Source organism: Balaenoptera musculus, chromosome 12, assembly GCF_009873245.2.
Source record: "Balaenoptera musculus isolate JJ_BM4_2016_0621 chromosome 12, mBalMus1.pri.v3, whole genome shotgun sequence".
Classification (NCBI taxonomy): Eukaryota; Metazoa; Chordata; class Mammalia; order Artiodactyla; family Balaenopteridae; genus Balaenoptera; species Balaenoptera musculus.
The window spans coordinates 77,301,152-77,373,240 of NC_045796.1; the positions used below are offsets into that span (position 1 = coordinate 77,301,152).

The window sequence follows — 72,089 nt, forward strand, 5'->3', positions numbered from 1 at the left end:
GGGCGCGGATATTTGGGTGGCCAAAGGAGGGCACTGTGGCTGAGAAGCCAGCGTATTAGTTTTCTTTCTTTTTTAAAAAAAAAATTTATTTATTTACTTATGGCTGTGTTGGGTCTTCGTTTCTGTGCGAGGGCTTTCTCTAGTTGTGGCAAGTGGGGGCCACTCTTCATCGGGGTGCGCGGGCCTCTCACTATCGCGGCCTCTCTTGTTGTGGAGCACAGGCTCCAGACGCGCAGGCTCAGTAGTTGTGGCTCACGGGCCCAGTTGCTCCAGGGCATGTGGGATCTTCCCAGACCAGGGCTCGAACCCACGTCCCCTGCATTGGCAGGCGGATTCTCAACCACTGCACCACCAGGGAAGCCCTAGTTTTCTTTTTTTATTAATTTTTATTGGAATATAGTTTCTTTACAATATTGTGTTAGTTTCTGCTGTACAGCAAAGCGAATCAGTTACATGTATACATATATCTACTCTTTTTTAGATTTCCTTCCCATTTGGGTCACCACGGATCATTAAGTTGAGTTCCCTGTGTTATACAGTAGTTTTTCATTATTTATCTATTTTATACATAGTAGTGTATATATGTCAATCCCAATCTACCAATTCGTCCCACCCTGCCCCCCTCTCCCCCTTCTGCCCTTGGTAACTATACATTTGTTTTCTACATCTGTGACTCAATTTCTGGTTTGCAAATAAGTTCATCTGTACCATTTTTCTAGATTCCACGTATAAGCAATATTATATGATATTTTTCTCTTTCTGACTTACTTCACTCTGTATGACAATCTCTAGGTCCATCGGCATCCCTGCAAATGGCACTATTTCGTTCCTTTTTATGGCTGCTGTAACAAATTACCATAAAGTTAGTGGCTTAAGACAACAGGAAATTATGATCTTATATTTCTACAGGTCAGAAGTTGAACATGTCTCGCTACTGGGTTAAGGTGTTCCCTTCTGGAGGCTCTGGGGGAGAATCTGTTCCCTTGCCTTTTCCAGTTTCTAGAAGCCAACTGCATTCCTTGGCTCATGGTCCCCTTCTTCTTCAAAGCCAGAAGTGGTGGGTTGAGTCTTTTTTCATATGCAATCTCTCTGACCTGCATTCTGACCACAGCCAGGAAAAGTCCTCTGCTTTTAAGAGTCAATGTGATTAGATTGGGCCCACTTGGATAATCCAGGGGAATCTCCCCAACTCAAGGTTCTTACTGCAAAGTCTTTTTTCCATGAAAAATAACATATGCACAGGAATACTCTGAGAATTAGGATGTGGATATGTCTGGGGGACAATTATTCTGCCTGCCATAGGCATATCCCTCAATATCTGCTTTCCACTTCTTCAGAAGTGGGACCTCCATGTTATTTACTGAAAGCAGGGAACATCACTGCCCAGAAGGAAGACCACGCTGCCCAGTTTCCTCTGATATATTTGATGTGACTGAATCTACCATGGGATGGAAGTGGAAGTGGTATATGCTGCTTCCTGAAGTTGCCTTAAAGAAGGAGGGCATGTCTTTCCCTTTCTCTTTTTCCTTCCTGCTGGCCAAAATGCACACATGAGGAGTGAAGCTGGATCAGGCATCTTGGAACGTGACAGAGAAGCTGCATAATGAGGATGAGAGAGTCATGGGGTAGGAGACTGGGTCCCCATGGGTCATGAGCTACCATATCAACCCTGTGTTATTAATGCAAGGGGGAAATTAACTTCTATCTTCTTAGCTTCTGTTATCAGGGGGTTTGGGTGCTGGGTCAAACCTGCTCCTATCAAATAAACAGGGTGCAAAGACATTGCCAATCCAAAGTATAGAAAACAAGATAAATGGATAGGAAATGAGAAGAAGGGACTTGAAATTTCTCCAGGTTTTGGCCAGCTAAAGAAGGAGAAGTCATGAGTATGACAAAAACAAAACAAAACAAAACCTCAAGAAAAAAGCATAACTAAAGGAACACAACAGAAGTATAGGGTTCAAATGCAGCTACACTGTGGGAGCCTCTGACCAGTGTCTTTCTCTGCAAACTCTGAAAGAGTTAAATTTTAGCTTTAAAAGTTAAAACCTTACCAGTTTTCACTGGGGGATAAAAGGACCCCCAAATCTCAATGGTTTAAAACAACAAAGGCTTATTTCTCACTCACTGTACGTGTTCAGTGCGGGACAGCAGGGATCACCACTCATTTTAATAATTCAGGGACTCAGGCTGAGAAAGACTCATCTTAACATGTGCCTCTTTGCTTGTGGCAGCAGGAAAAAGGGACTATGGTGAACCGTATACTGGCTCTTAAAAACGGTGCTCAGCAAAGCAGCACTATTCACAGTAGCCAGGAGGTGGAAGCAACCTGAATGTCCATGGATGGATGAATGAATAAACAAAATGCAGGATACTCAGATGGTGGAATACTATTCAGCCTTTTAAAGGAAGGCCATCCTATCACATGCTACAACATGGATGAACCTTGAGGACATCATGCTAAGTAAAAGAGGCAGTCGCAAAAGACAGATACTGTAGGATTGATTCCACTTACGTGAGTTAGCTAGAGAGGTCAAATTTATAGAGACAGAAAGTAGAATGGTGGTGGCCAGGGGCTGGGGGGGGAGGGGAGGATGAAGAGTTGCTGCTTAATGTGTAGAGTTTCAGTTCTGCAAGATGAAAAAGTTCTGGAGACCTGTTTCACAGACACATTCATATGAATATGCTTAACGCTACAGAATTCATTGTACACTGAAAAATGGCTACAATGGGGCTTCCCTGGTGGCACAGTGGTTGAGAATCTGCCTGCCAGTGCAGGGGACACGGGTTCGAGCCCTGGTCTGGGAGGATCCCACATGCCGCGGAGCAACTGGGCCCGTGAGCCACAACTACTGAGCCTGCACGTCTGGAGCCTGTGCTCCACAACAAGAGAGGCCGCGATAGTGAGAGGCCCGCGCACCGCGATGAAGAGTGGCCCCCGCTTGCCGCAAGTAGAGAAAGCCCTCGCACAGAAACGAAGACCCAACACAGCCAAAAATAAATAAATAAATTTAAAACAAAAATGGCTGCAATGGTAAATTGTATGCTATGTGGGTTTTACCACAATTAAAACAATGGTGCTTAGGAAAGATAAATGTCACTTCTGTTCACATTTAATTAGCAAAGTAAGTTACAGTAGCTCAGCCTGACTTTAAAAGTGTGGGGAGGGGAGGTATAATCCTTGCACGGGCCCATTAGCAGTAAAGCAAATCTATTTGGTGAACAGTATTAAGTATTATCACAATCTCTTCCCCCTGGCCATGAAATATTTCTTTCACCCTCCTTCCTGCATATAACATGCATTCATTCATTCCCTTTCCAGGAAAGACAACTCAGAAGTCCCAGCGATGGCATCAAGCTCAAAGCCCAGGATCCCTGGGGGCTGCACAGTAGTCTTTATATCAGAAGGGAACGTGCAAGCGGCCTCTCCCACAGGTCCAAGTGCACCTCCTCTTGATCCACAGACCCACCCCTCCTCCAACACACACACACACACGCACACACACTCTCCAGTGCTGGAGCAGCATCAGGATAACTTAAATAAGTGCTCACATTAAAAATAAGAAGAATGGGAAACACAAGGCAGTCACTGGCCTATTACAATTCTGATATTAGTCTAGGCTGAAGGTTTAGGCCCCCCAACCCGAAGGGTGAGGAATTTTCCCTGAAGAGGCTCCATCTGGGTTTCCTAGGAGGGGGGTCTCCATGGGCCTTGGATTTTCCCTTTGGGAGACTCCTCCTTTTCCGTTATTATCCTTCTTGGCCTTGCCTGAAGTAGGCACTGAAAAATACAGAGTCAGCCCACCGTATCTGTGGGTTCCACATCTGTGGATATGGAGAGCCATAGGTACACCACACCATTTAATACAAGGGACTTGAGCATCCGTGGCGTTCGATATCTGTGGAGGTCCTGGAACCAATCACCCAGTGGATACCCAGGAAAGACCTTACCTGCCTTAGAGGTTGAGCCACCTTCTCAGCTTACTTCTTGCTCATCTCTGATAGGGAATCCAAGGGTCATTTTAAGTCTCAAATAGCCACGATCACATTTAATCCAAGTTGGTGCCTCTTTTAACAGTCAAACAGTTTTTTAAACTTAAACTTGTTTGACTTCTTACCTACACCCATGTTTCCTTTCTAGACACATTTCTCTGCCATATTTCTCTGCTCTCTTGCCCCAGTGCCTGTCTCTCTCCCTCTTTCCCTGCCTCCCTCCCTAATTGTAGGTTCCTTGAGCCTAGCAGTGAGAGCAACATCTCTTGCCCTGAACGGTGTTTAAGTCATTTTGAGCCATTTGGTCCAACTGAAGGGAATTTCAGGCCACCACACCCTAATCCGTGTTCAGTGATCTGATCCTCACTGCAAAGCTGGGTTTTAATAGGCTTCGTTGCTCGAAGTATCGATTTTATTTCTTTTTATTTTTTATTTTTAAAATTTTTGGCTGCATTGGGTCTTCGTTGCTGCACACAGTCTTTCTCTAGTTGCGGCAGGCAGGGGCTACTCTTCATTGCGGAGCACAGGATCTAGGCACGCGGGCTTCAGTAGTTGTGACACGAGGGCTCAGTAGTTGTGGCTCGCAGGCTCTAGAGCTGCCAGGCTCAGTAGTTGTGGCGCATGTGCTTAGCCACTCCACGGCATGTGGGATCTTCCTGGACCAGGGCTCAAACCCATGTCCCCTGCATTGGCAGGCGTATTCTTAACCACTGCGCCACCAGGGAAGTCCCCAAAGTATCAGTTTTATCTTTTATTGTTTGGGTTGAGAAGCAGTTGCCTTTCCAACCTTGTAAGTTCCTGAATTTGTAAACTCTCTCATCTCCTTTTACTCATCCTTACCAACTGACCAATCTTCTCCCAACATACCTCTTTCTTATAATATCTTGCCAAATAGCAACCAATAGCAACCAAGTAAACAGTAATAATAATAATTTGTTTTCAATCTCTTCCCTAAAGTTAGGTGTGCCTCTTACCTTCCAGCTTACTGTCGGCAACACTTTCAAATGTTTCCCCACTAGAAAACATGGATTTCCAGTCCTCCCATCTTCAGGAATAGTTTCCTTGACTCTCTCTGACCAGCTGTTAAGCCAGTGCCACATATTTTGGGGTTTATTTTATTATTAAAGCAGCGGCTCACGCTTAGGGTCCAAGTTCTGTGTCATTTCAGGATAAGATAGATAATCCTGTGGTGACAAAATTTCCCCCAAATATCAACAGCTTTAATAAGAGGTTTCTCTTCTCTTGTACCCCGTGTCCATTGGAAGGGTCTTCAGATGACTTTGTTCACAGTGGTCACTCAGGGAGGGAGGGACACACATGGCCAGTCTCTGTCTCAATATCTGCTGCCATAAGCAGAGCTCCAGGGGGAAGAGAGGGCACCTCTTAGAGCTGGAAATATTTGGTAAGAAGCAAAAATAGAAGCTCTATAGCTCTGAGTTCAAATGCAAAGAACAGAACCCACTGTATCTAATTTAAGGAGGAAGAGAGAGATTCAAAGATTCAATGGCTCATGGATAGTTGGGAGGACTAAAGAAATAGACTGTAGGTTGAACTTCCAGAAAACTCTCCCAAAGTCTCACTCCAGAACCGGGTCATCAAAGGAGCTGTGCTTCTCCTGCAATCAGGAATCCACTAGCTTTAGGACCCCTGGAGAATGAAAACTCTCTCTCAGTCAGGAAGCCATCATTGCCACCAGTTCCAGACCCGGCTACACCTGCCACAGTCTATGTCCACAGGACAGATGCAAGGAAGCCTGCCCCTCCAAACCCACAAAGCTGGTGCCTGGCATCTCTGCTGATATGGTCACAGGAAAACAAAAAGCAGCAGACATGACAGACAGAGCTAAGTGTGGCCTTCTCCTAGTCTCCACTTTCTAAATCTCTTGCTAGTGCATCTGATTGGCCAAATCCAAATCCCACCCGGAACCCAGGCTGCAGTGGGCTCTCGGTATGGTTTTTAGACTCTAGCATCTACAGTCTAGGGGAGGCACACCACAGCAAAGACGAAGTTGAGCAAGAAGGCAACACATCCATCCCTTAACACACGGCAGCAAGCCACAGTGTAGGGTGGCACATGCTACACCAACCATAAAACTTGCTTATAATTTTTACCCCTGCCTACTTTAAAGTTATGTTAAGAGGTTTACACTAAACATCCAAAAGCAGGCCCTTAGGGATTCAGGAAAAGTTAAATTTTTTCTGTGCTCTCCTTTACAATCCATGGGGGAAGATATATACTTTCATCAAACAAAATATGTGAAGGACTGTGCTTCAGGCTTTTGTGCATTCCCATAGTTTATTGTCTCCAGTTCTCACACCAATTCTTTCAGGTCGTGTATCAGTGAGGGGCTGTATTCAGTTGCATGTCACAGACACCCAGCTCCAGTGGCTTGAACAAGCAAGGTGCTTATTTTCCATAGGTAATAAGCAGTCTGCAAGGGAGCGATCCAGGGCCAGTACAGGGACCCGGATGCCTGGCTTTCTGCTCTTCTGTCCTAAACTTGTGGCCTTCATCCTCACAGACATAAGATAGCTGTCTTACTTCCAGACATTACCAGCAACTTCCAGAATGGGAAGGGGAGGAACCAAGGCAGAAGACAGCTGCGGGGCTGGGTCCGCCCTGTTATAGGTGATGTTTACACTACAACCTCATGACTCCCTCACACATCTCGTTTCCAAAACAGTGTCACGAGGCTACCTCTCTCTCTGCCAGGGAACTGGAGGATGAAAGGTTCTGTTTTGTTTTGGCCAGAGCTATTACCAAAAACAGAATTCTGTTAATAAGGAAGAAAATCAGAGTGACTATCAGGCAGGTAACTAGCAGCGTCTGCCTCCGATAAACATTATTCTCTTCATTGTACAACAAGGAAACCAGGGTTCAAAGAGGCTGAGTCATGTGATCATAGCTTGGGATTTGAATTCAGGCCTTATGATTGCAAAATCAGGGCTTTTTGATAAGAATTTATTTATTGGGGGGAGGAATCTTTTATGGAAGCATAGTTGATTTACAATGTTGTGTTAGTTTCAAGTGTACAGCAAAGTGATTCAGTTATTATGTACACACACTTTTTTCAGGTTCTTTTCCATTATAGGTTATTACAAGATATTGAGTATAGTTCCCTGTGCTATACAGCAGGTCCTTGTTGGTTTTCTATTTTATATATAATAGTGTGTATCTGTTAATACCAAACTCCTGACTTATCTCTCCCCTCCCCCATCTCCCCTTTGGTAACCATAAGTTTGTTTTCTGTGTCTGTGAAAGAATTTATTTTTAAAATAGTTAAAACAACAAAAAATTTTGACCTCTAAAGAGGTAAATTGAATTATTCAGAGAACAAACAAACAAAAAGAAATCATATGCTAAAGATTCTGGACAGCAGAAGTGGGAGTAGGAATTAGAAGGGGGGAAAGGAGGAGATTTTCTGTGGGAACAGCACAACCTCATGCTTAAACAATGACAACAAAAACCCTCCATGCTTAAAAGCAGCCTTAAAGATTATGGAACATTTTCAGGCTAGTTTCCTGCTGCTGGGTAAAAATTCATCGCCTTGTGGTTAGAATTCATTCTGACCTGGCAAAGTCATTTTATTGCTTCTATTAACTCTTACCTAGCGCTTCAGAATTAAAGCAGCTCTTAACCAAACTAACCTGAAAATCATCTCCAATTGCTATATGGTGTTTTCCAGAATGATTCATGTGATTCTCATTTCCCTAAACCTGGCTATTTTTGCTGTTGTTGTTTGGTGTTTTTTGCTATCATTGAGAAAAGGAAATGGTTTGATCTGCCCTGAAAGGTAGGTCCCCTGTGAATAGCGACAGGGATGGGGCTATTGGATATTTCCTACCAGCTCCCAGGGATTCTGAGATTTGAAGGAAATGCAGAAGACATCAGAAATGGGTGCCAAGATCCCAGCTGAGAGGGGAAGGGTGGGCCTGCTTGAGAGTGCTTCGCCCTGGCCGTAGTGTGCAAGAACGTACAACCCCCAACCGGTCTTGGGCACCTGACAGCCTGTGGCTTTTCCCTTAAGGGGATGGGATGTGTCCTTACTTTGCTGTGTCCTTACCTTGAACCTTGGGGATTCCCCTCCCTTAACTTTCACCACCTTGAACCTGGTTGGCTCTTGGCGTCAGACATGCGGACAATCCGGCCAAAAAGGATGGCCAAACAAATGTAGCGCAATCCCTGGTTCTAGCTACTGAGCATGGCTAATTCCTGCCCAAATAGTCATTTGGGAACTACAAAGAGCAAATTAATTACACTCCTGTGAGTTTAAGCAGCAGCAACAAGAAGAAGGAGAGGTAAATAACACAGAGATTGGATCTGAAAAGGACCAGGGGTGGGAAAACTGTGTAAAACACACTTGGGGTAAAGAATCTGCACACAGATTAAATGTGATTGAAGGCTGGGAAAAACAAAAAGGAGGTTCCTGTTGGAAGATCACAGAATGCCCTGGCCCTCCTTGCTAATGCAGTTACAAGGTGTGCTTGTCCAATCATTGAAATAATAGAGCCTTCAAAGGATGTGGCTTGTGGGGTTTTGCTCAGCTTGGGTTCCCTTTGAGGATGGGGGGGCCAGGGAATTTAATCTTGCCAGGGGCTGAGGAGCTGCCTCGCGCTACCTGGGAAGCTGGGAGGAGGTGATTTTCTAAGGACCTCGGGGTGGGATGTTTTTAATCTTGCAAATAGAGAAGAAGGTGGGTAGTGCCTGGCAAAACTGGAATTGGGGAAGGATGGAGCCCAAGCAAATTCTAGTATAAAAATCACATGAGAAGCTTGTTTGAAACGCAGAGTCCCAAGGCCAGCCATAAAAGATTCTGATTCAGTAAGCTGGGGTTAGGGTCTGGGAATCACAGGCAGTGTCTATGATTTGGGACCAGTGGCTCTCTGTCCCAGTTACTTTGCAAAAACTAAATGTGGTCTCTTCAAAAGTTAGCACTCAATCCAATTAGAGACTTGACTGATAAAAATACAAAAAACAAATAGACTATTCTTTTGCCACCTGTCGTTCATTCGCCTTTGGAGTTCTTTGGCCTATTCACTGAAGAATAGTAACTTACCCAGGAATTACAGAACTATCAGAAGCAACAAAATATGATTTTAGTATTGATTTCTCCACAACTGCCATTACTTAGAGCAAAAGCCTGCCTGTGCCTGCCTGAAAGAGGGCAGGAGGGACAGATCAAGAAGGAGGTGATCCCTTCCTTTCAAGATTTCCTTTCGAGATCTGAAGACTAAACACCTTTCTTCCAGAGGAAGAAAGTGCTGGGACCCCCAGAGATCCACAAGATTCATTAGGGCTGTGCAGTAGCTTTAAGGTTTTTTCACCAAGACCCATCCTAAAAATACATTTCAAGACACAACCTACAACACACACACACATTCCACATACATGTACCTATGTGTGGTATGTGTTTATGTGGAAACGTACGGAAAATGGAAATGCTTTATAAAACACGACTTACCTTTACCGTGTGAAATGCACTCTGATATTTTCTATGCTCTGCCCTTTTTTCTTTTCCCTTCTCCCTTCCCCATCTTCCTTAATGATAGTCATGGTACCATAAAATGGTTTCATCTTGCTGTTTGAAAAGTGCTGGGGTCAGGGTAAGATTCCAACTGTTCTGAGTAGGAAAGAAGGGGAGAGGAGTTGGAGTTGGAAAAGAGGTTTGTTTACTCATTTTTTCCTTCTTCCTTCCTCAGGAAGTAACTCTCTTCATTTATCCATTGTCTAAATTGGCTAAGACAGCATCCATATCCTGCAGAGAAGACTTTACAGTCTTAGAGGTTGATACGTCAAAACAAGAGAAACGCTCCTCGGAATTTACTAATAAACAAAGAAGTCTTTTCTTCTTACCAGGCTGGCCTCCTCACTGTCTTGCACGGGGCATGCTCGTTTCTGCTCGGCTGTCTTGACCTCCTAACCTGGAATTCCAGCTGCCCACAAAATCATTCTCCTCACTTGCACCTCTCACCCCCAGGGCTGCCAGTGGAGGTCTGGGCTCATCTTCCCAGACCTTGAAAGCTACTGAAGGCACAGGTGAACCCTCCCTCCCCTAGCATCCTGCTCAAGCAGGTACAATCCACTTCAAAGTCAAAAGAACCAGTGCTGTTATTTATTTTACAACTAAAGCCATTATTTTCATCACTTGTAAATGAACTCTGGGACCTAAATGACACAAGGTCCTCACCATCAACCTTCTTCACCCACCTAGCGAGGTTCATTTTCATTGCTGTCATTTAATTATGTGCAGTAAAAACAGCCACAGTTTTGTCTGCTGTTGTTGGTTGAGTGGTTAGCCTTGAAAAATATCAGCTAAACAAGCCAACTTCATGAGTTACTTTTCATCACAGCGGGGAAAAAAAATCACCCCAGTCCCACCTTCGTTGTGACACCTGTTCATATCCATAAAGAAAAACAACAATTCAACCCAGATTTCAAGTGCTACCCAGCATCCTTCCCACACATACCTTATTTATAAAACGTCTTCGTTGGTTTAAAAAAAAAAAACAAGCACTTTTGCAAATTAACTCTCTTCCAAAACAACTTCATTATAAATTAATTATCATGGTAAAATTATAAACCTCGGAGTTTCTATCCAGTTCTAAAGCAAAGAACTGGTTTTATCCCAGCTCTTTTGAGTGTATTGTGATCCACTGAATATCTGAAAACAAGAAGTCTATCAAAGATAGTTGGGATCATGTCAAAAGTATACAGGCACTAATTTGAAAAGGGTCTCTCATAATTGGGGCAATCAGAGTATCAAAAAAAAAGTAATAATGGCAATAGATTGAAGCATGCCAAATATATAAAAATCCGTGAGTTCCTAAAGATATTACAAAAAAGAAGGTCATTGACCACTTCCGGAGTTTTCTAGGATACTAACTCATTACTCTGAAAATTAATAAAGAAAAATGTCAAGCATTAAAATTAATTACTTGATAATGTTATTTAATACATATTTGTAGCCTCTTCGTGACCAAAGTGGATTTGGCCATATTTGTAGCATAAGGTTTCATCAGTGTTTTCCTATAATGTGAACTTTTGCCTTCTAATATGATTATAAAACTAACTATGCCTAATTTTGCTTTTTTAAAAAAATGATTTCAAAAAAAAAATGATTTCATATGAGTGGAATTATTCAGTGTGGTCTTTTGTATTTGCCTTCTTTCACATAGCATTTTGTTTCTGACATTCATCCATTCAGGAATATTTTATTCCTCTTTATTAAGCTGAGTAGTATTCTACTGTATGTAGTTACCATAATTTGCTTAACCATTCACTAGTGCTTTTTCTGTATCTATTGAACTGATGGGTTTTTTTTCCCTTTATTCCAGCAATACGGTGATTTACATTGACTGATTTTCAGATGTTAAACCAATTTTGCATTCCCAGGATAAACTTAACTCTTAAATGTTGTTGGATTTGATTTACTAAAAAGAACTTTTTTTATTGAGGTATACCTGATGTACAATATTATATAGATTCCAGGTATACAACATAGAGGTGATTCACAGTTTTTAAAAGTTATATTTCATTTATAGTTACTTGATTTACTAAAATTTTGTTCAAGATTTTTGTGTCTATGTTTATGAAGGATATTGGTCTGTAGCTCTCTTTACTTCTGTGGTTTTTCACTGGTTTTGGTATCAGGGTAAGCATGATTTCATAAATTCAGAAGTGTCTGCAATGCCTGTTAAATGCCTTGCAGAACTTTGAGAAACATTAAATTATGCATATTTAAATTGTCATTTAAATATGTTTCAAAAATAAAATAATCTGTTCTGACCTTCTTCAGTCTTTTCTAATTTCCATAACAAATATGGAAGGTGAACTCTGTTCACCTTCAAGCCTGGTTTGAAGGTGGCTGAATTAGTGAGTGATTTGTAATCAGATTTCAGGAAACTATTCCTAAGCAATTTTAGGGATTATTGTCACTAGAAACCTAGAAGGGGAAACCGAGACCCTTAAAGGTTGCCAGACTCTTCCAGATCAGAGTACCTTCCCACTTTCACAGCGCTCCATCACACAGCATTCATTACAAGCTTTTACAGGAAACTATATAAAGTGCCTGCTGTGTATACATTTACCTTATAAAATTAATGTGTCCGTCCTTACTCTTTTTCTTCCTTATGAAGGCCTACTCTTCCTACTGACACAATCCAAAAAGGGAGCGGCAAAACAATGAAACTACAGGATCCTGTGGCTTGGAGGTTACTAGTTGAACTGGGCATGCTCAGTCGCCAGGCAGAATTTTTTTTTTTTTTTTTTTTTTCGGTGAAGTGGAAACTACAACAGAGCGTACCGTGCGCACGGAGGTGGGCGTGCCCTCGTGGAATTTAGAACGTTGCCGCAGCCAATGGGGCCTCGCGGCCGGCTGCCGGGGCTCCTCATTGGAGGAGCGGGGAGGCAAGCGAGTAGAGGGCCCCTGGAGGGAGCCGCGGAGGTTCAGGTCCCGGAGGCCGGGCTACGCCGAGCCCTGCGCGTGAACAGCTGCGGCGGGGGCAGCCTCCAGCGGCGGTGCCAGCATCCGGTGGCGGTGCCAGCAGTTCCAGCCCGTTGCTTTACTTTTTAGCTGCACCAACGTAGTCATTATGCCGAAGAGAAAGGTAAGTCTTACCAAAAAACATTTCAAAGGCCTTCAAATTGTGCTAACAGCAAATCTTGTCATTGCAATGGATGGCGTGCAGTGCACTCGGTAGTAACTCGGGGGTTGCGAATCTCTTTGCTTCTTCAGTGCTTGTTTTCAGTTGCCTGTTGCAGACATTGCGCCCTCCCTCTGTCCCCATCGATCTCTGAATGTTACTTTCTTTCCGGCGACCCGGCTTCCCTTCTTTTTGAACTCATTCTAGCCGGTATGGTTTCCACCTCGAACAAGAAGCAAAAGCGCTTTTCACCCCCGCTTCCAGGAGGGGAGTTTGCTCTTTACAAACTGCCAGGTTGCGGTTAGTGTGGAGGAAAAGCAGCGCGGGGTGGGGAACAAGTCCACGCGTAGGGAGATGGAAAATGAATCCAATAAGTCGGGCAGATGTCGGGGTTATTCCCATGTGGGCCGTGCCCACGCCGGTGCGCCGCGATGGCTCTGAGGCTACAGGAGAGGGAAAGCCATGTTTAAAATAGCGCTCACTCCCCTGCTCGCCTGCGCTGCAGACCCGTATGTACCAACTCCAGTGTCAGGCAGGGCTGGGGACGGCGCAGGCGGGGCCGGGGTGGCTGGACTTGCCCGCAGTTGGCGGCGGCAGCTGCGGAGTTGGCCACACGCAGGACGGGACGCCGCCGGGGGCGCGCGCACCGTGGCTGCAAAGGGCAGGAGCCACCGGGTCCGATGCGGGGACCCAAACTCACACTCGGTCCCGGAGGGCGGGGTCCGCGTGCTCCCGCGCCCCTGGGTGCGTAAGGGGCACTGGGGTCACTCCTGGCGGACTATTATGTCCCCTTCCGCACAGGCCCCGGACACCAAGTAACTCGCATGGGGACGCACGTTTCCCTCGGAGTCCGGCTGCGACTTGTCGTTGTCCCAGGGAGGAAGGGAAGGCTTTCCACCCAGCCCGAGGCAAAACCGCTGTGTAGCGGCTGTTTCTAAGAAAATGCCTTGCCCTCGTGTTTCCAACGATGTTAACCAGTGAGGGTATTAAATTTGAAGCAAAAGGGCAAATAATATTCTGCTTTATCGGTTAAAGATGGTGGAATGATTTGTGTGTGTGTAAATGACTGAATTATTTTAAAATATTGAAGCTTTAAAAATACAGAAGCTTTTGCCTTTTTATCTGTCTTTACTAAGAATTTGGTGGAAACTTGTCTCCTCCATTCTTAAAAAAACATTATAATTAAAAGTTTCAAAAAAATCTTAGAGTTTATTGTGCGCATACTGTGTGCCTCATAGTGTGGGCAGAGTTCGATTTAACATCTCGTTTAATCCTCTCATTTAACCTTGACAGGGGTATTCCATGGAACTGGGGCTTAGAGACAGGAATTACCCAAGGGTCTCACCAACCAATAGCTAGTACCAGAGATTTAATTAGATGCTGCAGGTGTAGAGGCTTTATTTTCAGACAGTATTTACTCATTCTCTTCATTTAGTGGTGGGTGGATCAAGAGGAGTTTGAAATGCAAAGAGACTCCCTGCCTAAGAAGATGGATGGCATATTGAGTACTAATACTTTAGGTTCATTATTTAAACTTAATTTTTATGAAAGTATTCTTTTTCCATTACTAGAACGAGGCTATTAGAATGATGCCACAATTTTCAGCATTTTATCTTTGGTTTAATGACGAAGCTGGGAATTCTAGTAGAGTCACCAAGAAATGGGTTGCAGAGTGAATTGATACCATCTCCTTTCTTGGGAATTATTCACAAATTTAGACAAATAGTAGGTTAGAGGTGCACAAATTCTTTATTATAATGGACCCTGATGTGCCGGAATCCTTGTTGTCCAAGGGTCAGAGTTGGTGAAACCATTACTCTTACTTTTCCTCATTGCCCACCTCTCTTAAGGAAATAGAAGGGAAGAAAAGAAGAGCAGTAGGGGAACTGGCTTTTAATTATTGTTTTATTTCCCTAGAAGGCAGGGAAGAAGCTAGCCAGGCGTCCTGGGACTAGGGGCAGACCTGTGTGCAGGCACCTGTGTGTCATCCTAGGGACATCAGAGTGTTTTCAGAGGTGGGAAAGCTCTCCTTGAGTAATAGAAATGCTCTCCATTTATACCCATGGCCAAAGGACCTGGGCTGGTACCTGGACAGGAGCAGCCGCAAATTAAACATGGCTTCCACGGCCAACCCATCTACAAGGCAAACCTTGGAGCCGCCTCACGGAACCCTGGAGTTCACGGGAACTTACATAGGAACCAATAGTCTTTAGGTAAAGGCTGCCTAGATACAAAGAAGAGAACTGGAGACAATCTGTGCGTTGCTCTGCAGGATCTGTGAAGCCGGGGTATCATGTACATACTACTCCACGATGTTTTTCTTGGCTGAAGCACTGCCTGTTCTACATTATAAGTTTCGAAAGTGTCCCCACCGTACTTTTTTTCTTTTTTTAACCGTCTTGGCCCCTTTTTTTCCACTTTTCCCAGAAATCAAGAAATGTTATTTAATGAGCACTGTTGAGGCTGCAGAGTAAGAAACGGCACTAATAAAGTCAGTAGAAACATCTGGAATCCTAGCACTGCTTGCGTGCCATAGGGATATAAAGTTTGCCCTCATGGAGCTTCTGTTTAATTCAATGAGGTGATAAGGGTAGTGGCCACAAAACAATTGAATAATATTAAGCCTGTATATATGTCCCAGAATACATAGTATAGATTCTAAAAGCTGTAGGATAGGTAAGGAAAGAAGGTTGAACTGGGGCCAGTCTTGAAAATGTGTGTTGGGGGGTGCGGTTTCAAATATACAAATAGAAAAGCAGGCATTTTCTGTTTTCAGGCATTTGGATGCCTCTTCTGATTGTATCTCAACATGACCAGGCCTCAGGTATATACTGTACCTCGAAGGCCACAGTATCCACATTAATATAAAACATTCTTATGCCATTTCTTTTCTTTAAATATTTTATTTTATTATTGGTTTTTTTTCGTTTTAATTTTTTATACAATTTTTAAAGGTTACTTTCCATTTACAGTTATTACAAAAAAAATTGGCTATATTCTCCGTGTTGTACAATACATCCTTGAGTCTGTCTTACCTTTGTGAATTTTATCTATATCTTCGTGTGTGATAGTCATAACTACACGAAACCAAATGGTTTTTATAACTGCAGTAGTATTTTTTTGAAGCAGTATAGCACTCAGTAGTGACGAGTTCTTCAGTTAGCGTTCCACATCTTCCCAAGTTGGTGAGATTTAAATAAATTTGAGTTTCCTCTATTCATTACCTAATGGGTGGTGGGTCACCACCCACTAATTCCTGGACTCAGGTGGTGGTGGGACAGTGAATGACTGAGTTCTGGACTGTTCTGGTCAGACATCCACGAATGCCTACAGTGATCACACTGTTATGTGATGACCTGATGGTCTACAAAGAGACCTCAGCCAGCAAGTCCTAGAGCCATGGTTCTGGTGTGAGTAGCAAACACATTTTCACATCCTTCTTTTTATTTTTCCAGTTCTTCATCACTGGAACTATTGGAAATGTCTAGTGTATCACATCAGAAATTTTCTCTAATGAGGCAGTTTTCCAGGAATTTGGGATGTAAACACTAGTCTCTCTTTACACTTAAAATAAAGGTTTAAGGAAGAAAAGTCTGTCTGCCTCTAGCTTTGAGATTTGAAATTATGTTTTATCTCTTTTCATAGAGTGGAAAGGCCCAGTAGGTCTGGACTTGGCACGTGGGATGCTTAACTAACAATACTCAAGGTTTCTGATAAATCTTTCAAAGGAATATAACACCAGAGACAGACTCTGTAAATGAAAATAGAGATAAATTTGACTACATAAAAATGAATATGTCAGTATGGCAAAGAATAAAAAACCCTGTTAACAAAATTTTAAAACTAATGAACAACTGGGAAAAAAATGTTTGTACCACGTATCACTGAAAAAAGTGTGCTATTTTAAAAAGATAAAGAGGCTCACATGTCCTTATGGAAAAGATGTATATGCTTATAAGAAAATAACAGACTCAATAGATGAAAATGTTTAGTTTTACTAAAAATCAAAGAAATGTATATTATTAAGAATAATGAGATGTGAGTTTTTAAAACGAGTCTGGTTTAAAGAAAAGCTTGAAAGTGTTACTGTCCAGTGCTTAGTGACACTGACACTTCAGCAACTCTCAAGCAATGTGGGTGGGGGTATAATTTCGTTTAAAAAAAGAAATAAAAAAGTTTTATTGAGGTATGATGTACTTACCATAAAATCCATTCATCTATTCAAAGTATACAAATCAATGATTTTTAACAAATTTACAGAGTTGTGTAACATTACTATAATCCAGTTTTAAACCACTTCTGTCACTCCAGAAAGGTCTCTCCCATTGTTTACAGACAGTCCCTACCCCACCCCAGTCTTAGACAACCACTAACCTACTATCTCTATAGATTTGCTTTTTCTGGAAATTTTATATAAAAGGAATCACACAGTATGTAGTCTGTTACGTCTGGTTTCTTTCACTCAGCATAGTGTTTTTGAGGTCCACCCATGGGGTAGCATGTATCCGTACCTCATTCCTTTTTAGTGCCCAATAATAGTCCACTGTGTGGATATTCGACTTTTTGTTTATCCTTTCACAAGTTGGTGGACATTTGGATTGTTTCAATTTGGGGTTATAATAAATAATGCTGTTGTGAATATTTGTATGTAAGTCTTTGCACGGACATATTTTCATTTCTCTTGGGAAGTTTCCTAAGGGTGGAACTGGTGGGTGGTATGAAAGTCTGTCTTTAAGAAACTTCCAAACTGTTTTCCAAAGTAGTTGTATCATCAGTGAATGAGGGTTCCAGTTTTTCCACATCTGTGCTCATAGCTGGTATTGCCAGGGTTTTTTGCTTATAGCCTTCTAATTAGTCTAATTTACATTTCCGTAATAAGTAATGATGATGAGCATCTTTTCATGTGTTTACTAGCATAATGGATATCCTAGGTGAAACGTCTATTCAAATATTTTGCCCATTTTGAAATTGGATTGTTCATCTTATTATTGAGTTGTAAGTGTTCTTTATATATTCTGGATGCAAGTCCTTTATCAGATATATGATTTATAGATCTTTTCCTTCAGTCTGTGGCTTTTAAAGAAATTTTGTCTTGATGTCTTTCAAAGAACAGAAGCTTTTTAATTTTGATGGAATCCATTTAGTGTCCTGTCTAATACATCTTTGCCTAATCTAAGGCCACAGATATTTACTTCTAAAAGTTTTATAATTTTAGCTCTTATATTTAGGTTTATGATCCATTTTGAATTAAATTTGTGTATAGTATGAGATAAGGGTTTCAATTCTTTTGTGTGTGCGTGCGTGCGCGTGCGCAATGTGGATACCTACCTGTGTCAGCACCAACTGTTAAAAAGACCATCTATTTTCCACTGAATTGCCTAGGCACCTTCGTTGAAAATCAATTCATCATAATGTAAAGGTTCGATTTCTATCCTCTGAGTTGTGTTGCATTATCTATAGGCTTGTCCATATGTCAACACCACATTATCTTGATTACTGTGGTTTTATAGTAGGATTTGGTACTGGTAATGTCAGTTCCTCACTTTGTTCTTCCTTTTCAAAATTGTTTTGGCTATTAACATCCTTTGCACTTCCATATAAATTTTCAAATCAACTTGTAAATTTCTACAACATGCCTGCCATGATTTTGATAGGGATCGAATTGAGTCTGTAAGTTAGTTTGGAGAGAACTGCCTTCTTAGCCATATTGAGTTACCCAGTCTGAATATGAAAGGGCCTGATACGTAGTATGCCATCCATAAATACTTGCTGAATTTAATTGCGCCAATGTTGATATGAGACCTGTATTTGAGTAAAGCCTCCAGAATGCCAGGGTTATACATTTTATTCATTCCTTCACTCACTTCATGTTAAATAAACATTTATCAAGCATCACCTTTATGCAAAGTACTATCACCTTGGGAAAGTAAGTGAATTATTGTTTTTTCCAACCCTTTTTGAAGTGAATGAGTAAAGGCCCTTATTTTTAAGGATCTTTCAGTCTGACAGGGTAGGTAATATACATATGTCAGTATTCATAATTCTGGGCAAGAAGTGATAATGAGCCACAAGAAAAACTATGCGCTCTGAGCATTCAAAAGTTTGGTCAGACTCTGTGTCCAAAGAAAACACACTGGCAGAAAGTTGTTTGGTTAGAAGGGTTGGGGATTATAGCTTCTTTTTTTTAAATCACAAGAGGATCAGTGCTAGTTTGTTCATAAAGGTGATCTCTGAAGTCTTGCTTTCTTTGAAGTAGAAGGAAGTTAAATTCAAGGCCGGTTACAACATTTGGGGTTAGATTGTGTACGGTAGCTACCCTCACTCATTAGTAAAGATTCAGTGATTTCTTGGCCCCTATGCTTTTCTGTAACCACCCTCTTGTGTTTAAAAGGTGGTTGTCTGGGACCATGTTTCTAAGTTGACACATGTTATTTGATTGATTACCTAATTTTGAATTAACTTTGTAATCCTTCTAATTCCACTTGACCATGAAGTCTTTGGTGGCTCTGGTCTTTTTTTAATCCCCCTACAGCTCCTAGCACAGGTACCGTAACTGTTTGCTGAACGAGTGCGTGAATGAATTGTTTTCAAGGGAAGAAGGTAGTAACTTTAATTATTTCATATCCTTGTTGGGGAGATAGTCCAATATAGCCTGGCTTTACTGTTTACTAGCTGTGTAATTTAGGGCAGGTTACTTAACTCCTCCCTAAGCTTCTGAGTTCCTAATTCTCTGAGACTCGGTTTCCTTATCTGCAAAACTGGGCTAAAAATATGTTCTACCTCGTTGGGTCGTTGGAGGCATTAAATGAGATGGTGAATGCACAGTTCTTAGCACAGGGCCTGGCATGTGTGAGACGGTCAATGGATGTTCATTACTGTGGGGCTGATATTTTTAGTTATTAAGAGAACTACAGTGAAATAACAGGCTTCTAATAAGCCAAGCTTCCATTTTGTAGGACCAGTGGTGCACAGATCTCACCCTGTATGTCCAGTTAACTGCAGTTATAGGAGTAGGTAGTGTTTTTGAAAGAACATAAGCTTTCATCTGGTGCATTTTTACATGGTTGATTTTTCTCACAGAAAAAATTATGCTTAAAAATATTGCCACATAACATTAAAATTCCCTTGGCAAATCAGTTATCAAGTGATCCTCTTTTCCTATATTTTTTCCCCTAAAGCACTGCCTTTGTTTACATCAAAGTTAAATAGATTCCACTTTCCTGCAGGGTACAATTTGGAAATGGCGACTGAAGTAAACACCGTTTAAGCTGTCTGCTTTCACAGTACCTAGTATGTTGAAATACGATGTTAGTCTCCTGAGTAATTTAAAAATCAGTGTTGAAGATAACAAACCAAATCAAAATGTTGAATATTTTCTCCCACTGGCTGCTTATTTATTGTACATTTAACTGCGTTCTTGGAAGAGTTCAGTGGAATCATGTATGGGTTCCTGGTCAAGGTACTTATTGAGTCCAGTATTTTTACATCTTGTGAGCATGTCCAGAAACAGGGCCATTTATGTATGCCCAAGGCAAATGCATGGTCGGTCCCAGCAAGTAAATGATATGCATAATCAGAAGTAGGGAGATATAGAAAAAGGTTTTAAATCTCAAAATTGGTTCCAAAATTTAATATTTTAAGCAGAACTTATATCCGTAACAATATATACACATATTTATTTCCATTAAAATTTAAATAGCTACCGCTTATTGAATACCTGGCTGTACCGGACCTGAGCTTTGCGCTTTACAGTCGTTAGAATAAAATAAAAATTAAATAAAAATATGTGAAGTTGTTAGAAATAAACCTGTGTGGCACGTATTACGGTGTAATTTCATATTATTTCATTTTATTCTCCCCGCTGTTCTGCGAGGCTGTCCTCATCTCACAGATCGTGTGACAGCCACAGTAAATAACATTTAGGTGGCTTTCTATGACTCAGTCACAAAGTTCCCAGCACTTTGCATCCATGAGCTGAATCGTCCAACCACCCGGTCAGGTGTGTGCTCTCCACACTGACATCTTCAGAGGTCGGGGGTGGCCGAGCCGGGAGTGTAGTCCTGGCGGTCTGGCTCCAGAGCCCGTGCTCTGAACCACCGAGCCCTGCGGCCGGTCCCATCCACATCCACAGTGAGAAGACTGGGATTTAGTGCGATGAAGGCATTTCCCCTGGGTCACACAGCTGGGAAGGGACAGAGCCAGGAATTCTACCCCAGCCCTCTTTTACTCAAGCTTTTTCTCCTAACCATGACACCACAGTACTTCCCATAAATATTTATTTCTAATGGCCTCGTGTATTTTTATTTAAATCAAGGCGCCCAACGAATGAAACAGGGAAGATTCAGGCGTTATGTAAATATGTGAGTGTCCATGTGTTTAAAATGTTGTCTTTATTAAGATATAGGCTGATGCCGTTGTTTCTAGGTACCAGTCATAGGAAGGTACCCCACAAGTCATTATTACCTGTGATCACGCCCTAAGGCTGCCCTCAGGATCCAGGCCTCTGGCTTCTGAAAGATGTACATTATCATGAAGCCTTCTGGGTATTTCAGGAACTAATGGACTGTAGGGTCATATACAAGGTATATATATGATGTTTCCTCATCCAAGCCTTGGTATCTGAGTATTGAGGGTCTAAAACTTCGTATTTTCTCAAATTCCACCATGAACTGCTGGATTTCCTATTTCTAAGGTGTATTGTCTTCGTTAATTTGTTATATTTCAAATAATAGGGATATTCCCCTGTGACCAGAAACATGTAAACACACTTGCATATTATACAATATATTGAGAGGTTATAATGTGTTAAGCCACCATTGCTTACGCATTGGATTTTAAAAATGAGCAGGTGTTTTGTTTTAGCAGGTGCTAAAAGCCTCATAGTTATCAAAGCTGTTGCACCTAGAAACTGGATGGAGTTTTATTTCGGAGTCCTGGATTACCAAATGATTCATGTTTAATTACAAAAGTTATTTTTAAAAGATATAAAGTGATATTATTTTAAAATTATATCTTTATTATTCTGACCCCATACAAAGATAAATACAAAGTTTACCCCAAGGGATTTTTTTTTTCTTTTCTTTCTTTCTCTCTCTTTGTTTTTTCTTCTTGGGTACAAGCTGTGGCTTTTTACAGTACAATACTGGACAGAATTTGTTAAATTCTACTTCGCGGGCAGTTGTGAGTCTTGGGCCTGGTGTATGTAGGAGGTAAACATACCAAAGGCTTGAGGTGATCAACGTGTGAAGCTTTAAAGACTTCTTCTGAAGTTACGTATATATGCCACATAATACAGTTTTTAACTGTATCTTTTCTACTTCTCATTGCTTTCCTTTATCGCTTCTCTTAATTACAATTTTTAATTTTACTGTTCCCCCTTTGAGTGGTCACATGTCCATCACATCAGAGCTGGCTGATTCATTTTGCAAAAATATAAGGAACATCATAACTGTGTTTACCATTTAGTAGAAATAAACTCATGTCTGAGCAAATAGGAAAATAAAGTAACTATCTGATGACATCCCTTTAAAATCCCTGGTGTAAAAGTTGGAAGACTGGGGTCTAGTGTGGTCTCCACAACTCTTTATTGGGGGAAAGTCACTTGACCTCTTCGAGTCTCTATTCTTCATCTGTAAAATGGGAATATTAAGACAGTCCCTGTGTATCTCAGTGCTACTGAGAGTATCAAATACAGCAACAAGGTTAAAGTATACAGAGAAATGTAAAGTACTATTAAAAATGATAGAACTGATTTGGTGTGTTGCCTTTACTTTTAATAGTGAGATAAAAATACTTGTATCTGTGTGTGTGACCATTTAAAAACCCTGAATAGTACATTTATGTGCATCTCAACATGTAATTTTTTTCATTTTTTTGTCAACATGTAATATTATTTATTTTATTTTTTTATTTTTTAACTATTATCTGACAAAAATTTATTTTTTTTGTAGGTTTAATCTTTTTTTATTTTTATTTTATATTGGAGTATAGCTGATTTACAATGTTGTGTTAGTTTCAGGTGTGTACAGCAAGGTGATTCAGTTATACATGTATCTATTCTTTTTCAGACTCTTTTCCCATATAGGTTATTACAGAATATTGAGTAGAGTTCCCTATGCTGTACAGTAGGTCCTTGTGGACTATCTGTTTTATATATAGTAATGTGTATATGGTAATCCCAAACGCCTAATTTATCTACCCTCTCATCTTCCCCCTTTGGTAACCATAAGTTTATGAGTCTGTTTCTGTTTTGTAAAGTTCATTTGTATCATTTTTTTAGATTCCACATATAAGTGATATCATATGATATTTGTCTTTCTCTGACTTACTTCACTTAGTATGATAATCTCTAGGTCCATCCATGTTGCTGCAAGTAGCATTATTTCATTCTTTTTTATAGCTGAGTAATATTCCATTGTATATATGTACCACATCTTCTTTATCCATTCATCTGTTGATGGACATTTAGTTCCTTAAAAAACTAAAAGTAGAGCTACCATATGATCCAGCAATCCCACTCCTGGGCATATACCCAGAGAAAATCATAATTCGAAAAGATACATGCACCGCACTGTTCATTGCAGAGCTATTTACAATAGCCAGGACATGGAAGCAATCAACGTGTAGTATTTTTAATGGGAAATTGTGTCTTGCGATTCCAAGAGGCTCACAAGTGAGGGGGAGTAGGAAACACTCCATTACATATTATGTGTTGCTTGGCTAGGTCTGCAGGTTAAGATATTTCCCACCCTGGAAGCACTTTGCTCTCCTAGCATCCCAGATCTGCACACAGTTTTGAAATTGGGAAAGCCAGCAGAAACGACTTAGAGTGGCGTAGTGGATGAGTCGTGAACCTGAGCCAGCCCCCCCGGCTCTGAATCACAGCTCTTCCACTGACCAGCAAGATTACCAGCTGGGTCATCTTGGGCAAGTTACCTAATCTCTCTGGCTTCAATTCCTCATTTATACAATAGACATGATGCTGTTTACCAACCTCACAGGATTGTGGTGAGATTAACTCATTCAGATCATTGCCTTGCACATGAGTGCAGTACAGAATCCATGTTTACTGAGATTATGGCTGTTCCTTCGGGTCTCTTCTCGTGTCCTTTTCTAAGACTCCCATACCTGGCATCTCTGTCCTAGACGCTTATGTGATTAGTATGTATACGAGCATCTCACAAAGTCAGGCAAGTCAGATCTTCGGGTCCATCCTCTTAGTTTTCCTCGTGAAGAAACTCAGGCCCAGGGACATAAGATACAAGCCAGACTGGGATCGGGCTTCGGACCTCAGCTGGGACCTTCGCCCACGATCCCATTCACACAACACGGGGGAAGAGATAGCTGTCATGAAAGAGGCAGCTCAGGCCAAAGAGATGTGTAAAATATTTTAAATTATTTCATATTAATGATATACTTCCATTATTAAATTATGTGTATTTATACTAAGAAAAGTTCACTGAACATACTTGAAGAGGGCTTTTTCTTTGCTTTCAGTTATCTTTTGTAATGGAGTACAATGTGAGATAGTTTCCCTAAAAGTATCTCTCAGAAAAGAAGAGTTGCTGTTTATATCGGTTCATCCAAAGTCTTCTAAAGCAGAGTTCTTACTCAATTACTTTTATCTTGAAAAACAAAATTTTATTTGGGGAAGACATACTAGCCTCATGGCCTTAATAAGCTATTTGGGTTTATAGAAGTTGATGAAATTAATAGGCACAAGCAAGGAAGGAGGTAAGAAAGAAATTTGACATCAGTTTGATTATTAATCCTTTGCATGTGATCTCTCAATCCTAAATGCTGGATTTTTAAGGGTTATTGTAAAGAAAGCAAGGCAGTATTGGAGGATCCCAAACATATACTTACAGCATGAATGAAAAACAGCTATGCTGATGTTAAACAGTGGTCCTTGTGGCTTTGAATAAAATTTTCAGTGTCTGTTTCATACGTCAAATTCAAATATGTGAATATTTGAGTTTAAGGGAAGTACCTGTTATTTGGAAAACTTCATAAGAATTTCCTGGACAGTGCCCCCATTTGTGGAGGGAAATTAATCAAGTAGTTGTGTTTATGTGTTAATTTTAGCAGAAAAGTGAAGAGTTAGTTATGGACACATTTCAGTCTTTCTCTGGGCGGGTTGTTTGGATTTTTGTCCTAGAATGGTTTTCCTCCTCTAACCAGCTTACTATTGGACTGCCTTCTTTTCTCCAGCCTTAGGTTTATAACAAAGAAAATGTAAATCGATTTTAAAAGAAAATGTAAAGAAAAAGAATAATAATTTAAACATACTGGCCAGCAAGTTAGAGAAAAATCCCCTCAGAGTAATACATTCCCCAGGTGAAAAGAAGTGGTTGTTGGTTTATTTGCGGTGTTACGTCTACTCCCAGCTTTCGTGCATCAGCATGGATAACCCAGGAGTTGAGACTGGATTTGTTCTATAGCTGCTCGTAGATGGTTTCTTGAATTTCATGCGTACTCTAGGCTCTCAACAAATTCACTTAAGTTATAAAGCAGCAGCCCTTGTCACTTAAAATCTTAGAAGGAAAACTCTGAGAGCCTACACTTAACCAGTAAAGACTATTTGGAACTTTAATACAAGGTCCAGTACTCTTTGCTGAGAGCCCCAAGCCCTCCTCTTTCTTCTCCTGTGGCTGAGAAATACGGCACCAGGAGGTACTAGCCTTTGTTCCTAGCTTCCTGCCACACCCTCAATATTTTTCTCTGTAGTGACAAATTTGGAGGCTAAGGCCATGTCGTGCTGTTCCCAAGCAACTGTTGAAGGCCATAAGGATTTTCTCATCTCCTCTGATACCTTCCTGAGCTTGGAGAGAGAAAACTGGGTTCACGACGCCCACAAGAGCCCCTGTGTAAGGTGGTAACCACTGTTTATTGCAGGAGAAGCTCAGCAGTTGGTAATTTGTCCTGTTGATTCCTGTGGATGATCTACAGAATGAAAATTCCAAGTTTCTTTTCTTGGTTTCCTGAGAAGAGCTGCTGCTGCAGTTGTCTTAAGGAAATATGGTTGTGTACCCTTCAGTGCGTTTTCATGTCTTCAGATGCAGGACCCAGGCATCTCTGTGAGACGGGAGAATGGAGACAGTGCAGTTGGTCAGCTGCTGAAGGAAGCCGAGCTCCCTCTGCCCAGCTCTCATCCTACACTCACCCAAGAGGGACAGTTCTGAATTCGCGTTTGTAAAGCTCTTGGCTTCCTGTCTTACCCAGCTCCAGATTCCTTCATATCAGCACAAATGAAATGACTATGAATTATATGTCTTGAACAGAAAAGGAAGAGGCAGTGTGTGGACCTGACTTATAAGCCATTTAAGAAATACAGAAAACACTGGGACTTCCCTGGCGGTCCAGTGGTTAAGGCTCCGCACTTCCATTGCAGGGGGCATGGATTTGATCCCTGGTTGGGGAACTAAGATCCTGCACGCCGCATGGCGTTGCCAAAAAATAAATAAAAATAAATAAAAAAGAAAATAACTGTTTTTAGAATAGGAATACAGAAAGCACTAATAGTCATGGAATTTGTGTTGGGAGTAGATGTGGCACTGCCAACTGGGCTTTGCTTCCACTCCCCTATCCCCTTAATATTGGTAATATTTTTAGGGGGTTTTAAGTACAGAAAAATTCAGGAAATTATATAACATACCTATTTACCCATCACTCACAATTCGCACATTTGAACTTTTTTTATCCTATTTGCTTCAGATCTTTCTAAAAATAAAATGTTACAGATAAAGTTCAAGTTCGGAACACCTCCTTGGTTCCCTTCCCTTGTCAGCTTCCCTGGAGAGAAGCATGATCATGAATTCAGTGTGTATCCTTCCAGCCCATGATTTTATACGTTTATGATGTATATGTCATATATAAATCCATAATATTGATTTGCTTTAAAATATGTAAAAGTGGCATCATATACCTATATTGTTCTATGTCTTCTGTTACTTGACATTATAATGAATGAATATAATTTCTTTAGGTATATTATGATAACTAATATATTTGGACTTTTTTAATGACTTATTTTGTGGTTTCTATTTATCATGTGTTTTCCTTTGGTTTGCTCTTTTCTCCCCTGCCTTTGATTTGTAAAATTTGCCTTATTCCACTTCTCCTGATTTTTAAGTTTATAGATCTTATTTATTTTCTTAAAATTTTTAATGCCTGTCTTTAAATTTTGTTTTAACAGAGTCTAAAATGACTCTGTGTCAGTATCTCTCTCCAGAACAAAACCAGGACCCTCCCATGCTGGGGGTGAGGATGATCTGTTCCCCTTCCTCTCATCTTTTGCGGTTGTTATTGTCTAGAATTGTGCCATCCAATATGGCAGCCATTAACTGCATGAGTCTATTAGCCAATGAGAAAGAATGAGCTGAATTTTTAAAATTTTAGTTTTAATCAATTTAAATTTAAGAACTGGTATTAGATTCAGTTACTGGAAAATTTTAAATATGTTTGCAACAACCTGGATATGTGAAACTACTATAAACTTTATGATCTCTAACATATTTAGAGGGTCAGATGTTCCTGGTGAAAACTTAACACTTGAATGGAGGTGTGCTGTAAGTGTAAAATACATGCCAGGTTTTGAAGATTTAGTACCAAGAAAATTTGTGAAATATCTCATTAATAATTTGGATATTGATAACATGTTGAAATGATAAAACTTTAGATATGTTCAGTTAAATAAAATATATTATTACAATTAATTTCACCCATGTCTTTTAACTTTCTTCATGTGGCTGTTAGAAAATCTAAAATTACGTGTTATAATTCTATAGGGCAGCACTAGTCTAGGATTTCCACTGAAATATTTTTTTTTTAAAGGAGTTGCTTGTATTTATTTTATTTTATTTTATTTTATTTATTTATTTATGTCTGTGTTGGGTCTTCGTTTCTGTGCGAGGGCTTTCTCTAGTTGCGGCAAGCGGGGGCCACTCTTCATCGCGGTGCGCGGGCCTCTCACTATCGCGGCCTCTCTTGTTGTGGAGCACAGGCTCCAGACGCGCAGGCTCAGTAATTGTGGCTCACGGGCCCAGTTGCTCCGTGGCATGTGGGATCTTCCCATACCAGGGCTCGAACCCGTGCCCCTGCATTGGCAGGCAGATTCTCAACCACTGTGCCACCAGGGAAGCCCCTGAAATATTTTTAAACACACAAAAAATAGATATTAGTATCTACAGGTAATAATTAGATTTGCCAATATATTTTATACATTTTTTCTTACATATTTTCCTTCCATCTTAATTCACTTTTCTTATCGCTGAATTTGATTATTTAGTATTGCATCCTTGTTGAAAGAAAGGCTCTGTTGGTAGTAAACTCTCTTAGTGTTTGTATTCTGATATGTCTTTATTTTGCCTTCACTCTAGAATGATAGCTGGGTATAGGATTCTAGGCTGACAGTTTTCCTCAACTCCTTGAACATTGCTTTGTGGTTTCTTATAGTTTATAGATGCTTGAGAAGTAATTCTTTGAAAATAATTCATCTTTTAATTCAGATAACTTTTAAAGATTTTTCTCATTTTCCTTGACCTTCTGTAGTTTTATTATGTCTCATTGAATTTGTTTGCTTTGTTTTGTTTCCAGTTTGTTCCTTGGTGTGAGTTTTCCATCTGGAGACTCATGACTTCAGTTTGGGAAAGTTCTCACCCATTAAGCCTTTGCCTTCCTCCTAGTTAAGTATCTCTGTTCTCTGCTTCTGAATGTCTATTAGATACGTGTGGGACCTTGCGGTTAGCCACCATGTCTCCTAACCTCTCTTTCATATTATCTCTTCATTGCTCTTTCCCGCTTTCTGGGCTAATTCCTCAGCAGTCTGTGACAATTCGTTCTTTCTTCTACTGTCCCTGTTCTAGAGTTTATGTTTTGAGTTGTTTTTATTTCAACGAGCCTACTTTAATTTTCAGAACTTGTAATTTTAAAAAGTTCAACTACCTGTTGATTTTTGCCAAATTTCATGCTCTTGGCTGACTTTGTGTCTCCATTGGGTCACCAGGTGTTCCGTGATCCCCCTGCCTGCCAGCTTGCCCTCAGATCATCTCTCAGTGGTGCTTCCGACTCCCCCAGAATCCCTGCTGTGCCTTCCATCAGGCCACGTGTGACCCCCACCCCTTGCTGGCTCTCAGCTCAGTCCCCTTCCACTTGGGTGCTGAAGGAGCCTCAGATATGTGAATGAGATCTTTTTGTTAGACCATGGTTCTCTGCCCTCTTGACCATTCTGGGTTCCACCTGGATTAGCATAAGCCTGCCCTGTCTGGGGGAGTGGGGCAAGAACCCCTCTGCCTTGGAATTCCCCACATCCCGTCTAACTCACTTCATCCTTCCCGTCAGCCCGTGAGGTGGTTGAAGTAACATCTGAGATCATCTATGTACACCCCCAAGCCTCATTTCTCCCTTTTCTTTGTTTTTATTCCTCAAGATCCCTTGGGACAAAACCTTCGGGCTTCTCTTTTAATCCCTTCATACCATGATCTCCTGCTCTCTCCAGCCTCATGGCTAAGTGTTAACGGTGGACAGAGTGTGTGATAAGACAGCCTGAAACGGTAGGTCTTTCCAAAATCGTGTACCTGTTACTCTGTGTAACAAAAACAGACGACAAGGTTGCAGGGACTCTGGATGTAAGGAAATGTGCTCAACCTCAAGGCTCTGTTGAATATGATATATCATATTTGATAATTCAGAAGACATATATTTTGTTGTATAACATCTGTATAGCTATTCAGTCTGTGAAATGCTCTCCCCAACATCTGGCTTGATCGTAAACATGACCCTCTGAGTTAGATGTCATTATTATCTATCAGATGAAGAGACTGAGCCACAGTGATCAAGTCACTGCCCCAGATCACACAGCTCCTAGGTGGAGAGCCAAGATTGAAGCCAGTGTGTTGACCTGCATGTGTGCCACAATACCCCACTGATCCCAGGGTGAAGATCACTTGGGTTGTTCCTGACTTGCAATTTGCTATGCGCTTGTTCGTAGAATGCTCTTATGGAGAGGTTGAGCTTTGCTGGAGTTGTATCTCTTCCCATCTCCAGTCTTAGGTTCATTCGTTCGTTCATGCATCTGAAAGTATTAACATTTTCAGTTATACCTGCTTTTTTGGTGGGGTCTTTCCAAGTTTCTCTTTTTCAATAATTTGCATCCAGTACAAACATTGTTAGGTCAGTGTTTAGAGAGTGATCTTTCAGTCATATTGCTGTCACAAATCCACTGCCTAGAAGAATATTGAACATAATGTCATTAACATCAGTTTAAGAAAAAATTTTTAATGTCATTTAACATCAGTAGTAGCTGTGTGCTGCTTCTTTAAAAGCCTGTCAGTTACAGCTGGAGGGTACCCCAGATTGAATCTACTGAGTGGCCTGATAAGTAAGAATGAGAGCCCAGCACTTTAGACAACGGAGGATCTGGTCTGTGGCCAGAAGGGTCAAGTTTGTAACCGTGGAAATGAGCAAAGCCAAATGGCTCACCTAGGGATTCGATTTTCTAAGATTTTTCTGTCTCTAACTCAGCTGGCGGGTATAGCATGAGATCTGTGAGCCAGACATTCTTTGCAAGACAGTGGGGACAGAAAAGAGAAGTTCTGGGACTCCACCCCGTCCCCCCCCGCCTCACCAGTCCGGTGGTTAAGACTCTGAGCTTCCACTGCAGGGGGCACGGGTTTGATCTCTGGTTGGGGAACTAGGATCCTGCATGCCACGCAGCATGGCCAAAAAATAATAAATAAATAAATAAATAGAAATTTGCACCAAGAAATTTAACACAATTTAAAAATAAAGAAAGAAAGAAAGAAAGAAAAGAGAGGCTTTGTTTTCCTTGATGACAGAGAAGATTCCATGGATGAGGGAAAAATAATTGGTTGATTTGGGAAACAGGAGAGAGCTCCATGGATCTGGGAGGTTCTGAAGAGAGATGAATCAGTAGACAGTGGGTAACGGTGGGTAACAGGCAGCCCCAGGGAAGAAGAGAAGGTTTACTGTGTCTTGAAGAAAAGCTTTTGTCTTTCTCAAAGTCTTTATCTACTTCTGACCTGTGTTTTACATATTACTTTATAATCTAAGTGTTTATTTATTTTCTTTGGCTGTGCTGTGCGACTTGTGGGATCTTAGTTCCCTGACCAGTGATCGAACCCGGGCCCTTGGCAGTGAAAGCACAGAGTCCTAACCACTGGACTGCCAGGGATTTCCCTGTAGTCTAAGTGTTTAAATTTAGCCTTAACTTTATGTGGACATTCCATGTATTCACATAGCCTATTTTTAATTGCGTTGCATTAGTAATTATATCGTTTATTTAAACATTTCTCTGTTATTTACTGATCATGTGAGTTGTTTCTAGTTATTTCATTTAGAAACAGTACAAACAAAACCGTATTTTTACAAAGTCTCTTTCTTTGAGTCTTCGTTCCAAAACTGGAATTACTGGGTCGTTATATGATTAGTCCTAAGTGTCTTTTTCATATTGCCAGGCTGTTCTTTGAAAATATTATATTAATTTACAGTGTCACCAACCCCAGCAAAAAGTGGGTTTTAGGAGCTTTGAATGTTTTTCTCATTTTACTAGATGAGGCATTGCCACATAGCTGCTTAATTTTCCTAAGCCAAACATTTATGCCAAATGTCGTTTGCTCTTTGTATGTTTTCACCCTGGGAACTCCGTTCCTATCTTGTGTTAAATAGTTTTAATTTTCTAATTAGTTGAATAGTTTTTATCTTATTTATTGTCTTTAGCCAATAAAAATATATTGGGATAACTGACGTGTCTCATAAATCTAAGTGTATTTCCCCCGTTGTGAGTCAGGTTTGAGCTGTCGTGAGAGTGGGAGGGTGCCCCCACCCCCGGAGATGGATCAAAATCAGGAAAGAAATCTGCTGGGGTGGCCGGGTGCTGGGCCGTCCTACCGGAGCTGGGAGTGTGGGAGAGATCCTGGAACTGACGATGGAAAAATAGGAACTCACGATAAATGTATCAAGTCGTATCAAGAAATGGGCTAGAAATCAAGGCTAGGCGAGTATGGGGTGAAAGTACGCTTTTGCACTTGGCTTAGGTTTTCCCTGCTCTCACCTTAGGGAAACAAAGTGACTGGAACATGTGTTGGGTCCCAGGCACCCCTGCTGCTGACTGCTGGGTCCCTGTTCTTTACCGGGCAGCAAGAGATCAATGAAAATTCCTTAGAGTGAATGTGCATTGAGAACAGGGGCTCAGATCAGTTCTTGCAGTATTTCCTGGTATAATCGTAGAGCAGTTATGCAGATAAATGCAGTGTGTGTGTATGTGTGTGTGTGTGTGTGAAACATATCCTCTTACAAACTTACTTTTCCCTGCAGAATTTCATTGACTTATGTGGTCTTTTAATATGCATTTTCCAGTTTCAATACAATTCACTGAAATTCTTTCTTTCTAGTCTCCAGAGAATCCAGAGGGCAAGGATGGATCCAAAGTAACTAAACAGGAGGTAAGTGTATCTTTGACATCCTGTATTTAATTATTAACTGGAATTTTTAATATCGTTATGATGGTCTACATCTGAATGAACACTCTTCGAAACCAGATTGTTGAGACGACATAAACCAGAGATAAAAGTGTGGCTGTGTAGCCTCCCTTAGCCTGGATAGATTTCAGTTAGGGGCACTCATGAGGCATTTTCCACTTGCTATGTTGTTTATGTTTCTACCTGTTGGCGCTGCTGTCTGTTAAAAGGGATACTGAGAATTCCTTCTGGGCAAAGAGCGAGATAATAGGTAAATTCATCAAGGAGAACAAAGTCGGCCTTTCACAGCAAGGAAATGAAAGACTTGATTTAATAAATTCTCTGCTCCAGTGAGTGAACTATAGATTACTTTTTGGGTTCTGAATATTTGCCTAAAAGGAGTCATCTCTAAAGTCAAAAACTATGAAGGATACATAAAATGTCAAAATATTAAAGTTTTTTTTTTTTTTAATCAGGAAAATTCTTAGGGTTTGGGATACTTAGAGAATGAGTCACAGAAGCTCTGTATAAAATACAGAAATCTCCAGAAAGCTAGGAAGAGATGCTTGCATTTGACCTTCCATGGTCATATCATGAACTTCTAAAAGGAGATGAGCTAAAAAAGCAGCAAGTGAGATGGTAACTCTGATGACAGCCATTCCCTTTCGCACAGAGCTTTACAGTGTGTGGAAAAACTGCAGCTCCTAATCCTTGAACTTATAAACTAAAAGGGGTCATGGGAGAGACAAAAACAATATCTAGTTACGGATTCTTTGATTGGGTGACTCATACTGTGTTAATAATTCAGAGGTTGTCATGAGAGCAAAACCCCTACACACGATTTGTACAAGGAAGTTCGTTCTGCCGAATGGAAAATCTTTAACGGAATCTGTAAAGAAATCATTTAAAAGCAAAACAAACAGAACTGCCGATAGCCAAGTCCCCACCATCCATTTACCCAGTATTCAGTGTCTAACATAGAGTTTGGGAGGTAAAGTTGGTGATCCAAAGTCAAGTCACTAAACAAATGCTTAGAACCAACTGAAAAATGTCATCATACCGAAGTTCAAATGCTTGAATTTTCTTGAAAATGGCAAAATACAATTTGTAGGACAGTTGGCTAAGTGTAATAGCCCCTTAATGTTTTTAGATTTGGGCACAAAATGCATTTGGGTTTCTCCTTGGGGACTGCTGTTTAAGTTGATTTGACAGTCAGAAAACCTAGAAACCATTACACACAGCAGATCTTGGATAGTGAAAATAGCCTTTCCCTCCCTTCCACACTAAAAACCATCAAGCTGGTTAGAATATATGTAAAAGAGTTTTGCTTATACAACTGTCTTATGCATATTCTTTTACCCCAGAATTTTTATTACTTATATTTTTACATTATTGCTTCTAATATTTTATCTGATTACATGTATTATCTTATTGCTAACAAAAGTCTTTCCTAGAAAAGACTCTTTTCCTGTCCTTTAAGCCAACACCAGATTAAAACTTGTGATTTGCCTTCAGGACACCAACATAGTTGTTTGAAAAGGGAAAAGGTCAGTTAGTTGGTGGTGCTTTGGGGTAAGAACTGTCTGACCGTATATTGATTGATTTTTTTCCCCCAGTGAATTGGCTGAATTTTCTAGTTATGTCATGAGTGTGCACAGCCTAGGCTACAGCCAATAGATACCTGTTACAAAGGGGGATCCCCTTATGAAAATCATCTTCCACTCCATGATATTTGAAGGGCATAGTGCAGAGTATAGTATCTGGACGATAAATGACCAAAACAATATGCTACAGTCATTACGCTGGGCAGTTTTCATAGCCCTGTCACCTCCATTGTTTGATCTGATCCTTAAAATAACCCTGGAATGAGGGCAGAGAACCTTTCAGCATTTTCAGAGAGACATTCCAGCCAAAGCAAACAAAAAATGTAGGAAGCACTTGAATGCACCTGGCGGCACAGATTCCACAGTGAACAAAAGGAGCAAAAATCTCTGCCTTCATGGAGCTTCCATTGTAGTAGGGGGATAGAGACAGTAAATAAAAAGTGACTGAAAATTTGCTCTGAAGAAAAAGAAAGCAATGAGAGGGAGTAATTCATGTCAGAGAAGCGCTGTTTTGGTCAACACATAGGAGTTATTATCCCCATTTGATGAGAGCAAACAAGGTTTTCAGAGAAGTACATGATTTTCCCCAGGTGTCACAACTTGTAAATTGCAGAATCAGGAAAGACGTCTGCGTCTTCTGACTCAAAATCCCCTATCCTCAAGCCCCTTTTGGGGTCATCATAAAAATCTGTGGTCATGGGACTTCCCTGGCGTTCCAGTGGTTAAGACTCCACCCTCCCAATGCAGGGGGCATGGGTTCGATCCCTGGTCGGGGAACTAAGATCCCGCGTGCCACAGGACACGGCCAAAAAAAAAAAATCTGATCACCCAGTGCCTTTTCTCTGTCTTCATTCTCCAGCCAAGGCCCTGATACACATCTTGCCCCACTTCCCAGTTTTGCAAAGAAGGGAAATTCTAATTAGCTCTTCATTTGTTTTTGAAAGTTAAAAGCGACTTGACTTGTGGGCTTTGCTTGGAAGTACATGGTGAAGCTCAGAAACATTAAGAAATCTCATAAAAATAAATATGCTTCTGAATTCCAATGAAATGGCCCATATGTTTCAAGCAGTATTCAGCAAAGTCCAGTGATTCTACTTGCATCTAGCTCTCCCAGGGAATTTTGTCATATTGAGATTAGACTTCTATGTTGCTTTTGCAACCAGGACATTAAAATGAAAGACTTCACATCTTTCATAGTAGCATTCACCGTAATTTTCTCCAGCCCGGGGAATTACCAGGTAATCAATAAATGCTTACTGAATAATACCATTGTGCCCAGCACCTGTGTACCACAGTGACAAACCCTCACATTGTCTCTGTAACTTTTAGCGATCTGTCATTCTAAAAACCTTCCTCTTTTCCCTTAGAACTTCTCTTTTGGCCACTTTTCCTGAGGATTCACAGTCAACAAATGGAGAGAAATTCTCTTTTTTTTTTTTAAATTAAAGTATAGTTGATTTACAATATCGTGTTAGTTTCAGGTGTATACAAAGTGATTCGGTTATACACATATATGTATATATCTGTATTCTTTTTTTAAATTCATTTCCATTGTAGTTTATTACAAGATATTGAATATAGTTCCCTGTGCGCTACAGTAAATCCTTGTGGTTTCTCAGGAGAAATTCTTATTATCTTTTTTTTCATAGTAGTTCTGCCCCACAGCCTGAGTCTTAAATGAATACTTTGAATTCTAGTGCTTGAAAGAGGGCAAAAGAGCAGTCTGGTCTATTTTATATCTGGTATATATGGTCCAGTCATTTATAGATTTGAAAGCTTGTGAAAGCTGATGAAACGTTCCAGGAAGGTGTATACACTTGGTGCATAATCAATACTGCTGACTGTGAGCGAAGGTTCGTTTCAGCCTCCCGTGTCTGCAGTGAAAAAAAAATCTCTTAGGATGGTTACTGAAAAGGAACATTTAAGAGAAGTCTCTTTTTTTTTAGTATAGAAAGAAGAGCTGGTAAATTTTAGCAGGAGGTCATAAAATCATTTTACAGTAAAACATGTGGTTTTTAGAGACGGCTTGGTTTAGACAGCCTAGAAAGGCAAATTCTGTTTTTGCATTAATTTCCTAGGCTTTTTATTTTGAAACTCTTGTACTGGACCTGAATTATGAAAAGGTAGCGAGTCTTTTGGATCGGAACAGCTTGCAGGCCCTGCAGAGCAGGGCTTGGTTGGAAGTCTCTCTGGAAATCCCGGGGCGGGGTGGTGGTGGGGGGATGGGGACCAGGGTTGGGGGCGGCTCTGACATCCCTCTGCTCTTCAGTGTGTTTGCATCTTCGCCTGGAGAGGGAGGGAGGGGAGCGACGGCCCCAGAGTTGGGGGATTTTTCAGAGGATTTGGCTTCGCTTCAATGAGATCTTATTCAGGACAGCTCGTTGGTGCATAGGGAGGCCCTTATAAGTAATGGTTAACCCGTTGGCCCCTTTTCAGGCTCCAGACTTGATGGTAAGTGAGGAGTGGCCTTGGCACTGCACCCTGCAAGCTCACACTTGCATGTCTGGCGCTTACCACTCCATTTACCTCCACGTTTTCCTGAGGGCTCCCGCTACAGAAGTGCAAGAGAAGGGGGTTCTGTGCAGATGGGGTACAGATAGGAGACAGGGGAGGGCAGGCCAACCGGGCACACGCAGGGCGACACCAAGTGGGGAGGGATTCAGACAAGACCTGTTCCACCCCCCTTTAGCAGAGAGGCTGCCGATTTTCCTCTCAGAGGGCATCTATCTGAGCACTCTTCTGCCGGCTGCACTTTACTCTTGAGGCAGTGTGGGCGGTTCTTGAGGCCACACAGAAGCGTTGAGCTGAGCTCTGGTTGGTAATTGGAGGATGCTCCTTTGCTCCAACACGCTCAGAAAGCATCCTGAAGAAGCACAGGTTACCCACTTGCTGCCCGGTTTTACTGATAATGCTGCCTCTTCTTCGGGGATACCCAACACATGCAATTAACCAGCCTGGGCGGGAAAGGCACTACAGGATTCGGGTTCTGGTTCCCAGAATGGCTATTGGTTCCAGTTATCCCATGATAATCCGGCAGACACTGTGGTGATTCCCATGGGGCATCTGGTACAAGCCCCGCCTTCCACGCTGTGCACCCCTTACCCCTGCGGTGACGTGTCACAGCCAACACGTAGCCTGCACAGTCTCCCCGACTCGGCACGTTCTGCCTGCCAGCCTGAAGTCCGGCTCAGCTTTGCACACGACTCCGAGGTTAAAATTATTCCAGAAGGCTCTGGCCCTTCATTTCCTTCTGTAGTTTAAAGAAAGATGACTTTAGCTTCCTCTAGCTATTCTCAGCAAGAAAGTTATTCTATGTGGAGATGGCAAGAAACATTTCTTTGACTTTGGCCTTGACCAGCTGACCTAGACTGACAAGAGAATTCCATGATTCCTTGTAATCATGACCCAGGCTCCTGCTGACCCCCTTAAAAGATTATTTGAGACATTTAAACTATTGTAATGAGGCAAAGTCTGCCTAAGGCAGCAAATTAGGGAAAAGCTTGAGTTTATTTTTTTCAGGCAATATTCTTGCATATCCACTGTATGTTAGGTGGTACACTATTCTACTGGAGATAGAGCAGTGAACAAAACAGACAGAAAGTATGGAGTATTTGCTTCTGGAACACTTTTAAAGAAAGGCAGCTGTACTTTTAGAAAGTGAAATCCCTCGGGGAGCCATCTTTTGCTGGTGGGAAGTAGAATATCAATTCTATATGCGTTTTTCTGAAATGCCTAGAACAGTTCTGCTCTAAGAAGTTTTGTTTGCCATGTCCTTTGCTGTTAACTTGCACCATCCCTGAAGAAGAAGAGATTTCCTTGAAAAAATACCAACCTCAACCCAGTTTCTCTAAATTTGTAAACTTCTAAATGAAAAGATGAGATTATTAAAAAGATTTTTTATGTCTTTCAACGTGTACATTTCGTAGATAAATAAATGTGTTTATTTTGTTACAGGTAAAAGGAAGTCTTGCTTGTTAACTGCCTAAGATTTGTAGTCATTCTCTTCTCTAACGTAGTAACCAGGGAGGGGACTCCTGCTATTTCGGTTTCTGCATAATTATATGTCTCTTTTAGTATTAATTTATGAGCTTTAGTTCCATTTGTAAGGAACAAGAGTCAGACTGGACTGGTTCTTAAATAGCACCTCAGTGCCCCTGCTGCCAGTTTTATCACAAAAGTTTGGGTCGGAGCCTAGATGTGTCTTCTTTGCCTTTCCTTGTCCACCCCACCCTCTACTGCGAAAGGCCATTTCTTTGAACCGTGAGCCTACACCTCTTTCGGAACACTTCCTCTGGAATATTCCAGTGCCCAGGGCACTTGGGGGTATGTTTGACTGTGCTCACCTGGGGAGGGTCATGGGACTCACGCATTCTGTTCTTTCAACAAAGTAAGACAGTAAGAATGAATTTTTTAAAACTCAACTTGGTCATGTGTAATCACCAAAAAATATGTTTTTTTTGTTTTCATTTCCTTTGTAGCCCACCAGACGGTCTGCCAGGTTGTCAGCGGTGAGTACTTTGGACCCCGTTGTTGTTAGCTCTTACGAGTACACGTTCCCTCGGTCCAGAGCAAAGCGGCAGAAGGAAGTTTAAGGTGGTGTTTCCCTGGAGCTTTTTTTATTTCCTTTTTAGAAATAACCTGGGTCAGAATTTCTAGCAACTTTGACTGGTGTTACCAGCGACTCACTTGACCAGATACGTTGGTGAAAAACAGTGGGCAGCCCGGTTGGCAAGCATACAAAGCCCAGGAAGCTGTTTGATATCACTGGATCCCTGAGATGAAGAATTACGTTAGCAAAGTCCTAGCCTCCCATTCTATACCTGATCTGCTAAAGGAGTCAAGAATTCCAATTCTCCCTCCGTGACTCACACCTTAGTCAGGACGTTGTGAAAGTTTTCTGAATCCATAGGCTGTAGCCTCACTTCAGAACTAGAGAATCTGAAAAAGTAACGATTTCCACTCTGCCACCTGGGGTCTCCCTCTGTGGGCCAGGCCCAGGGAAAGGACAAGGGTTAAGATCATTAAAGCTGGGACCGGCTGGTGTGAGCAAGCCTTGGCCGGGAGTGTGCCTCGCCCCTCCTCACTACGCCGTGCTCCTGGCTGGCTCCAGAGCTCCTCCCTGCCGCCCTGCTCATGCACCAGTACTCCTTCTGCCAAGCCAGGGCAGACTGGCTCTCTGGTGGAGGACTTGGGTTACTTTATGTGCACCGCCCGCTGAGACGCAGAGGGAAAGGCATTGACCTCTTGGCTGATGGCACGTATCCCGATATTAGATAGCCCTGGAGCTGCAAGCTACTGTGACCTTCAATGAAGCATGGATTTCCTCCTCAGCCCACACCTGTGCCTGGCACAGTGTAGGGAATCCAAGCTGAAATGGATATTGGAAACTTGTTTCTGAATTTTAAAAAAATACTAGTTTCTGGCTTTTCTTCTCAATATATTTTTGCTAAACTTGTTTCACAGATTATAAAAAATAGATAGCAGTTTCTGGCTTTTCTTCTCAATATGTTTTTGCTAAACTTGTTTCACAAATTTAAAGAAATAGGTATTGGGACCATTCACAAGTTCAGAAGTATAGCCAGGTTTGGGTTGGGTGAGCCAGTGTTTCACATGAGTCCCAACCTAGGAAGCAATGTCAGAGTTGCCAGGAAGGTTAAGACCTGGGAGGTGTGGTCGTGTGTGTACCCAGTTAATCCAGATTCTGCGAAAACCCCTCAAAGGTGGTATGCTTGTCCGGTGGTATAATTTTCACTGTGGTTGAGAAGTTAAGTTTTAACTCTTTTGTAGATTTCACTGTAGATTATACTGAAAGCCATTGTATTCCATGGATATCGAGCCTTTCAAGGGGGTAGATCATGTAAGTCAAAAGCCAAGATTTAAAATAAGGCCTTTCCTGAGCACCAGGGACCAGCAGTATAATACCTTCCACTGACGTCGTTGCCCGTGGTGCTGAGGCAGAGCCTCCTTGGAAGCCAGTGGGATTATAGACTACAAAGCCTCATCATTTCCTGCCCCATCAAAACACGAATGCTGAGTCTGGGGGAAAGGTCTGTCTTAACAGAAAATAATATGAAAGGACATTATTTGCTGTAAATTGAGAAAACAAGGGCATGTTGATATACTATATCAAAGCCCAAAATAAAATTTTTTTAATCCTGAAAATTTAGGAGCCGTGCAAGCTGATAGATGTGGGGAGCAAAGTACACACTTACAGTGGTCAGAAGGTGAAGGAAAATAGTCCCTACTTTTCAAGCTCCACTTTCTTTTTTTATTTGAGAGGTCGTGTCCAATGGTCAATCTTCCAGAACTGAACTGACTACAATTTCAGTTTATGCCCTTGATGGAAAGGGCCAGGTTCTGTATGATCCTGAACATCTGGAGGTGTTGGGGAGGAACATGTGTTTCTTCTCCACGGGGTGGTTGGGGGCGGGGGGCAGAGAGGGACTCTGGGCAGTGTTTTCTATTTAAAAACCATTCTCCCTGGTGCCAGGAAAGAAGTATAATTTTTTCCTAACTCAACGAGAGAAATATTTGCCCTAAGATAGCTGTAGAAAACCACAGGTTTACACTTCCGCAGTATCTCCATGTGCCCATCTCAGACCCCTAGGAAGCAGCCGGGCTGAAGCCCTGTGTGAAGGGGCCTGGGGCCATGGGACAGAGGGGCAGTGCTCCCAGGACCGGGGAGAGCCACACGCGGCAAGAGAAAAAGAGTCGCCCGGTGGGCTCTTTGGCTAATAGGGTCTGTGAAAGATCTTGAACTTTGGGAGCTAACAGTGGACATTGTATCATTGTAATTGTGTTCTTACTAACAAGCTCTAGGGACAAATGAGCCCAGGGTCTGGATGGGCAGGAGATTCTCCTGACCTTCAGCTGGCCTTGGAAGAGGAAAGTAGGGAGAAGCTCAGGCTTCAACAAGCGCTTGAAACCTGCATCAGAGACGGGAGGATTTGGAACTGGCTTTGGAACACTTCACGGGCAGCTCTCTTATTCCCGATGGGCTTTTGCCTGTGATGGTGCTAGGATTTCTAGACTGTTCGGAAGGCCGGTGTGACTGAATTCACTGAGTCATCTGGCCAAGGGCCTGAGTCGTTCCTCTTGCTGCTGTGTTGTGATAAAAGGAAGTACAGAGAAACGGGACACAGAAGCTTAAATCTGTTCCCAGAGAGCTGTTCTGGCCCGGGGAATAGTGAGTTGGCTTTCAGATCTCACCTGCCATTCACTTGAGAACCCAGGATGAAAATAGTTATGAAATGCGGAGGTCTTTTTGCTGCTACCTGATGCTGAAAATAGGACGGTGTATTTTTTTTTTTTTTGAAATGAACGTCATAGTCAAAATGGACTGTCTTTGGCAGTCCTGTTCCTTTTGGGGCTGAGGGTTGTGTTTTTTCAGTATTTGTATAACTTAATTTATCTTTGCAGAAACCTGCTCCCCCAAAACCTGAACCTAAACCAAGAAAAACATCTGCTAAGGTAAGAGGTGCTCCCCCGCCCCGCTTTGGCTTTTTCAGCAGTGAATAAATTATAATCCCATATCCCAGAGTCATCCAAGGCACGATCACATTTTATGATCCAGGCTCAATGTACGGACTGGAAAACTTCCCCCAGCTACAGACAGGCTTTCTCCCAAGGCAGAGAGCACAACTTTATGTTTCCCCGGGAGTGTGTTTTCCGTTTGGTCCATAAAGCGAAGGAGGTCAGAGCGTGTTGGTGTGAGAAGCCTCATGTCCAAGGCGGGATTTGGTAGCTGCCTCGTGAACACGCCGTTCAGATGGGGCTCAGAAGGGGTGAGCCCGGGCCCGGGCGACACTGCTGCCAACAGCTGGAGGCGTGGGGAGGGGCTTCTGACTTCACGTAACTGATCTGAGGAGGTCAGTTGGAGGACTGATAATAATCCTATAATAATCAATACTAGCAAATAATTAATACCGGCAAACAGTTACATGGTACTTATCCTATGCATAGATCCTCACATCAGCCCTACTGAGGTAGGTACACGTATCCCGTTTGGCAGATGAGGAAACCGCGGCACAGGATTATTAAGAAATTTACCCCCAAATGGCTTTTCTGTACCCTGCCCGTCAGAACATCGTCCCTTGCTGTGAATTTTTTGAAACGATGTGTATGTATCACGGTGTGAGCAGGCAGTTCGGAAGCGGAACTCATTTCTGTGGCTTGGTTATTTTTATTTTTTTATTTTTTGGCCGCGCCGCGCAGCTTGTGGGATCTTAGTTCCCCGACCAGGGATCGAACCCGTGCCCCCCTGCAGTGGAAGCGCAGAGTCTTAACCACTAGACCGCCAGGGAAGTCCCAGCTTGGTCTTAAAATCAGGAATTTTTCTTCCTCTGGGCCTTCCTTCTAAGCGCTTTCTCAGCTTTCTTGTCACTTAAGCCCCAGGTCCCCACGCGCATTGTTTCTCTTGCTGGGTCAGCCCTGGCTTCACCACGTGCCCCTGCTGCTACTTCCCCACGGCAGAGCCACTTCTCGCTTTAGCAAGAGACGGTGCTCACCAAAGACACACACGAGGGGAAATCAAAGTCCAGTGGATTTTCTAAGCTGCCTGTTAACATGTTCATGGAGACTCGGTGTAACTCACTCAAAGCTCAGCGGAGCTGGGTTTCCACTTTCCCCTAAAAGCCACCACATTGGCCTTGCTTGTGTTTCCCCCTGTGTTTGGACCGAGGCTGGCTGAGCTTACACAACATCACACCGTGTCTGACACACTCTGTTTCCCTGTGCTTTGATCCCCTGTTAGAAAGAACTGGCAACAAAGGTTAACAAAGGTGCGAAAGGGAAGAAGGAGGAAAAGCAAGAAGCTGGAAAGGAAGGTACTGCACCATCTGAAAATGGTGACGCTAAAGCTGAAGAGGTACTTTCCCTAAATACCTCCCGCTGATTGAATCAGTGTCTTGAAAGCAATTGCTCGATCCTTCAGCTGGCGACCGCACGTTCATAATGTCTCTCTTTATTGCCTGTAATATTATTGCAGATCCACATCTCTCGCTCAACTGTTAATGTCTCAGCCTCCAGAGGTACCCCACCCAGCACACTGTCAGTAAAGGGGCAGATTGAAACAGTGAGAGTTAAGGGTACAGTAGAAAATTCCGCACGTTTGCAGTGACTAGCATCAGATAGTAGTGTGGTGTTCTTTTTATCGTGAACCGAGGGAGCTCCCAGGTAAAGCTTCCGCGGTCGTTTGCAAAGCAGAAAGCAATAAAGGCAGCCAAGTGTTTGTGTCCTATATTCCTGCCTTGTCTGTTTTACACCCAGAGTTGAAGTCGGTTTTGCAGTAGAGCTGCTAAAAAACAGATGTTCCAAAGTGTGTGTGTTGGTGGGGTGGACTCTTCTTTGGCTTATAGTAGTTTTAATAGTAACTCTATCTTTTTTGTCTTCCGTTCTTTTTTCACAGGCACAGAAAACTGAATCTGTAAACGAGGGAGAATGAATTGTCATGAAAATTGGGGTTGATTTTATGTACCTCTTGGGACAACTTTTAAAAGCTATTTTTACCGAGTATTTTGTAAATGCTAATTTTTTAGGACTCTGCTGGTTGGCATACAAAAATATATAAGGATGGACATTTTACCTTCTCATAGTCATGCTTTTTGGAAATTCCCGTCATCCTTGAGTAAAATAAATACCAATTTAATATTGGAAGCTGTCTGTAAAATTGATTCAGCATTCCATGCACTTGCTTTAAAAATTTAGTCCTGTGCATACTGTGGTGTTTTTACTGTGCGTATTTGAATTTTTTCATGCAGTTTTTCTAGAGCAATAATCAGTGGTGCTTTTGTATCTAGGTTTTATGTGATTTTAATGAAACATGCATAGTTGTGGCCACCTGCTGACTATTTGTGGTTTAAAATAAAGGGTTTTCCTGCCTGCAAAATACCTGCCTCTTAGTAGTGTCTTTGCTAAATTTAGGCAGTGTTTCACTTTATTGTTGCAGAAGATGTGAAGAATTTCTACAGTCTGTTCTGTGATGGTCTCTCTAATAAGTCAAATAGGATTGTTTCTTAATTTTCTGCGCTTTAAAAATGTTATTTTAATAAAATCATCTATGAGTGCCAGCGTAGAAGAATTACGTCTAATATCCTTTATACCAGAAGTGGCCCGCAATGGTCACCATATAATAAAACTTAATACAACACTATTTTATTGAAGTGCTTATATATAGGATAGCGTTCTGCTAAACCAGAACAGTGAAAAGCCATAAACTTGGACTCATCCTTGAAAATGTTCCCACCTTCAAAATAATACTAAGTTACACATTCGTATTAAAATATTTTCCCATTGGTTGAGGACTTCACAGTTTTGAAAGCACTTTACCCATGTGACCACATTTCAGCCTTGTGTCAACATAGGAAAGGACTTGGCCTAGGTATCGTCAGAAAGAAATAGGAGAGTATGTGACTTACTTCAGGCCCACAGGAAAGAGAAAAATCGGGACTTGAATCTGGTCTTGTGAATAGTGTTCCTTACGTCTGTTTGGGCTTCTATAACACAATACTGCAGACTGGGCATCTTATAAACAGCAGAAATTTCTTGCTCACGGTTCTGGAGGCTGGGAGTCTGAGATCAGGTGTCAACAGAGTCAGGTGAGGACCCGCTTCAGGTCTCAGACTTCTCCCTGTGTCCTCACGTCGGGGAAGGGGCTGGGGATCTCTCTCTTTTATAAGAGCACTCATGCCATTCATGAGGCTCCAGCCTCATGACTTGAGCTCTTCCCAGAGGCCTCACCTCCTACTACCATCATCTTTGGGAGTTAGGAGGATTTCAACATACGAACTTTGGGAGGACACACACATTCAGGCCATAGCAGTGTCCTTCTGTTTCTGGAAGGACAGTGGAGCAGAAGAGCCGTTTTATAAATGTAATTTTGTTTGTCTGTTTGCATTCCTGAAGAAGTTAGGTAACTGCATGAACACCCCAGAAAAGCTGAAATCTGCAGATTCCTCTTAGATGAAGATTTGAATCTTTTAAAATGGAGAATAGTAATTGCCTGTGCTGCTCAGGGACTCTTGCGAAAAGGTTGTTGTTTCTCAGGGCCTTCCATGCATTTCTCTTGTTATCAACAAAAACAAGTTCCCTCCTCCAATATATATTTTGGGGCTCAGAACTTAAACCTGTGTCATTGTCCCAAGTTTGTCATTAATCTACTGCAGATATCAACCATGTTATATACAGAATAATCTCGTTTATAGTTTCTTTGGCTTCTGATTATGAAATGTACCTTAACTCACGAGTGTTAGATATGCCAAAACCCACTTTTGCCCCAAAGAAAAATAGCTGGTATCCTGTGAACACTTTACAAAAATATTTTCAATGTGCAGTAAGTACACAGTTGAAGAACATTGCTGGCTAGCTTCCAATTCAGAAGTGGAATATAAACTTCATAGGTTTACTTTTTAAAAAGTTACAAAAGTGCTACAGGTGATTTTTTTTTTAAAACATCAGACATTACAATGGTATATAAAGTGAAAGTCAGAATCCTTCTTTCCCCCATTCCCATCTCCCAGAAGTAATCACTGCCCACCATTTTCTCTATTTTACTATGTATATATGCGTGTATATGTGCATATACATGCACTTGTATGCATGTATATATGCACATATCATTTTTAAATACTATACATTCAATTTTGAATTTAATTCAACCACTAAGTTGTATTTGGAGATAAAGATTATCTCTAATATTGCAATGCTGCCAGCGACACTGCAGTGAACATTCTTATACACAAAGCTTTGCCTACTTACATCTTTCTACTCAAATAATTTCCTAAAAGTGGTGTGTCTGAATCAAAGGGAATGTACATCTGATGTTTTAAGTATTGCCCAAAAAAGTGATGCCCACCCACTTCCATCAACACCATATGAATGCCAACTCTTCCTGCCTGTGTCAGCACCCTTATTTTGGTCAGTCTCATAAATGAAAAATAATGCCTTACTGTTTTAATTTTCAATCGATTTTGTTACTAGCAAAATTGAGCTTTTCATAGTTTAATGTCATTTGAATTTCGTCTGTAAATTGTGATATTTTTCTATTTTTCTATTGGGGAATCAGTGTGTTTTAAATCATTATTATTTACAGTGGCCACTGATGCCATTCCTTTTCATTCAGACGCACAAAGATCAGTGGTCTGTAGGCCATTGGTATATGTCTCTTAAAGCTTATGGCTATTATCACTGCCACACTGACAAAGCAAGGGAATACTATAGAGCAGACAGCTACCAAAATAGCCCAGAAGCCCCACATTGGTTCCCGAGAACTTGAAGACCTGAAGGGTACACTGCCAAGGGTATGGATACACTGCCTGCAAATACATAGAAGGTTTGGGAATCCCATCCACTGCCACATTGCTTATCACTTTGGTGGATGTATTCAAGTTAGAAAAATATGTGTTCTCCGAAATACCTGTCTGCTAACCTGCTATGAATCTACAGTGACTTTGAGTCAAATGGTGCGGCCCTGTATTTGAGCAATGCACTGCTTGTCCAGTCATAAGTGGTAGTCCTAAAATTCTCCCTGAGGCTGGCCCATGGATTGTGGTGGAAGAAGAGTGGGCTTTGACGAGCTTATGGTTACCAGGGGGAAAGGGGGTGGGTGGTGGGGACGGATAGATTGGGAATTTGGGATTGACATGTACACACTATTTAAAACAGATAACCAGGGCTCCCTGGTGGTGCAGTGGTTAAGAATCTGCCTGCCAATGCAGGGGACATGGGTTCGAGCCCGGGTCCAGGAAGATCCCACATGCCGTGGAGCAACTAAGCCCGTGCGCTACAACTACTGAGCCTGTGCTCTAGAGCCCGTGAGCCACAACTACTGAGCCCACATGCCACAACTACTGAAGCCTGCACGCCTAGCGCCTGTGCTCCGCAATAAGAGAAGCCACTGCAATGAGAAACCCGCTAACCGCAACAAAGAGTAGCCCCCGCTTGCCACAACTAGAGAAAGCCTGCACGCAGCAACGAAGACCCAGTGCAGCCAAAAACAAATAAAGTAAATAAATTTTTTTTAAAAATCAACAAAAAAATAAATAATAAAAAATAAAATAAAATGATAACCAACAAGGACCTACTGTATAACCCAGGAAGCTCAGCTCAATATTCTGTAATAACCTAAATGGGAAAAGAATTGGAGAAAGAAAGGATACTTGTATGGGTATCCATAGTGAATCACTTTGCTGTATACCTGGAACACATCATTGTTAATCAACTCTACTCCAACATAAAATAAAAATTAAAACAAAGGAAAGAGTGGGCTTTGAGAAGCAAGTGATTCTGAAATTCTCACTTGTACGTTCTGTGAAAAGATAGCGTGAAATAAAGTCAAGATACATTGGCCCAGCAGTAGGTGAACTGTTTCATAAAGTCTTGAATGTACATTTACATAATTAAGGAGTTTGAAACAAGGTTATGAAATGAAGATTTTTTTTCCCTGTCCCCAAATTTTAGGAGACGTTACTCTTAGCTAGAGGTACAAGTATTGTCCCTCAGGTTGCCAAGCCCAGCAGGCACGGGGAGCCATCTCAACAGTTAGCTGTCACCTATGCTAACGTGTCTCTTCTTTGAACGCTTCTCTCCTAATCGTGAGTTCTAAACTTCCATTATTATTTTCTATTGTTTTTTTCAGAACATTGATATAAATATCTTGCAATAATTATAATGATTAAGATAATAATAAATAGGCACAATTTATTTAATGTCCTGTAATAAGCACTTTTCATAAATTGGGAGAAAATTTGTGAATTCCGTAATTATTTTAATCTAATGTTCCTGTGCCTCGGTAAAAATAAGCTGTTTTTCCAATGCCAAATAGAGGGTCAGGCTCTTTTAAAACTGCAAAGGGAACTTGTGATTATATATCTCTCCCTCGTGAGAGAGAAGTAAGTGAAAGCCCAGTTTTAGAATTATATTTACACGTAAACTTCATGACCTTGAATTAGGCAGTGGTTTCTTAGGTGTGACACCAAAAGCGCAAGCAACCAAATAAAAAATAGATAAATTGGACATCAAATTAAAGACTTCAAGAAAGTAAAGCGACAATCCACAGAATGGGGGAAAATACTTGCAAAATCTGATAAGGGCCTAGTATCCAGAACACATAAGGCACTCTTACAATCCAACAATAAACAATTAAAATTTTTAAATGGGCAAAGGATTTGAATAGACTTTTCTCCAGAAACATATGTCAATGGTCAATATACAAATGAAAGGATGCTGAAAATTATTAGTCATTAGGGAAATGCAAATCAAACCCATAAAGAGACAACACTTTACACTCATTACAGTGACTATTCTAAAAAAATGGAAAAGAAGCGTTGGAGAGGACATGGAGAAATTGAAGCCTTCACTTATTGCTGGTGAGAAAATGGTGCAGCATCTTTGGAGAACAGTTTGGAAACTCCTCAAAAAGTTAAACAGAGTTACCAAATGAACTAGCAATTCTACTCCTAGGTATATACCCAAGAGAATTGAAAACATATTCACTGAAAAACTTGTGCATGAATGTTTATAGCAGTATTTTTTATTTTCCCAAAAGTGGAAACAATCCAGATGTCCATTCACTGATGAATGGATAAACAAAATGTAGTACATCACAGTGGAATATTATTCAGACATAAAAAAGAATGAAGAACTGATACATAGGATGAACACACCTATGTATATTCATACCACAAGGATGAATCTTGAGAACATGCTAAGTAAAAGAAGGCAGTCACAAAAACCACTTATTATATGATTACATGCATAGATAATGTCCAAAATTGGCAAATCCATAATGGCAGAAAGTAGATTCATGGTGGTAGGTAGGGGGAGGGGAGAATGGGAAGTGACTGATACTGGGAACTGAGTTTCTTCTGGGGGGATAATGAAAAGGTTCTGGAATTAGTGGTGATGGTTGTACATCCTTGTAACTATGCTAAAATCTACTGACTTGTACACTTTCAAAAATGACATTTACAAAGCTACTGAAAGCACACGACTTAGAATCAGGAGGCCTGGGTTTAAATCTCAGTGCCATTTCTCACTAATTATGTGAACCCAGTAAGGTCATTTAACTTCTGCCTCTGTTTCTCATCATTAAAATAGAGATAATATCTGTTTGACAAAGCTGTTAGGGTTGAATGAGATAGTCACTGTGGAATCACGTAGTGCCATGCCTAAAATGCAGTAGGTTTTCCGTAAGTGCCAACTGAATTGAAATTGGATGAATACAAATAGGCCTTGTAGGCCTTGCGTATAGATCATGTATGTCTGTCATAGGCAGTCAATCTTGGGTCAGTGGGTCTCCTTTGTGCAAAAGAAAGATTGTGCTTATGTCAAAGGCAATATAATATAATGGTTAAGCTTGTAAAGTGAAACCATGCTGCCTAGGTTCAAATCCTTTCTTTGTTTCTTACTGGATATATGACCATGGACAGATTACTTAGCCTATACGCTGCATATCTTAAGAGTTCCCATCTATAAATGAGAACAAAAATAGTACTTACTTTATAGGGTGTTAAAAGTGTTAAATGGTGCAAAATAAGTGTTCAGGAAGTCTTATGAATCAAACCATGGAGCAGGTGAGATGTTAGCCCCTAGAGGGCAGTGAGCATTGTCTCATTCACCTTTGTGATATATAGCAGAGACACAATAAATATTTGTTGAACTGAATGTGGTCTTCAATAAACAGGGAAGAACCAAGCTCAGGGTTATACCATTGCTCTATTTGTCTCCAAATTAAGCTAATTGGACAGTGTAACCCAAACAAATAAATCACAATTCACGCTCGTATTCCTTGGAATTAATGCAAAAATTAAACCACCTTTATTTCGTGTAGTTTGTATTTAAAGCTAAAGCCTTTTAAAACACCAATACCATAACTTTAAGAACATCTTTCTGTTGGTTGTGGTACTATTCTTAGGACAATACTAGTTCGACCTGTGTACTCAAGTATTTACTTTTAATTTAGACCCAACTTGACTTTTCTAGAAAAATTGCACCTTGTTCTGTAATACTTTTCTTTCTAGATCACAAATTACTTAACAATTGAACAGGGAATATTCATTTAGAGATAAATACACCTGGACCTAGGTTGACGGGTCTCACTGAGTTCCTTGAAGCCAAGTCATCGACTCTGAAGATGGGAAGAACCCCTGAGATCATCTTGTTCCCCTCTGAGGGGTTTTAGACTCCCCTTTACAACAGGACAAACAATTTCTCAGACATTGAATTCCTCCAGTCATGAAGTTATCACCCAAACAGCCCTGAGAGTTACAAAATACTTTCTTATTTTTGAGCTGAGAACTGTATCCTTGTAGCTGCCAACTATTGATGCCAGGTCTCCTGGGATCGGGCATATATAGAACTAACTGATTCTTCATCTAGTGATGCTTCAAACGTCCGAAGACACCTGTCACATCCCCTTGGAAACACCTTGGCTTCTCAAACCTATCTATAAAGATAAGACATAGATCTCTTTTAAAAATGTAATGTATTTAAATTAGTCTCATAAATTCAGACTGGTTGAGAAATGAGAGAAGAGTTTCAAAACCATCACATTACGCTGCACTATGTGAAATGCCTATCTTATTTTCTCTTTGGACCTTCAAAAAACAGCAGTTTCACATGGTTCAACCAACTCTTACCCTCAGTTTTTCCCCCCTTGTGAAAATTTGATTAGTGTATCTTCTGTGTCTTCATCCTGATCTGTAATAACTATGTTTGCAGGGCAAAGAACACTTCAGGATTGCACCAAAGTCTGTCTTCCACATTCATGTATTCATCAAAACTATACTGAACATCTAAATTCTGGGCATTTTGCAAGGCATGGGAGATGCAGTGGTGAGAAGGTCAGTGTCCTGTTCTTATGGAGCTTATAGTCTAGCGGGGAAACCAACATTATTAGTTACTTAGTAACACAAATAAATGTGTATTTATAAGAGCCATTACCAAACCCTAACCTTTTCCACAGTAAAACCTTCATACAATTACTCTAATGGATTTCATGTTGAGAACAGATTTTAGCCACAAACACACACACATAAAACTAAGTAAGTTAACTTATTTCTTTTTTTAATTTTTTTTAAATTTTATTTATGGCTCTGTTGGGTCTTCGTTTCTGTGCGAGGGCTTTCTCTAATTGCGGCAAGTGGGGGCCACTCTTCATCGCGGTGCGCGGGCCTCTCACTATCGCGGCCTCTCTTGTTGCGGAGCACAGGCTCCAGACACGCAGGCTCAGTAGTTGTGGCTCACGGGCCTATTTGCTCCGCGGCATGTGGGATCTTCCCAGACCAGGGCTCGAACCCGTGTCCCCTGCATTGGCAGGCAGATTCTCAACCACTGCGCCACCAGGGAAGCCCCTAAGTTAACTTATTGAATAACATGTTTTAAATATTATTTACCTGGTTGCTATAGAGTGCCTGTGAAAAATGACTCTTTGGGCTTGGCATAAATGTTTAGTTGTACTTCCAGGAAATAATTGGTCTTGAGTACTTCTTGTGGCTCTTCCACTGATGTCTTTTTGGACTAGAAGACTCTAGTCTGTCACACAAATGACCTGTGGAATTGGAGTGACTTGAAAGGTAAAACAGAATTTGGGGAGAGTGGAGGATGGGAGGAAGGAAGCCTTAGAGATGGGACTGACCTTTATAGGTATCTTATGTAGTTTTGTTCTTAGAGCCAAGTCTCCTTTGAATTCCAGAAGAATTGCTTTATTTTCCTGTGAAATTTTTAAGGTCTTCTTGTAGTAGGATCTAAATCAGGATAAGGTAAAATTTTACAATATGCATTCATTCTTTTTGTTTTGTTTTGTTTGTTTTTTAATATTTTCTTTGTTACTGCTATTAAGTACATTGATTTTTTTAATTTAATTTTTAAAAATATTTTGGCTGCATTGGGTCTTTGTTGCTCATATGGGCTTTCTCTAGTTGCGGTGAGCAGGGGCTATTCTTCGTTGCGGTGTGCAGGCTTCTCATTGTGGTGGCTTCTCTTGTTTCAGAGCACGGGCTCTAGGCACGCAGGCTTCAGTAGTTGTGGCACTTGGGCTTAGTAGTTGTGGCTCATGGGCTCTAGAGTGCAGGCTCAGTAGTTGTGGCTCACGGGCTTAGTTGCTCCGCAGCATGTGAGATCTTCCCAGACCAGGGATCGAACCCATGTCCCCTGCATTGGAAGGCAGATTCTTAACCACTGCGTCACCAAGGAAGTCCCTGCATTCATTCTTTTTGATGGAACTCAACTTGAGTAATTGATAATGAACAGTACTCTTAAAAACTGGTTTACTTAGCATATACAAAGCCCCCATGAACTGCATCTAACCAGTGACTGTTGAGCAGCTACTGTGTTCTAGTACTTTGCTAAAGAATTGATAACAATCCCAAGAAGAGATGTAATTTGGGGCTTCATTCTTATGAGTCCAGACAGGCCTTTGGCCATATGAACTTCTAGGTTGTTTTTTGTTTTTTGTTTTTTGTTTTACAGTGAATTGAATACTGATTCATCAAATTGTAAAATCCTCAGTTAATCAATAGCTAGTGGGTGGCTACACTGTACCCATGATGGAGAGAAACAAATGGACATTTGACTGATCTTTTCTGTCACAGAGTTGCTTTGCCTCTTGCATTCTTAGAGCACCTTCTTGACCTATATTTTATACTGATTCCATTCTGTCTGGTACTGTAATATCATGTTCCCTTGTCTGTTTCTTCAAGTAGAATTTGAGCCTCTAGAGGCAAGGAGTTTGAAGATGAAGGCAAGTTCTTCATCTAGTCTCCAAAACATTCTTACATTCTTGTGCCTGGTGCATAGGAGTTACTCAGTGAATGTTTATTACATGTTTAGGTGAACTAAATTAAAAGTCCAAGTTGTTTAGCCAACTTTGCGAAAGTACTACTGACCTTGAAGGGAAGCAAAACTAAAATGCATAAAAGAAAAGACTCCAGAGTAAAAAATCAAGTATTAAACGTGTGCAGTTCAGTCTAAAAAGGCTCAAGGAGATCAGAGCAGGGAACCATTTTGAGCATCTGTGGAAGGATTATAGTGGAGAAAGCACATATGCTCCCAATGTTTGAAGGAGGTCTGGATGAGTCTAAGAGTAGCAGGAGGACTTGTCAGACAGGGAACAACCTTTATAAAGGCTGGAGGGAAGTATGTGTGGTCAAATATACCTGGAGTAGATTCATCTCCCAAAACCATGTTTTGGATACCTGAGCAAATAGATTCACTGTTTCCTGCTTCCATTTCTTCTGTAAAATGATAGGTCAGATTTGATTAATGGCTTTTTAAACCATTTTTCAAAGCAATAGGATACCAATAATTCTTTTTTGACGGTGGTGGAGGCAACTGCAAGAGAGGTATGACCCACCCTCGTGGCCATCACCTCACCTCTTTGGGCAGCTCCTAAGGCTCGTTGGCTGAACCCATGGGACACAATTTGAAGACTACTGCACCAAGGGACTTCTAAAGGCCTCGGTGAGAGATTGGCTCCTCTCAGCTATCAATGTGCGCAGTATGTGTGGGAAGATGGGAAGACACCATGACTGGAGAAGAGGGTTGCTGGTGGGAAGCAGCGGGAACTGGGCTGGGCCTGGTGCACAGTAGGCACTCAGGAAATGTTATGTCAGTGTTTGTGGGAATGTGCTATTGTAGGCTGGGAATGTGACGTCTACACCGTCAGAGAGGCCTTGAATGGTGGTCACCAGTGCTTAGCCTTGAAACATAGAGCCACCCGAGATTCTTCCACAGGGGCAAGACAGAATGAGCGTGCAGTTCAGGGAAAAAGCGCCTGACGACTAACTGGATTCCTCACCTAACTCATATTTTCCCTTTAATTAGAATGTAGTCTGGATATTGCATATGAGGGAACTATAGTTAGCTTTCTAAGGTGAAATACGGTATTGCAGTTATTCTTAGGAAATGTGTACTAAAGTTTTTCTTTAGGGATGAAGGCTTGTAAGAGCTACAACTTATTTTCAAACAATTGAGATATAGAAATATATCTAGATCTAGATCTGAATTGTTTGAAAATAAGTATTACATATAATGTACCTATTATACATATAATGTATACGTATATATAATAATGTATATTTAACGTATATAATGTATATATAATACATGTATATACATCCATTTGTACACCTATATTTATCTACATAGATACTACAAATACGGCAAAATGTTAATTATTGGATCTAGTGGTGGGAATACAGATGTTCCTTATATTGTAATAATAATCATACATATTCAGAGAGTACTTACTCTCTGCCAGACTATGCAGTAAAGAATTTGGCCTTTGTCTCCAGCTCCTGAGGAGGAACCTTTAAACCCTTGAAATTTCCCAAGTGGTAGGAGTATCTTTGTTATTCAGGGTGGGCCCCTGGACCATGTGGTTTCAGTCTAACTTGGGGGTGGGGAGACTGGAGACCAAGTTCCACCACATGGGCAATCAATCCATCAGACATGCCTATATAATGAAGCTCCAATAGCCCAATAGCTTTGGCACACCAAAGCCCTGGTGAACACCTCAGGCTAGTAATACTCCCTGTGTATTGTCAGACATCAGTACCAGGACTTTAACACTTCCTGAGGACAATGAAAGCTTTGCCTTTGGAACCCTCCTAGACTCTTCCATATGTGGCTCTTCCTTTAGCAGGTTCTAATTTGTAGCCCTGTCCTGTCATAAACTGTAACCATGAGTATAATTGCCTTAAGTGAAGTCTGTCCCATTACCAAACCTGGGGTTGGCTTTGAGAACCCCCTGAACCCGCAGTTGTTCAGAGGTGAGGTTGGTGTCAGAAGTGAAGATAGTCCTGGGGACTGTGCCCTTAGACTTTGCAGTTTGGCTACCTAGGGCACAGACATTCTCCTTTGTATTTTTGTATGAATATTTATTACTCCTAACATGAGCATTAATGAGTTGTGGTAGGCACTACTATTTGCCTATTTTATAGATTAGAAAAACTTAGGAACAGATAACCCTCTTGCCCAAGGTTATACAGTGAGTAAATGGTGAAACTAAGCATTTAATCCTTGCCAGGCTGCACCAGAGTCTGTGCACCTTGCTGATAAGGAAACAAGCTTATTATCTCAGGGATATAATTCCAGAATTCTGAAAAGAATTCCCGAGTCGGTAGGTCCAGGTTGGGTCCTGTCTCCTCCATTCTCTAACTTCAGTTCTGTACAATAATAATGGACCTTCAGAACGAAGACCCTGAGGCATAACAAGACACCAGCCCCTGAAAGAAAGATTCAGTGGTGTTTGATACTACACACTTTGTTTTCTAAGGTCATTAAGTGGACTAATTAATTTTGTAAAGAAGTCCAAGAGTTCTAACAGAATGGGCTTTCTCATAAACTTTTCCGTTGTCCAAGTAACAAGACCTCCACATTCTCTAACCATCCCAGTTAATAGGAGGCTTGCTATAAAATGTCAGTGGCATGGAAAAAATGCTTTAAAAGAGAGAGCAGTCCCACACCTCTCTCTACTAATTACTGGTTGACGATAATCCAAATCAAAATGGCATGTGCTTCAGAATTCAAAAATAAGCGTGGTAAAAATTTCAATAATCTAAAGAAATTATATGAGGGAAGAAGATCTATCCAACAAGCTCTGAATACTCTTCTTTTGCAGAATCCAAAACACTTCAATAGGAAAGGTTTAATTTTAACAGGCCGCAAATGTCAGACTTTGCAAGCATGTTGGTAATCTTGTAAACCAACTAGCTGAATGTGCATTAATTTTAATCAAATCGTCACAAAAGCTTCCAGATAGATGGTACTATATAGATGCAAGCAAAAAGTGTGAATGACCCTCTGCAGTAGTCATGAAGTTGGGCATTTGCTCTTTGAATATGTGCGTTGATGTGTGAGCAATGCCCTGACACAGGTTGTGAGGGTGCTATTCTTCCCTGGCCGTCCCCCAAAAAGCCTGGAGGTAAGTGATTCACTAGTGGGAGGAAAATTCGGCAATGCCAAGAGCACATAAAAACAAGAGAAATCCAAGAGATTAAACCTCTGGTGCTGCTTTATTCTGCTAACGTGAGCCTAGTGGCCGAAAGAATCTCTAAGACGTTTTAGTTTGGGCTCTTCTGTGGAATTCCTTAAGTGGCTTATATTTCACCTAAAAAACCAAAAAAAAAACCCCAAAAAAACACCCCACAACTTCAAACACTGTGTTTTGAGATAATGCTTTGCTCTGATCTGTACTATCCTCATTTTCCAATTTTTTTCAATGATTAAAAAAAAAATTGGTTCCGGAACATAATTAGGCACAGTCCTAAAACCTTATGTAGGAAAAAGAAGAACCCCCCCCCCCCGCAAAAAAAAGAAAGAAAGAAAAAACAACCACCAAAGGAAAATAGGAAATGGTGTTTACATGTTTCCTCATCTATATAATAAGAATAATAAAATAAAAGTGTCAATCTCATAGGGCTGTTATGAGGATTAAATTAATTAATATCTTTAAAGTGCTTGGAACAGTGCCAGGCATGTAGTAAGCTATATAACTTCAGTTAATAAAAAATTTTAAACACAAGAAACTTTGCAGGCACAAGTGGAATAAAGTGAGTGACCATCAGAAAAGCTGCCTTTGTCTTCCTTATAAGTAATTAGGTGCCATGAGGCAGTTCTGTAGGCAGAGAGAATTGAGGTACAGTGGGAGAAATGTGTTTCCAGCAAGTCTTAGCTAAGTGTGTTATCCCTGGGTTTATTTTCATTATATGAGTTTTTGATTCCTGCATACTTTGAAGTTCGCCTCAAGGGAAAAAGTTGAATTGGGACTCTTTGTGACTAGAATCTTTGGCCTGGAAGGTTGGCGCCTTCAACAGTTTCTCATGCCAAGCCTGTGAGATTCTGTTCCCGTTCCAAAAGCTGACAGGAGCTTCCTTGCAAATTTTTCTGAAAGAAATGAATGAGACTAAACTCCAACAGATTTCTGCCTTTATGGACCCTTAACTAGCCTAATTAGCTTGGTGAATTAGCAGTGTGAAGGCCAGAATGCACAGTGCAGCGGGCCCAGCTCTGGGGGTGGAGACACATGAGGCCCCCCAGATCAGGAAGCAGGAACCCTCCCGCAGCTGGTCAGGGACACTCAAGAAAGGCTGCAGTGAAAAGACTGAAGAAAAACTGCTGCCATCTTTTGGCTGATTCCACAGGAATGTGGATTTTGAACTTTGAGCCATGTGAAATTATATTTATACCCCAAAAGGCTTTGTAATGCCAAACCTAGTGAGCATAAGATATTACATCATTTACACTTTGGGACATAAAAAAAGAAAGAAAATTTTAAGGTCGTTTTCAGTAGTTCTTTTCCATCTCCAAAGGGAGAGGAAAAAAGACTGAAAATGGAAAATGGCATTAAGCCGTGGCAGGAGGGACCCAGGTCTAACACAAAGAACTTTCAAGCCTTCAGTTGAATAGTTGTATTCAACCCTATCAGACCCACCCACTTTGTATAACAAATATTTTTTAACATTCCTTTTACCGAACTAAAGCTCACAGACAATATAACATGCCTACAGGCATTCAGAGCTTAACATCGTTGGTGGGAATGTAAATTGGTGCCGCCACTATGGAGAACAGTATGGAGGTTCCTCAAAAAATTAAAAATTGAACTACCATGTGTTACTGCATTTCTACTTCTAGGTATTTATCTGAAGGAAACAGAAACAATATCTTGAAAAGATACATGCATCATTATCATGTTCATTGCAGCATTATTTACAATAGCCAAGATAAGCGTCCATTGATGGGACTTCCCTGGTGGCGCAGTGGTTGAGAATCCACCTGCCAATGCAGGGGACACGGGTTCAAGCCCTGGTCCGGGAAGATCCCACATGCCGCGGAGCAACTGAGTCCGTGCGCCACGACTACTGAGCCTGCATGCTGCAACTACTGAAGCCCGCATGCTAGAGCCCATGCTCCGCAGCAAGAGAAGCCACCACAATGAGAAGCCTGCGCACCGCAACTGGGAGTAGCCCCGTGCCCCACAACTAGAGAAAGCCCACGCGCAGCAACGAAGACCCAACACAGCCAAAAGTAGATAAAATTTTAAAAAAAAAGTGTCCATTGATGGATGAATGGATAAAGAAGATGTGGTATATTGGAATGGAATACTATTCAGCTGTAAAAAGAATGAAATCTTGCCATTTGTGACAGCGTGGATGGACTTGGAGGGTATTTTGCTAAGTGAAATAAGTCAGACAAAGACGGATACCATATGATCTCACTTATATGTGGAATCTAAAAAACAAGCAACAAAAAGAAGAAAAACCAAGATCATAGATACAGAGAACAGAACAGATTGGTGGTTGCAGTGGGGGGGTGGGGGGTGTGGATGGGTCAAGGGGTCAAAATGTTCAGTCTTCCAGCCAGCTATAAAAAAAGTAAATCATGGGAATATAGTGTACAGTATTGTGACTATAGTTAATTATAGTATATTGCCTATTTGAAAGTTTCTAAGAGGGTAGATCTTAAAAGTCCTCATCACAAGAAAAAAAACAAAAACAAAAACATGTCCATGACTGTGTATGGTGAAGAACATTAACTAGACTTATTGTGGTGATCATGTCGCAATGGATACAAATATAGAATCGTTATGCTGTGCACCTGAAACTAATACTGAATGTGAATTATACCTCAGTTTTAAAAAACCTCAATAGACTGCTGTAACCATAAAATAAAGAATTTAAATCAAAGCAATTTATAATAAACTATGTATTTCAATATGTAAATGTTTGGGAGTGACTTCACAAGAAGACAGGTAGATGCATAAAATAAGTTCAGGTCTAAGAAAAGTAAGACATATTCTGTGAGTTAACATATTTCCTTTACATTTGAGACTTTAAAATAGGAGATAAATATGTTTATATGGGAGCATGGAATCAAAGTGAGGCAACAGCTGCATTTGCGTTGGAGACTCAGACACTACAAATGGCGTTGCTGTTGGCCATGTGATTTCCTGAAATGGCGCACAATGCTTGTTCAAGTTTCAAGCTAAGCACAGTGTTTAAAATCGTGCAAAAAGTATTCAGAATACTCAGTGTGTATATGTTTAAACAGAGTTAGGTTCTAGGCTTAGAACTTATAAACAGGATTTTTTTTTTTTTAATCTCCGTGAATGTCCAGGCGGACATGTGAACGTCGTGAGAGATGCGGGACGATGCTATGTTGTGTGGGACTGTCACACATTGCAGGATGTCTGGCATCCCTGGTTCCTGCCCAGGAAATGCCAGCCATCCCTCTGGACCACCCCCACCTCACCCACCTCCCCACTCTGGTCATTGTGACAACTAATAATGACTCCATACCCTCTGAGAGCAGAGTACAGCCAACCCTGAGAAATACCACTCTAGGACCACGGTCACCGCCCCTGCGAAGTCAGGGTGGGAGTCTGGGTGTGAGGTCAGGCCCCAAGGGGTGGAGTCTGTGTTCTTCTTTGGGGGTAGGATGGAATGGCAAGCTTGAGATCACAGATAAACTTCCTTCTCTCTGTTTCTCCACTCTAACTTTTAAATTTTAATTTACTTTATTGTTTTTAATCAGATGTTTTAAAAGTCAGTTGTTTTTTTAAAAATAATAGATTTTTTTATTGAAGTATAATTTACAATGTTGTGTTAGTTTCAGGTGTACAGCGGAGTGATTCAGCTCTACATATATATGTATATATTTATATATATATATGTATAAACATATATATATTCTTTTTCAGATTCTTTTCCATTATAAGTTATTACCAGATAGTGAGTAGAGTTCCCTGTGCTCTACAGCAGGTCCTTGTTGTTTATCTATTTTATACACAGTAGTGTGTATGTTTAGTCCAAACTCCTAATTTATCCCTCCCCATCCCCCCAACCCCCCAACACCGATATCCCCTTTGGTAAACACAAGTTTGTTTTCTACCTCTATGAGTCTATTTCTGTTTTGTAAATAAGTCCGTTTGTATCATTTTTTTAGATTCCATATAAAAGTGATATCATATGATATTTGTCTTTCTCTGTCTGAAAAGACGAGTAGTCTTAACAGTTCCCTGCTACACACTACCCAAAGCCCTCTCTCCAAAGGCATATACTCTCAGGTATTTCCTCTCATATTTGCTTCCATAATTCTAAATAATGTGCTTTTCTCCCCCTACAGTTTGATTTTTTAAATCATGATCATCTTAATTACATACGGTATATAATAATATACATTGTAAATTATTAAAATCATTTGTAACCATATCTATTATCTGTTGGCTTTCAAACAGGGAAAAAAAGCTTTCACACCATATGTACAGCAGGGGAATCCCCTGATGGTCCAGTGGTTAAGACGCTGTGCTTCAAATGCAGGGGGCCTGGGTTCAATCCCTGGTCGGGGAACTAGGGTCCCATATGCCCCATGGTGCAGCCAGAAATCACACTTAATCAATTTTCATATAGTGTTTTAGAATTTACAAGTGAGTTTGCACAGGCATGGGTTCATATGATCCTTGCAGAAGTTTTGAGAGGGATGTCATTAGGGTCATTCTCATTTAAAAGATAGGAAATTGGAACACTGATAAGTGACATCCCCAAGATCACATGACTGTAAAATAGCAGAGACAGGACTAGAGCTTATTAGGCTGCTGTTTTTAAATTTGCTTCGATAGCCGAGGGGACTATTCTGCTTAGATTCCCTTCTGGCAAAAGCTCCTTTAAGGCCCCATTCCCACGGCGTGTTCTTCCCGAAACCTTTGCTAACCCTCCCAGGCAGGTCTTTTCTCTGAGCTTCCCCAGCAGTCTGCTGGTGCCTCCATCTTGGCACTCAACACAGTGACTCATTAGTTGTCCTTTTCACACGGCCCTAGGCAGCTTCTCCCTCCTCTTTCTGTCCCCAGACCCCAGCAGGTCATCAGGTGGAAGGCGTGGCATCTCTGTACCGACACCTGTGCTAAGCGCCCGGGTACACAGACGACCAGGACAGAACACATTCCCTGGCTTCCAAGCCTCGGGTTTGGTAAATTCCTGAATTTGTGATGCTACTCTCTGAAATGGATAGAGGAGCAACGATTTCAGGAAGATAGCTACACAGAGAGTAACGTCCTCTCAGATTTGGCTGCTTTGCACCTGAAAACTTAAAACATTAGCCAAGTCAGATTGCAAGAGACACACATGCAAGACAAACTAGATTCACAAGATAATGAAGATGGTGGGAGTGGAATTAACAAAAGAGGGGGCCAATAAAGGTATGTTCTTATAAGAACAAAGATGGAAAATAACTTTTGGTGAATGGAAGTGATTTATAAGTAAGGACAACTGGAGAAGTTTACATTAATCGAGGTGGGAAATGGTAAATGTATGGATGGATATTTTATCTGGAAGAATATTGAGTAGCTTTAATAATGGAGAAAATATCGTTGGCTTTCTAGATGGTCAGGGAGAAAGACGGAGAGGAACAATTGAACGTGATAAGCTTAGCGGCAATATGGTAAGAAAGGAGTGAGATTTAGCAATAAATTAGTAATGGACATGAAATTAAAGGGAGTTGATGAAGTTTTCAAGTGCTATTGAGAAATTATGAAGGAAAAGAAAGGAGACAGTTTTGTATGGGGTGAGTGATTCTTTCATTATCCAGTTGGGTAAGAAGTAATGGTGATGAACACCCAGCAGAAATTCTACTACATAACATACAGGTTATATCCATACCAGACAGGTTATATCTGTAAATGCCACTGAAAGGTATTTGAATTGCCAGTCTTGCATTTCCTTTCTTTTTCAACCTAGGAAGGAAAACATCCTCATTAACTTTGATAAATAACCACAGCTATCAATAAATAACTGTGAAGAGGTAGCCTATTCCTGAAACCAAAGAATAGGTTCCTGGTTTTTATCACTTGCCACACACCCTTGTAGGGGCCAAGACTGGTACCCCCTCCCAGCATCCCCTTCCCATGAAGAGACCAGATTTGATATCTATGGTTGGATTAAAAATTGAGGGAGAAGTAAAACTGTCTTTATTCACAGACAACAGGATCCTCTATGTAGAAAATCCTAAGGGAAACAAACAAACACACACACAAAACTATTAGAACTAAGGAGAAAAAATGAACTCAACAAGATCTTAGGATGCAAGATCAATATATAAAAATCAATTGTAGTTCTATATACTAACAACGAACAATCCAAAATGTTCTAAAACTGGATTTTAGCAATGGTTGCAAAACTTGGTAAATCAGCCCCCCAAAATCATTGTACACTTAAAATAAGTATATTTTATGGTATGTAAATTACATCTCAATAGTTTTTTAAAAATTGGGGGATGTCAAAAAAGCAATAAAAGATAATTTTTTTCCATAAAAAGAGGATTTTACTCATCATCTACTCTTAATTTCTATGGTGTAATCTTTTGTGTCAGATACTCTAGCCTTGAGGGGTAGCGCCTGGGCTGGGATATTTCTAGGTCATACCCGGAGTTGAAGTTGAGAGATGCCAGCGTCATAAACCTCAGCACTGTCAGAAGGGGGCAGGACTTGTTTATTTGGCAGAGCATTCATGAGCCTGGTCACAATAAAAACAGACCAAGGACAGTTCTGAGGGGTTAGGATCCGTATTCCCTGGGGTTGGGTGGGTCGCACCCTAACAGGACAAGAGGCCCTGGTTGTCTGAAAGAAAACTACCTCCTTGACTTCCAAGACACAGTCAGCTGTTTGGACCAGAGCAGGGGTCTTGGCTTTGATAACCAAGTGACTAGTACACTCACAGCTCTCAACACTTGACTCTTCACAGCTCCCAACGTCTTTGCAGACGAAGAAGAAAACACAGTCCTGAGTATCTACAAATGATTATTGCACAAAATGTCAATGGCACAATTCCCACCAATGGCCCTCTGCCTTAGGCTTTTCAAAGCCCTAGACACTTATAATTCAAATCACATTTGTAAACATAAAACATTCCAGGAACAACTGTAAGAATGTTTAATACTTTTATGAAGAATTTGTATTTCCTGTCTAGAAACATCATGAAAACCATCAGTGGAGTAAATTTAGATTCTGGGCTCAGAAGCAAAGTTTTCAGATTTGATCTCCCATGCTTTGGTAATTAAAATAGACAGGTGCTCAACAGAAAATTCTCTTTTTTTTAATGCAACAATGCAATTCATGAACTGAGTCTATGGCATTTAGGCCTATAGCCATTTTTATTTAAGTTTTGTTTTGTTCCCTTTTAATCTTTTGTATTTGAGAAACATTGAGAGACTTATGAAAAATACAGTAATCCTTTGTTATTTGTCATATTTTAGAAGTACTCTGTTAGCCAAATACTCTGGTTCAAGGAGAGTTGACTATTTGCAAAGAATAAGAGCTATATACATGTTCTACGCCTTGTCCTAATATTGTGGAAAGAAGTTTTAGTGAGGAAACTAACACACCTCGTCTGTGGTCACACAGAGCAGCTTATAGATTTGCAGTGCCAGGCACTGTGCTAAGCATTTTGTATACATTCTGACCTTTAATCTTCATAATAAATCTAAGGAGAAGCTTGCTCTTGTTTTACAGATAAAGAAACAGGAATTTAGGAATAATTCGTGCCCAAAGTTGTTAATAAAATTTGTGGAAAGAATCTCATCAGAGTCTACCTGGTTCTAAAATATATCCTTCCTCTCTTCTATGTGGCATCCTGCAATTCTTCTTTGATGAGAAAGGGTGCAAGGTTGTCAACATGTCAAGTTCAGCAAGGTTGTCAATGTGAAAATGAATGATTATAATGTCCAGAAAAAGCTAGCTGGATACACTCTATCAGAAAAACATCATCATTGTTATCGTCATTGATAACAAACATTAGCCATTCCCCCAAAAAGCCACCCAACTTTTATTTTATTTTATTTTATTTTTTTTTTTTAAACATCTTTATTGAAGTATAATTGCCTTACAATAGTGTGTTAGCTTCTGCTTTATAACAAAGTGAATCAGTTATACATATACAATAGGTTCCCATTACTCTTCCCTCTTGCATCTCCCTCCCTCCCACCCTCCCCATCCCACCCCTCTAGGTGGTCACAAAGCACCGAGCTGATCTCCCTGTGCTATGCGGCTGCTTCCCACTAGCTATCTATTTTACATTTGGTAGTGTATATATGTCCATGACACTCTCTTACCCTGTCCCATCTCACCCCACCCCCTCCCCATATCCTCAAGTCCATTCTCTAGTAGGTCTGTGTCTTTATTCCCGTCTTGCCACTAGGTTCTTCATGGCCTTTTTTTTTTTTCCTTAGATTCCGTATATATGTGTTAGCATACTGTATTTGTTTTTCTCTTTCTGACTTACTTCACTCTGTATGACAGACTCTAACTCCATCCACCTCATTACAAATACCTCCATTTCATTTCTTTTTATGGCTGAGTAATATTCCATTGTATATATGTGCCACATCTTCTTTATCCATTCATCTGTCGATGGACATTTAGGTTGCTTCCAGGTCCTGGCTATTGTAAATAGAGCTGCAATGAACATTGTGGTACATGACACTTTTTGACCTATGGTTTTCTCAGGGTATATACCCAGTAGTGGGATTGCTGGGTCGTATGGTAGTTCTATTTGTAGTTTTTTAAGGAACCTCCATACTGTTCTCCATAGTGGCTGTATCAATTTACATTCCCACCAACAGTGCAAGAGTGTTCCCTTTCCTCCACACCCTCTCCAGCATTTATTGTTTCTAGATTTTTTGATGATGGCCATTCTGACCGGTGTGAGATGATATCTCATTGTAGTTTTGATTTGCATTTCTCTAATGATTAATGATGTTGAGCATTCTTTCATGTGTCTGTAGGCCATCTGTATATCTTCTTTGGAGAAATGTCTATTTAGGTCTTCTGCCCATTTTTGGATTGGGTTGTTCGTTTTTTTGTTATTGAGCTGCATGAGCTGCTTGTAAATCTTGGAGATTAATCCTTTGTCAGTTGCTTCATTTGCAAATATTTTCTCCCATTCTGATGGTTGTCTTTTGGTCTTGTTTATGGTTTCCTTTGCTGTGCAAAAGCTTTTAAGTTTCATTAGGTCCCATTTGTTTATTTGTGTTCTTATTTCCATTTCTCTGGGAGCTGGGTCAAAAAGAATCTTGCTGTGATGTATGTCATAGAGTGTTCTGCCTATGTTTTCCTCTAAGAGTTTGATAGTGTCTGGCCTTACACTTAGGTCTTTAATCCATTTGGAGTTTATTTTTGTGCATGGTGTCAGGGAGTGTTCTAATTTCATACTTTTACATGTAGCTGTCCAATTTTCCCAGCACCACTTATTGAAGAGGCTGTCTTTTCTCCACTGTATATGCTTGCCTCCTTTATCAAAGATAAGGTGACCATATGTGTGTGTGTTTATCTCTGGGCTTTCTATCCTGTTCCATTGATCTATATTTCTGTTTTTGTGCCAGTACCAAACTGTCTTGATTACTGAAGCTTTGTAGTATAGTCTGAAGTCAGGGAGCCTGATTCCCCCAGCTCCATTTTTCGTTCTCAAGATTGCTTTGGCTATTCGGGGTCTTTTGTGTTTCCATACCCAACTTTTATTAATGACATTGAGTTGTGAAAATTCCTCAAATGTGGCAAGTCAATGACCACTTTGGATTCAAAATATGGGCTCAATAAGAAGAACAGCGAAAGGAAACAACTCTTGTAGCTTTGATGCAAAGCGTGCATTAAAAAGTAATTTATTAAAAAAAAAGAGGGGGCTACTGAATGAACTTCAGGATGAAATAATGAATGTTAAATTAGGCTTCTTAAATCTCAGAGGAAGTCGCAGAGTAGTAAAACAACATACCATATTGTTTTATTTCAAATTTTCTTCTTTTATATTAACATTAGTTTTAGAATAGTCAGTAATTCATCTTTAGCGGGCATCCAAAATCAAATAAATTGATTTTAAAAGAGAGAGTTTTAATAAATTACCTCTGTTCCTGATGCATTTGTATCTCCATCAACCATGTCCTTACAGAGTCCAAGAGCTAAAGAGTAATTTGGGAGTGTGCCCTTTTAGGACCAGGTGAAATAGCAATTATCAATGTAATGGGCTAAGTAGTGGGCCAAATAGCTTTTCCTGAATTAGTGTGTAAAAGGGAATGTGGGAAATTAACTGTGTATAACTAAGCTCCACTTTATTTGCTGCTGGGTGGCATATTGCTAGAGCAGGCAGAGGGCCTGAATAGACATTTTTCCAAGGAAGACACAGATGGCCAACCGGCACATGAAAAGGTGCTCAACATCATTAATCATCTGGGAAATGCAAATCAAAACCACAGTGAGATATCACCTCACACCTGTCAGAATGGCTATTATCAAAAAGACGAGAAATAACAAGTGTTGGAGTGGCTGTAGAGAAAAGGGAACCCTTTTGCACTGTTGGTGGGAATGTAAATTGGTACAGCCACTGTGGAAATATAGAGTATTTCCACATATAGAGGTTCCTCAAAAATTAAAAATAAAACTACCATACAATCCAGCAATTTCACTTCTTGGTATTTACCCAAAGAAAACAAAACCACTAATTCAAGAAGATACATGCACCCCTATGTTCATTGCAGTATTATTTACAATGACCAAGCTATGGAAGCAACGTAAGTGTCCATCAATAGATGAATGGATAAAGAAGATGTGATACACACACACACACACACACACACACACACACAATGGAATATTACTCAGCCATAAAAAGAATGAAATCTTTCCATTTGCGACAACATGGATGGATATATATGGTATTATGCTAAGTGAAATAAGTCAGACAAAGACAAACACCATATGATATGACTTACATGTTGAATCTAAAAATAACATAAACAAACAAGCAAAAGAAAATGAAAACAAGCTCATAGATATAGAGAACAAACTGGTGGTTGCCAGAGGGTGAGGGGCTGGGCAAAAGAGGTGAAGTGAATTAAGAGGTACAAACTTCCAGTTAGAAAATATATGTTATGAGATATTATACATCATAAGAAATATCATCAGTGGTACTGTAATAAATTTGTATGGGAACATATGGTTACTAGACTTATCAGGGTGATCATTTTGTAATATATTTAAATGTTGAATCACTATATTGCACACTTTAAGCTAACATAATATTGTAGGTCAACTATATTTCAATTTTAAAAAAGGATTTAAAAATTCCAACAAGGTAAATCAGGGAAGAGCGAGTCCCCTAGTAAAGTAGTGGATTCTTTCCACCTTTATAATATGAAATAAAATCCACTTAAGCATGTATATCCAGAAAAGCTCTTGAATTTTACTTATTCAGAATCTCTATTGATTTGGGTATGGTTAGATGTTATTGAGATGATGTTTCAGCCTGCAGAACAAGGAATATCTAGGGATCCAACCTCAGATGAAGCCACATTAATTACTAAATCCAAATCCAAATCTCAGAATTTATTACTAAAAGGTGATAAGGAACCTCTTCCAGAGACAATCAGAATCAGACCTCCAGAGAGCAATAGAAAATAACTTTCATCCACTTAGCCAAGAGCTGGTGTGGCAGAGACATTGCCAAGTCTTTACCAAGCCCATTTTACTTTCTTCCCTCTTGGGCCCCTTTACAGTTAGGCTGGGGCCACGTGAGTTCTGGCCAATGGAAATTAAGAGGTAGTAATGTACAGTACTTGCAGGCCTGGCCACACCTTCTGCAATGACCAGGATATGTGTTGACAACGGTGGTGTCACAAGATAAAAGGAGCCTGAGCTCCTCCTGAATAATTACCAACCACGTTAGACCAGGTGATGGGAGCAAGCAATACATTTGTATCAGATTAAACCACTGAGGCATGGTACTGTTTGTTACAGCAGTTAGGCTGACTAATACAGCAAACTGAAACCTTCTGCTAAAGATCTTCTTAACAAAGGCAAGGCCAGGTCAAGGAGACCTAGCCTGTGGACAGAAGCAGGCCAAATTGGATTTGTAGGGGAGTATGAAAAAGGGCATTACTCTTCGAATAGCTAAGTTTCATGACATTTTACCTTCCTTCTTCTCATCAACATCAGACTCTTCTTTTCAAAGATTCATTCAAGAGTTGCCGTTCCCTTTGCTTTCTTCTGCTTCTCAGGCCAGGGCAGTGAAGCTGGACACAGTATTGGAGAAGGGGGGAAAAAAAGAGCTAAAAAGGAGTCAGAGAAAAGGGACTCTACCTGAAATTGCTGGACCTTTAAACTCCTTTGATAGTTCCATCCCTGGAAAAGTAGCCCCTTCCATGTGCTGAAATCGGATCACTGGGGTCAGCCCTCCTCCGACTGCCTGGGGTGGAAGCAAGCAGTGTGGAAGGGCAGCAGGGAAAGAGAGGATTCATGTTCACTGTTCTGGGGACCACTGGCCATCACTGGGACAGACTGCACTGGTGAGGATTCTCTTCTGTGCACAGAAGAATATGAATAGGCTGAACCAGATTTCACCTCCCTAAGAAGAAAACTCTAAAGCCATTTAAAGCACCATTTATATACAATTGCAAATATGTTTATTGTAGATCACTTTTAGCTGTTCATTAAGCCAAATCCCCTGGGGACATTTTATGCCAATGCTTTGGAAATTAGACCTTGTTACTTTATGTAATTGAAAACAATAAAGCTAAGTGCCTGTTATACTCTTCTGTAATTTGAAACAGGGACTGCCAACCTCATGTCCTATCTCCAGGCCCCTTGATGGCCTCAGAGGTAATGATGGGAATCTGTGCATTATTTTCATTATATCCGAAAACCTTACAGAAATGGGAAATTTAACTTTAAGCTGTATGAGCTACCTGAATTGTCAAGTTTCAGTCTTTTGACTGAGATTGCATCAGCTTAGTTCAATAACTGATTATCTCAGAGGATGATTGATAATTAATTATCTCATGCTATTTAGAAACTCTGAATAACAGTCATTTAATGTCTTTGATTAATATAAATGGGTTAATCACCCAATAAAATTTTCATAAAGAACAACTTTTAAGAAATAAGTTCCATGTAGGAAGAATTACTATCAGTTTAAGAATCTAGCCCCAAAATGGGTATAATCCAAATGTCCATGAATAATATATAAAATATGGTATAGATATACAATGGAATATTATACTACAACATGAATGAACCTCAAACAAACATTATGCTTAGTGAAAGAAGCCAGTCACAAAAGACCATATATTATATGGTTCCATTTACCTGAAATGTGCATCAGGCACAAATCTTTCAAGACAGAAAGTATATTAGTGGTTACCAGGGGCTGGGATGGAGGAGAATGGGGAGTGTCTGTTAACAGATATGAGACTTCTTTTTGGAGTGATGAAAGATTATGGTGATTGTTGCACAACTTTGTATAGTATACATTAAAAGCACTTAAATGTACACTTAAATGGGTGAATTTTATGGTATATAAGTTGTATCTCACTAAAGCTGTTAACATTTTTCAGAATCACAAATTGAACTCCATAATTTTCTATTTGACTTTACCCCAAATTTGTCTGAATTAATGGAATCTTACAGCCTGAGAGTAAAGTTGGGTTCTGGAGAAAGAAAAACAAAAGCAAACAATAACTGTGTGTCTTGCCTTGGGAGAAAATGCTAGAACCTCAACCCTGTCTCCCCACTTGCATTACCTCTTCTCTTGCACCCTGTTCCTTACTCATGGCATGAGGGTATGAGACAAGAGTGTGGTCCGGGAGAAGCTGTTTCTCCTAGTACTCCATCCCCATAAAGGACCCAGGGCTTCATACATCCCTTCCATGCAGAGAATAAGGCCTGTGGCCTTCACCCACACTGAGGCCAATCCTCCTCCTTGACAATTTCCCCTTTCCTCTCTGCAGCCAGTTTTACCTGGCGCTAGATCTGCAAATGTGACCCTTTTTCATTTTCCCCCTTTGAGGCATTTAACAAATTTCTACCAAAGTCATCAAGATACACAACAGCATTCTCCTAATTATGTCATCAGTCAGTTGTGAAAATTTCAGAAAATATATAAAAGCGTAAAGAAAATACAACCATTACCTGGTAATAACCTTTTATAACATTTCGGCATGTTTCTCTCTAAAGTTATATATATATAACTTTTATATATGTATATGTATACATATATATATAAAATTGTTTTTACCCAGTTGAGAGCACACTGTAAATTCATTTTTGTAGATTATAGAAATCTTATAACTAGCCGCCTTGTAGGCAGTAACTGCTAAAAAGCCTAGCATCAAACGTCTTACAACATTCATGTTGTAGACAAAACTCACTCCTAGATTAATTTTATGCTTTTCTATTCAGATTTCTTCTGTCCTACTTTCCATGTTCTCTTATTTCTATATTTAATCTTGTTTTATTATATGCATTTCTATGAAACACTCTAAAGGCTTTCCAAAATAAATAGTTTTTCCAACGTAACCATTTCAAGGGTACAGTTCAGTAGTATTAAACATATTCACATTGTAATCTTGCAAAACTGAAATTCTAGACCCATTGAATAACAACACCCATTCCCCCCCCCTTTCTCTACCCCCTGGTATTCACCATTCTACTTTCTGTTTCTATGAATTTGACTACTCTAGATACCTCATATAAGTAGAGTGATACAATATTTGTCTTTTTGTGACTGTCTTATTCTGTTTAGCATAATGTCCTCAAAGTTCATCCATGTTGTAGCACATTGCAGAGTTTACTTCCTTTTTAAAGCTGAATAGTGTTCATTACATGTATATGTCACATTTTGTTTGTCCATTCTTTTTTTGGGGGGGGGGGCGTGCTACATGGCATGCAGTATCTTAGTTCCCCAACCAGGGATCAAACCCTTGCCCCCTGCAGTGGAAGCATGGAGTCTTAACCACTGGACCGCCAGGGAAGTCCCTGTCCATTCACTGCTGATGGACATTGGGTTGCTTCCACTTCTTGTCTATTGTGAATAAAGATGCTCTGAACGTGGATGTGCAAATATCTCTGAGACTCTGCTTTCAATTCTTTTGGATATGTAGCCAGAAGTGGGATTGTTGGATCATATGGTAGTTCTATTTTTAATTTTTGAAGAACCACCATACTGTTTTCCCTCGTGATTGCATCATTTTACAATCCCATCAGCAGTGTACAAGTGTTCTGATTTCTCCACATTCTCACCAACACACACTATTTTCTGATATATTTTGCAATAATGGATTTATTTCAGTGGTCAGGAACCAAATATTCTCTGATTTTTTTGGTAATAACCACCCTAATGGGTATGAGGTGATATCTCATTGTGGTTTTCATTTGCATTTCTCTAATGATTAGTGACGATCACTTTTTCATATCCTTGTTGCCCATTTGTATATCCTTTTTTAGAAAAATGACTATTCCAGCCCTTTGTCCATTTTTGGGAGGGGTTATTTGTTTTTTTTGTTGTTGTTGAGCTATAAGAGTTCTGTATACATTCTGGATATTAACCCCTTATCAGATATTTGACTTGCAAATAATTTCTCTCATTTCATAAGTTGCCTTTTCACTCTGTTCATGTGTCCTCTGATGCACAGAAATTTTAAAGTTTGATGCAGTCCCACTTGTCTATTTTTGCTTTTGTTGCCTGTGCTTTTGGTGTCATATCCAAGAAATCACTGTCAAATCCAACGTTGTGAAGCCTTTCCCCTACATTTTCTTCTAGGAGTTTTACAGTTTGGGGTCTTATGTTTAGGTCTTTAATCCATTTTGAGTTAATTTTCATATATGGTGTAAGATAAGGGTTTAACTTCATTATTTGCATGTGGATATCCAGTTTTCCCAGCACCATTTGTTGAAGAGAAAGTTTTCAGTCCCATTGAATGGTCTGGGCATCCTTGTCAAAGATTATTTATTTGACCATGTACATGCGGGTTTATTTCTGGGCTCTCTATTCTATTCCTCTGGTTTATATGTTTGTCTTTAGGCCAGTACAACACTCTTTTGATTACTGTAGCTTTGTAATATGTTTTGGAATCAAGAAGTTTGAGACTTTCACCTTTGTTCTTCTTTTTCAAGATTGTTTTAGCTATTTGAAATCTTTTGAGATTCCATATAAATTTTAGGATGGATTTTTTTTTTATTTCTGCAAAAAAAATGTCATTGGGATTTTTATAGGGATTACATTGAATCTGTAGATTGCTTTGGGTGGTATTGACATCTTAACAATGTTGAGTCTTCCAATCCATGAGTACAGGATGTCTGTTCAATTATTTGTGTCTTCTTTCATTTCTTTCAGCCGTGCTTTATTGTTTTCATTGCACAAGTCCTTCAACTCCTTGGTTAGGTCTATTCCTAAATATTATATTCTTTTTGATTCTATTGTAAATGGAATTGCTTTCTTAATTCCTTTTCAGATTGTTCATTGCTCGTGTATAGAAATGCAACTGATTTTTTGTGTGTTGATTTTTGTATATGGAAACTTTGCTGAATTTGTTCACTATTCTAACTTTTTTTTTTTTGGTGAACTCTTCAG

The 72,089-nt window shown here is 40.6% G+C and overlaps 1 protein-coding gene across 6 annotated transcripts; it reads left to right on the forward strand.

Moving 5' to 3' along the window:
• The first annotated feature begins 12,394 nt into the window (after nt 1-12,394).
• Nucleotides 12,395-43,600, forward strand: HMGN3 (high mobility group nucleosomal binding domain 3). Of its 6 annotated transcripts, none has more exons than XM_036872039.1 (7): nt 12,395-12,599; nt 32,045-32,095; nt 38,193-38,222; nt 41,134-41,184; nt 42,467-42,580; nt 42,701-42,743; nt 43,121-43,600. In XM_036872039.1, exons 1-7 carry the CDS (start codon nt 12,585-12,587, stop codon nt 43,132-43,134), a joined length of 318 nt encoding a protein of 105 aa, XP_036727934.1. In that variant the 5' UTR covers nt 12,395-12,584; the 3' UTR covers nt 43,135-43,600. The 6 variants fall into 6 exon arrangements, with proteins under 6 accessions (XP_036727934.1, XP_036727930.1, XP_036727931.1 ...); XM_036872036.1 differs by having other exon boundaries at nt 12,396-12,599; nt 42,701-42,793; XM_036872038.1 differs by having other exon boundaries at nt 12,397-12,599; nt 42,701-42,800.
• Nucleotides 43,601-72,089: the final 28,489 nt, after the last annotated feature.

What these genes read in the sequence shown, in the direction of transcription:
- HMGN3 (XM_036872035.1), top strand. An exon ending in GGTCTGCCAGGTTGTCAGCG is followed by an intron (nt 38,223 to 41,133) that starts GTGAGTACTTTG and finishes TTATCTTTGCAG; the next exon opens with AAACCTGCTCCCCCAAAACC. An exon ending in GTGACGCTAAAGCTGAAGAG is followed by an intron (nt 42,581 to 42,700) that starts GTACTTTCCCTA and finishes ATATTATTGCAG; the next exon opens with ATCCACATCTCTCGCTCAAC.